Here is a 72,089-nt window from a genome sequence, read left to right as displayed (position 1 = left end):
GAATGAAAACTAACTTAATTCTTTCCAGAATCTCCAACAAAAGAAGAAATCGGAAAGCTTTCAAACAACTTTAATTCTATACAGTCGGCTCCCTTTTCAGTTTCATATTCCCAATTTTCCTAAAAATTTCATAAACATGATTAAGGATTTAATTTAAAAGAATAACAGAATGTAAGGTGGAAGAAAATTTACTGAAATCAGTGTCAAATTCGGGCTTCCGACCTGAAAGAGTGCGTTTTCAGTCTCCCTCTATGGTTCCCTAATTTTTGGCCTCGCACGAATCTTTGAACGAATCTGGAACGTCGCGTCGTGGTCTGCCTCACGTGGATCAGGTCCACCCAACATGCACTTTGCTTTTTTTCTTCATCAACGTTCGCCACGCGCCCAGCATTACGCACCGCACGCCGCGCGCTGTGTCCCCGGCACTGTGCACCATGCGATGCACGCCGCACGCTCGATTCTGCACCCCACACGCAACTCTTCTCTTCTGGTCGTGCATGTCGCGCTCTCGGCACTGTGCATTGCGTGCACTCTTTTTTTTGGGTCACACGTGTCGTATGCCATGCTTCATTCCTCCTCATCCTTCTTCTTTTTTTCTTCTTCTTCTTCTTTGGTGGCAACGCGCGCTGCACTTAGTTCCTATTTTCTGGCCACGTGCGTCGTGCGCCATGCTTCTTTCTTTCTCATTATTCTCCTCATTTTTTTTTTCTTCTCCACCACTGTCTCCCTTTTTGCTAGGGCTTTTTTTTATCTTTATTTATTTATATTTTTTTTCCTGGCCTAGACCTGGGCTTCCTCCTCTCCCTTGGGCTATTACACAAGATTTGATACTACTTGTTGTAAAATCGATCCTTAAATTATGTACAATCACAAACAAAGCAAAAACATGAAAAAGATATGAGGAAAAGTTGATTATATTATGTACCAAATTTGTATATTATAACTAACTTATATATATCAAGTAACTAAAATGTAAGAATTAAATAGGAATAAAAAATTTTCGAAGCAAACATAATCTTATTGAAAGTAATTTCAAGGTTAAGAGTATTGTAAGCATAATTTGGTGAAAGTTTTTACTTTAAAGTTATAGTGAAGACTTTGTTCAAAAAGTGAATATAGTTAGGTGTATGTTCATTCTCAGTGAATTATTTTACAATTTGTAAATTATGCCCTTTTCTTTTGCAACCTAAGGTTTTAGACTTACTGAACGCTAAGAAATTTCTTAAATGTTTTAAATTAATATATCATTTTAGTGCCAACATCTTTTAAAGTAGTTCGATTGGTGTATGAGTAAGTTCAAAGAGGGTGGAATCTCTAGTAGACCTTCTTAAATGCAAGGTATCAAAGCTACCATTTATTTATTTGAGCTTTCATCAAGGAGCTACCCCTATATCTTTTGTTGTATTTTGGATAAAATATTAATTGTGTAAAATCCATGAATCCAATCTCAAAAAACTTTAGTCATGCTATAGGTAATAAATAAAATCAAACAACACAAGAACACAAGTTTTAACGTAAAAATTTGTCTAATGTAAAGGAAAAAAACTACTAGTTAAACTTTGAATCAAATTTACTATCAAGAAATTAATGTTTACGAACAACCAAGTTAATGACAAAATTGGATTCTATAATGAAGCCATACTTAAATTATCTTTCTAGCCAACACTTGTATAGAATCTTTTTGTTTGTAGATTAATACGAGAGAAATAATTATTCAAATAATCTTGAATAATAAATTTTCGCTAATTCTTAACAATACTCAACGATCTAATGAAAGAATAAAATAATCTAGAATAAAAATAATTCAGCATTTATTCTTTGATCCTCACGCACCCAAGAGAAATCTTCTTTTTTCCTTTTTTTTTTCAAATACCGCAACCCTCTTCTTATTTTTTCTTGTTCTGTGTTTTTTGGTTATATATCTCATCAACTCAAACATCTTTTTTTATAACTTTTTCCTTTTTCTATTAATTTTGGTATTTCTAATATAATCCAAACACACACACCAAATTTCCCAAAAAAAAGAAAACACATGTATATAGCTATATAAATTTCATTTTTGGTGTAATATTGCTTGGAACTAATTTTAGTTTTCTCCTCCAATCCATGGGAAGTATGTTTACTTTTTATCAATCACTTACAACTTAGTCCTACCTCCTTAGCACAGAATTGGTGCTTGTCTCGAGTCACCATATCTATTAACATGCTGACTAAATTTTAATCAATGTGAATCTTTTTTAATGAATTCATTTCTTCCTACATGGCACTCATTCACTAACCTTTTTCCTTATAAGTTTGAACTTCTTGGAAACTTTTCTTGCTATCCGTCTTTGACAAGAGTGACATACTCAAAGTTAGGATTAATAGATGATACTAGCTTCCTCGAAGATCTTATAACCCGAGGTCTTGCAGCCTGGTTGGAGGAGGTTACTCCCCACTAACACTATTTTCATTTGCGTATTCTATATCACCTATTACTTGCTCAATTTTAATAACATGTTCTTCACTCAACTCTTCAACTATGACATGTTCAATTAATGTTGAAGAATAAATTTTAACGTTGGTGTTTGTCTTTTGAGTTATCTCTAATTTAAATAGGGTTTTGTACTTTTAAAATACTATATCTCTATATCTAATAATATTTTTTTTACTGGATCATATAACATGTACCCAAAATTTACATCTCCATAACAAGAAAAAACATGGAGTAGCTTTGTCATCAAGCTTCTGTATCTGTTCCTTAAGTACATGCACGAAGACTTTACAACCAGACAACTACAAATGAGAGTATGAGACTCTTTTCCCTGTCCAAACTTTCTCAGGGATATCATAATCCAAAGGAGCTGTGGAGATCGATTCAATAGGTAATATACAGTAATTAGAGCCTCAACCCATAATGGTTTAAGTATGTTGGCCATCTTGAGCATACATAAGACCTTTTCAATGATGGTTTGATTCCTTCTCTTAGTTATACCGTTATATTGTGAGGTATCAAGAATTGTCTTCTCGTGCTTGAAACTAATCTTTTAACAATAGGCTTAAAACTTCTAAAAGTATTTACTTCCATTATCACTACAAATACACTTCAAAAGAACATATTTCTCTCTTTCTACCATGACATAAAACATTTTGAAGTACTCTAGAACCTAAATTTTTGCTTTAAAACACACATACACACATATATGCACATTTTTTATAAAATATCATCAATAAAGTCACAAAAAATCTATTATCGCATATACTTTTAGTTTAAATGGGGATCATATACATCATAACAAAATAAATCAAGCACATTATCTTTTCTTTTAAATGTATTACTAAAAAAATGTTGTTGTTTTTTTGGTAAACAAATATCGAAAGAGTTTAGAGCAATACATTTGATAAATAAAATGAAGGATCTCTTTGCCAAGATCTGCAATATTTTATCACCAATATAAGCCAATCTTTTATGTTAGGTGTGAAGAGAGTATCATCTTTAACATTGTTTGATTCACCATCAAATAGCCTTATTTAAGTTTTCATCAGCCAGTTATAAGTCGTACCTCTAACCACTACCATAGAATTCTTAGTCAACTTATATTTTTAATGACTAATAACATTATGGTAACCATCCAAATCTAGTGAATGAGTTGATAATAAAATAATGTATAGACCTTGTATATGTCATACATCTTTCAATGTTAATGTGAACCTCAAATCAGTCTGTACATGAGCCATACAATTGTCTGCCTTATCTATATGATTGTTATTGCTCATCTTCAATCTACTAATTTTTTATTTTTGAGTAATAATTAGGAAAAATATCACTCAAAATAATGACCAGTGTAATTAAAAGTCATTCACTCTAAATGCTATGAGAATAACATAAACTAGAATAAGAAAGAGAAGGGCCTAAGGTGTAAAAGATCATAACATGAGTTATTCAATATATTTACATAAGTTTTTCATAACACAAGTCAGACTATGAAAATAGGTTCTTGATTGGGACAAGGATTCTTTTTAAAGCATTGATGTAGCTTATCAATTTGGTCTCCTTGCATAAATAAAATTTGGATAAGATTATGTACAAAATTAATCCTTTTGGTGTTTTCTTGGTCAAATCTTGCACGAATTTTGTTGGCATTCGGGTTGCTTGCTTAAGAATATGTAAGATATTTCATGTAGTTTAAAAGTCTTCAAACCTCATAAACTAAAAGAAAAAAATTATTTGACATGAAATTAAGGGTGTGATTTATGTTTAGGATCACCTTAACCATTATATAGTTAAGCAAAATGTCCCAATTTGTGCCCATTCAACAATTAGGGGATGGAGGATGTGGATCACTTTTCCTTTATGAATGGTATTGACTATTTAGTCTAGATGTCTTTTTTAGTGGAAAATTAGGAAGTTTTCCTTAAACCTTTATATGTTTTCCTTATAGGGTTAAAACTCCTTTCAACTAGCTTGTTTCTTAAATAGTTAATTTACCTTTCTTTTCTATGTGATTGTTTAACCATTGTGACTCGAGAAATAAGACTATCAATTCCCTAAAAAATTCTATAAATGAATGTATTAACCTCATTAAGATATAATTTTCTAATTGATGGTTAAATAAATTCTCATTTTTTTTTTGGTATTTCTTTAAATAATCTATATTTTTCTCTCTTAATATAGCTCTACATGCTTCATCTAGAGTGATTATACCTATTATGGACAAATTTGAGTGAGAAGCTCCATCATTTGGACGACGAAAATTTAACGTTGATGGTTCAACTAGTGAGAAGTGCAACCTAGTAGAAATTAGTGAATTCTCATAAAAAATATGAGAAAATAATATGCATTTTTCCCTTATAAGTCTTATAATTGCATAGTATAATAAAGCATGATTAGTTGTTAAGTAGGTATTGTAGTTTATTAGTTAGGCTTGACTTTCTTATTAATAACTTGATCATAAAAAGTGACTTCATGGTGGCCTTCATTTGGATAAAATCCATAAAATCTCTTAATGGAAAGCTAGACTATTTGAAATTTCTATATATTAACAAGAAAAAAATACAATTATAAATACAATGGAGAAAGTAGGTAAAGGAAATGAGAATTGATAGATTGGCTTGACTGTAAGCTTTCTTCTCATGTGCCTTCAGCCTCCCTTTAATGATAAACAATATGGATTATTTCTATTAGTAGGAAATGAATTCTTGTATTTGTTATGATGTCATTATAAGTGTACATGATTAGATTGTTTTTCTTGACATTGTTTTGTAGTATGTTTATTTTATACGGATATAACATAAATTTAGTAGAGATTATTCTGTATTTCTTAGTGTTTGTCTTTTAAGCCGACATAATAGAGACTTTTCTATTCTTAAGAAAATGTATCTTTTAGTTTCTTGCCTTTCTTATTGTCATTTTCTCCTGTTCAAGAATTATCAAGTTGGGATAGAGTTATTTTGTCACTATTAACTCACTTAAAGGTTCCTTGACTAGCTTGGTTTGATTACACAAGTTTTTCTTCCTTTAAAAAGTTGGTTCCAGGCCACTCCTTGTAAGGATTTTATTCTTGGGTGTATCTCATTCATTATTGTCATATGTTGGGTCTTCTTGATTACTTTCTAAAGCTAGAGTCCTATGTTTCATTCATTATTGTCATATACTGGCTTTCATGTTAATTTATTTCTTAAGAGTGTTTTACTTTGAGATGTGTTGATTGAGAATTGTTATTCTGTAACTTTTGATTTATTCGTATGTTATATCGTCAATCTCACAATCAATATCAACGCACATTTACTCATTATCAACATAATTGTTCAGACATCAAGCTTTCTCCTCTACTTGAAAGTTATAAGTTTAAATAACAATGAGAATATAGAGCTTATTATTTTTTATATATATTATAGACTAGCAATCACCACGACCCATGTTGTTTAATTCAGTGAGTGTAGAGTTTTGCTCATTATTATACTAGTAGACATATAATGATCAAGTTGAGTTTTATCTTAGTAAACTATTACAATTTTTGTCAAAAAAATATTATATGACAGTTAAATTCTACTACTTAAGATAGTCATAACAAGTAAATATCCAATCAGTTCTTTCATTTGTCATTTAAAAAGTACATTTTTTTACTTTATTTTAAAAAAAGTCAAGGTGAAAGCAATAAGTAAGTTAATAAATTTGTTATATAACATTTATATTGATAATATAAAATGTGATTTCATGCATTAATTAAATACTTTATGAAATTAATGTGTAGTTGTAGATTAAATAAAAAATTATATAAAAACAAGAACAACTATTACAGAATTTAAATAATACTTTAACTTTTTTCCTAATTTTTTCCTCACAATTTTAATTAACTTTGAATTTAATATTTGCTTTAATTTTTTTTTTATATATTTTTATCAAATATAAATGTTAACTTTTAATTCTTAATTAATCTATTGTAACACTGAAAAATATTTAAAAAATTTTTTTACTGTATTTATCATTTTTTTTTCAGATAAAAAAAATAAATTAAAAATTCCGAATAAATAGAAATCTCATAATCTATCTTTAGACTATGTTTGGAAAAGAATTTATTTTTTAAAGAAATTTATTTATTAACACTTACTTTAAATAGAAAACAATGAAGATTTTCTTTAAAATAATAAAAAAAAAAAAAAGTGTTTAAATATATAATTACATATAAAATTTTATATATTATTATTATTATTTTGTTGTTCTAATAACATTCACACAATCTCTTAGTTGAAGTAAGAGTAGATTTGTGAATAAATTCTATAGTATTTACAGATATATTCTGAAAGTAATTTTAATAAATTTAAAGATAAATATATTCTTGAATTAATAACTAAATATAGCATACAACTAGTTCACCAAGGTGAGTTGGATACGTCCTTCCTTCTCTAACAAGGGTGAATGTTCAAACTTTACATGTCCCTTAGGGTCATAGCATACTTTGTTTATGTAATTATTTTTTCATTTCAAAGTGGTCGAAATTTGAAAGATGCTTATATATATATATATATATCTATCTATCTATCTTGATTCCAATGGATTAATTGGAAAAAGAGGCAACGATCTAAAGAAAGATATTGGTGACTTAGACCTTGTTTGGGAAAGGTTTGCTTGTACTTGAAAAAGGGCTTATGTTAGATTCATAATGACCATGATTAGCATGTATAATATTAATTATTCAGTGGGTGGCACACTTGAATTAACCAAAAGCTGATATGATTAGAATTGTTAATGGCCCATTTTCTTTAATTAATTCATTTATTCCAATATTATGTGATTAAATTAGTTCCTAACCAATGGTTCAATTCAATTTTTTCATGAATAGTTTTAATGGGATTAATGCTTCCTCCTCATCCTGCAAACTAATCTTACAGTCACTCAACAAAGACACAAATAATTAGAGGCACTAATTGGATACTTAAGGTGGAGAATTACTTTAAATATTGTTATAACATAAACAACTAATTTTACTTGTTTCATATTAGTTTAAATTTTTAAAAGAATATTTTTAATCAGTTATTTAATATAATATTATATTTGAATTATAAATTCTCTCGTTTAAAAATTAATTTAGCATAAAATTTAGTAAATTTATGCATTATTTACGTTTTTAACCTAATGAATGTATGCATGAAAAAACATGTTATAATATAAATAATTAATTGAATTATTTTCTATAATCGTTTCAATCAATTATTTAATACCTATTTATATATATACGGATATAAATATAATTAATTAATTTTTATCAAGCTATTGAAAAGTTAATATTATATCTAGGGATAGTTTTTGAACTAGAGTTGAGCAACAAGTTAAAATAAGAAAATAATTACTGATAGAATTTATAGTACAAAAAGATGGACATGTCGGTTAATTAAGCTACATGTAGATTAAAAACAGTGTTCGTTCGTGTAAATGTTAGATAAATATACATATATATATATATATGAAAATTTGCAATACTTATATCTTTGTGTTTAGATTTTTATATTCGGCTTAGTTATGTATATCCATAATATATACACCTTTATCTTTGCGAGAGTTATTATCATCTTTGGTATATTTTAAATTCTTTAATAGGAAAATTTTGAAAGTTGACAATTAAATTTTCCTTATTCAAAGTAAACATACTATTAACTTGAATTACAAAAATTTTGGTTTATTTAGCTATATGTATATATTAAGAATAATATATTAATTAAACATTTAACTTTAAAAATTAAACAAATGTACCTTTATATTTATGTTAAAAAAATTATTTTTAATTGAATGGTCAGTAATAATTTCTCTATAAGAAAGAAATTTTGGGATTCAAATCAAATTTTGCATGATTATAAATACTTTTATTTTTTTAAAAAAAATATATTTTTTAATTTATGTGTATGTAATTGAGTAATGAATAAAATATATATTTTTATTTATACATATATAATCAACTTTATGCATGAGGTAATACATTCATATCCCTCATCTTTACTAATATTATATATTTTTCTCCATGGTTTAGTCAAAAGCAGACATAATTCTGCTTAGCATTTCTCTAATTGTATTTAATTTTATAATGGCCACTTTCTTTTTCCTCTGGTGGAGTGGACTCACCAAACCCTAAAAGATGGCAACTATTACCCTATCTGCACATACCCATATTTTTCAAAGAATAATTCTATTAACTTGATTATAATCTATGTTTAATTTAATTAAGACCTTAATTATGTAGTAAAGGTTTTTGAGTGGTTGTGGATATTGTGCTTACACCACTTAAATAAGTGATGAAATTGACAAGCAAATGTTAATCCAAGCCTTTACCTCTTTTTTTTTTTTTTAAACTTGGGAAATATTTAAGCACTTATACTTAATTAATTAATTACTGAAGGTATTAAGTATTATGAAGCAGATTAATCAGGAGAACATTTAAATTTATACTTTGTGATTTTGTGATGGTGACTCAACTATTCTCATCCAATGAATCATGTGTTTCTTATTATTATTATTGTTATTATTTTTCCATCATCCTGTAAAGTCAAGTTAAATATAACGACCAAATCAATCTCTTTTTTTGACCGAGTTACACGTAAATCCGAGTCCATTTTATGTATGTATATGTATATGTATATCTATGTGTGTGTCTCCATCATATATAATTATCAGATTCTATTGATTAGATACCCTGCACATAAATTACGAAACAAAATCAAGAACTGTATAGTATAAATTTAGACAGATAAACAAGAAATAATCAGTCTGATAAATAATTGAAGAATATATTCATGTAGCCAGGAGCGATCATTGAGAATGAAAGTAATTCAAAAGAATAGAATATATATGTGTGTGTAGCATGAAATACGCAGTATGAGGTTGCTTGTGCTTGAAACTAGAACAATGTTAATACAGGTATGGCTATTGATTATGAAAGGCGCATTTTTTGGGATTCTCTTTTCTTTTTTTACTACTATCAGCCAAACGCGGTTCTAATTACAGTTGCAGTTAATTGTCGGCTACGTAAGTAGCTTACTTATACGCTTCTATGAATTCTCAGTTCATGTGTTACATGTGCAAAATACAATCAAATCGCTAGTATCATAATTTACATGAGGATTAATAATGTTTTTCTTGTGTTTTTAGTTTTCTTGAGTTGACAAATCTTTGTGAAATTAAATTTAATCATTAAAAAAACACCTTCACAATTTGGAACGATATAGACTTTAATTTCATACCAAGTTATGTAATACTTAGTATTATTGTCTATCATTATAATACAATTTATACGTTCTTCCAATTAAATTATGTAACGGCCCGTATACTAGAAATGAAATAAATTATAAATTAAATGCGGAAATAAAATAAATAGTTAGGGTTTACACTGCTTACACAATAATTCATATTACCCAATAGAGATACGGAAATGACCATTTTAAATAAAATAACGAAAATTAAAGAAATAAATGAAAAATAAACAACTAACAATCCTACTCGCAACCCTCTTGTGGATCGGACTCTGGATTTTGGTGCTCTTGATCTGAAATGGTTAATGAAAGAGTGAACTACACTAACCTAGTAAGAATATTACGTTACTCACCGACACAGAAATGAATGTTGGTAAAAATTATGAAAACAACTAACAGAGCTCTTAATTTAAGTAAATTCGTTTATCATAAATAAAATCATTTACCGCATACTTACCGTGACGAGATTTACAAAACCAACCCATATATTCAATAACATGAACAATATAATAATCTCATATGCAATCAGTCGGCAATAACAATTTTTTCTTTTATCAGCCTACTAGTATCTATGGGGTTCATAAGGATGTCCCCACTACGCATGAACCCTTTTTTTTCTAACATTTTCAATTACGAGCTGTTCTCATACCTCATCCCGTATGAGCGCTAAAATACCATCCTTCAATACTCCGTCCAGCATGAGGGTGAAACGGGTCGTCCCCATACCCCGTTTAGTATGAGCGTCAAAATATTAATCCTTGACACCTCGTCTGATATGAGGCAACATTCATAGTAAGGTTTCCTATGTACCCAATCCATCCATCATCTCCCAGTAAGCTTCGGTTTTTTGTGAATTTTTGGCCCACCGAGGGCCTTAGGGTTATTTTATTGCAGGGACCGATGCAAGTGTGGCCGAATTCGGCCGAAAACGGCCAACCCGAGGCGAATCGCCGCCGCTGCCGTCGTCGGAGCACGGCGAAGCCGCCGTGCCGGAATTGCAATATTGGCCGAAAGGGGCTCTGGGTCTAATTGGGGATTTTTTTTTTTTTGGGACATGTGCAGGTACCAGTAGTGCGTTTCAGTTCCCCGGAAAAAATTCAGGGAAAATTAGGGACAGCCTGTAGGCGCACTGTAGAGCCGTATTCAGACCCCGAAACAAGTAAGGACCCCTCACCCTATTTCCTATCACGGTATTAAAGTTCAATAAATGATAAAACGATATTTCATGAATCAATAGATGTGTGAAATTGTTTAAGGTCGTTAATGGAGCCCGAGTCTGGTGTGTTTGTCGGTCAGCTGTTGTTTGGCTTATTTTACAGTTTTAAATGCAGTATGAGGTCTGATGTTTTCATTTCATAGTTTCGTGTGCATATATCACTGTTTTATTGATTATGGGTTAAATGACTGAGAACCCGATATTGTGTGTTGTCTTGTTTGGCATGAATTACTGGTTTGCTTGTTTGTGTGTGATTTAATGATGCTGACTGAGGAAAAAGGGAATATAAGGTTATGTAAATTGATAATTGTATAATGTGGTCAGTCTGACTAGATATCCTGGGAGACGGTGGACGGATCGGGTCCGTAGGGAACCCTATCGGAATTGTGGTCTCTCATACCGGACAGGGTATGGAGACCTTATGTGTTTTGGCGCCCATACCGGACGGGGTATGGGGACAGCCCATTTCACCCTCATACCGGACGGGGTATTGAGGTTTATGGTTTTGGCGCCCATACCGGACGGGGTATGGGGACGACCCTGGAATCTGATTACAAATGTTAAGGGTTCACGGGTAGCGGGACCCCTATAGATCCCCATGGATACTAGTAGGTTGGTAAATGAGGAAAATATGTTGTGTAATGATTGAAATGTAAATGCGTGGTAAGTATTATGTTATACAGTTCATATGATTTCATGATGATGATAATGTTATTGCTTTCGTATGTTGTTTTATGAACTTCACCGAGGTAAGTGGACAGTAAAGGATTTTATTATTGATATAAGAATTTGTTGTAAATTATGCTCCATTGGTCTTTTGTGTTTTCTATCCACCTTTATCTCCGTGGCAGTGAGATAGCGTGATGTCTTTACTGGGCTGGTGTAGCTCATTCCTTATTTAACCATTTCAGATCAGGAAGGCATTGTAGTCCGTTCCGCAGGAAGACGGCGAAGGGGACGCCTAAAAACTCCGTAGTTATATTTATAGTTTTTATTTTCGAGTTTATCTTTTAGTTAGTTTGTTCTTTTATACTTTGAGCACGTTTTTGGTTTTAGTGTAAGGGATGTTAATCAAAATTTTTATTACGCTTCCGCATTTGACATTTTTCATACACATATTTCATTTCAAAACTCCGGGGTCGTTACACTGACAGCTAGGGTTAGAGTTTGGTGTGAAGAGGGTTATTTATATCTGTCTCTTTTTAATCTGGTCGTCCATCACATTTGATATGGACTATCCGATTATGTTTAAATAAGAAGTGGATATGTACCATTCATCGCTATTTGATCTAGAACGTCCGATCGAGTTTTAAAGGGGGAATGGATCTGGACCATCCGTGCGCGCGGGAACAAATCTGGACTGTCAAATTGCGAGTACGTGGATCGCCAGCGTGGCCTACCACATGGCACCGCGTCAGCGTGTCTTACCACGCGGCATGCTCCGGTTCATCGAAACTGCTGACTGGGCGTCTTACGTGGCACAATTTTTTAAAATTACGTTTTGACTATCGGTTTTCGATTTTTCTTTAAAAAACACTCCCATAATTTAAAATTTTAATCTTTTTTCTCAAAATTATTTTCAATTTTATTCTTCACATATTTTTCTTCATTTTTACATTAAATAATAAATTAAAAAAATTATATTTATACATTAATTTTAACATAATTAAAATTAATTAAGGATGTTACAAATTAAGTGTAAATTTATAAATAAAACTTATATTATTTGTGAATTTGTTCGAAATGTGATGTAAGGTAATAGATTCCTTTTTTGTTTCAAAGTGTATTTATGAAATTATTGTAATACATGAATAATAAAATTAAAACTATTACTTATGATACAAGGGAACACATTCTTAAATTTATCCAAACACTTACTAGTTATATTTTGAAGTGAATAGTTGGTATTTTTAGTTCTTTTTATGAAGATATAAATTCTCAATAATTTCTTATATTAAATAATACGTCTTTTAAAATAAGAAATGATTGATTGCAATGCGACCTAAATAACCCATTTTGTACTTTAATTGAATCCCCTCTCACATTGTGTATATATATATATATATATATATATATTAAGAAATTCAAATCATTAAGGATCAAAATGGAATTTCCTACCCACCAAGCTACTACCATATCAGATTTCAACTTGAAAAGACTCCATGATGTCTCCAATGGGCTGCTACTTAATAGTAATTTTTTAATAGACATAGGATAAAACTTATAATTTTGTCTCCTAATTAAAACTCCACTGAGATTAAATACGTTTGACTACAAGTTCTATTTTCCTTATTAATTTTTGTTAACTGTGTAATAGAGTGATTTTTAAATAAAAAGTTATAATAATTATATAATTAAGGAGCAGCAGAACGGATCGTATTTTGAATTTCACGTAACATTCAACTAATACATAAACCAATCAAAAAATGTTAATAAATTTAGTATGTTGCACCAAATTTAACAGGTAATAACAAGGAATTACTAATCAATTTATAAACAAGTAAATACACAGGCATATATCTTAGAGATAAATACGAGCTAAAAATAGATTTGCTCCATCCTACATCTAGTCAAAAGTTGATCAGACACATTCCACTAATCACATGGCAGCCGTCCAATCGGTAAAAGAAATGAACATCAAGAGCTGAAAAAGCACAAAAAAACTACTCCATTACCCAAACAGAACAATGGCAGATTGTTACTCCATTATCCCAAATAGAACGATGGCAGCCGTCCAATCCATAGTTAAGGAAGTGTTGGGTGGATTACCTAATCACATGGCGAGCACGATCTACAAGTCCCAAAACAAGCTATCACTTCAAATAAAGGAATTCTCACAAAGAGTTGAAGTGACTAGCTAGTTTTCTTTGGGCGATTAAACACTTCTAAAAGCCTGGCCTGGCTAAAATGAAGTTTTCTTCACAGTTAGCTACACAAGAATAAAAGCAAACAAACCAATCTATACACGTATCATGTTTGTTAAGGTATAAGGGCAAAAAGAAAACAAAAGTTACTAGACGACAACACTCTTTTCCATCATAATCTCATTGAACGAAAACCAAATCCACTAAGATGGATTTGAACAGACAAGCACAGGATTAAGCACTGCTGCTTTTTGAGCAGGAGATTTCAAGTTAATAATAGTTCATAAGAAATGACCGCCTGGAGACATGATATGAGATATCTACAGACACAGTTAACTTGAACCTAACCGATGTACAATAAACTGATACAAATGGGAACTAATGCCACGTATTGGCACATTCAAGTGGGAAAAAATCTATGGTGGCTGCAGGGTAAGGACAACTGTGGGGACTACTATACCTAATTGGAGGTGGATTACAGGTAGGTTCTGAATTTCCTTCTGGAATCTTCTCTTTTATTAAAGTAACTAATATGTGTGCATATGCATTCTAACCACAGGATGTGCGGCCAAGAGCTCGCTTCTGCTAGAAAAACAAATCATTAAAACACACAAAATTCTTTCCAAGCTCGAAGAACCCTTCTGATAAAATGTTGACCCTCTAACTTTTTTCTTGCATCTCTTTAAACACAGCAACAACGCCTACTCTCACATTTGATTGGCAATACTACTCTAGAACACTTGCAAAAATTTTGCTCTCCACATTTTATAGGATCTACAGTTTTACAAGATATATATTTGAGTAGCTAGCATGGCTACTAACAAAGCACTGATGCTGAAGAGTGTCAAGACAGGATCTAGGAATAAATCACAGAAAAAAATCTTAAACCTTAATGCCTTTAACTGACAAGAAGATAATCATATGATTTTTGAATTTTTACATGCTTGCATCAGTAGTATCAATTAAGTCCTATTTATTCCTTATTAAATTATTTAAAGATTTCCTACATGTAAAATCAAATCACAACTTTCTTGCTTCCATCAGTCCAACTCCTAATCTCTAATTTAGATGAATTTCTAACTCCTAAGTTCAAACATGTACATTTATGATTTAATTCTAAATAATAAGAATATAGTAATAATTAAGTGAAGAAACTCGGGAGTTCCTAAATCATAGTGGTAAAAGTTATAATTTCTGCACAAACTACCACATGGAAGGAGAGAATTTCTTTTTTTTTTTTTTTTTTTTTTTTTTTTTTTTAATGCTATATATAAAGAGAGGATAACCATACATAGAGAAAGTCAAGAAGAATACGCAAGCAGTCTGAGGATGATGCCTGTTAGAAGAAAAAGAACATTTTCTAGTCTTAGAGATTACAGTATTCCCGGAGTCTTCTTTTATATAGATGATATCCTATGGAGTTAGATTCTATTCTTAGTTTTCTTTTTCTTATTCTTAGGTATCTCTATGCGCATCATGTGTTATTCCCTGGAGATAATAATAATAACAATATTTCAAAATATTCTTTCAGCTAATGCCAAAGGATAATATGATTACCAAAATGAGAAAATAGTCACGATCCATTAATAACACTATCACAACAAGAAAATGGCCACAATCCATTAATAAATAAAATAATAAAATGATTACCAAACAACAAAATGGTCTAATTGGCTCCATGTGGATAACAATTATGAAAACAAAACTATTTTTGGTGTAAGTGACTTGATGATCTTCATATCAATCTCTTTTGAAAACGTATGTGATACAAGAAAAGAAATCGCAACATCAATGGAGCAACCAAAACACTTAAAATATCAAAATAGTATAATGCTATCTTAACTCACTCAGGAGAATTGACAAGTTTCTAACAGTGGCAAAGGCATAATCAAGCTGTAGTGGATTATTTCTATTCACAAGATAACAAAACAAAAAGCATATTTCCTGATGCAACAAACTTAAGTTACTTCAGTCAACAATCAACGGTCCCAGCAGAAGTATTTAGTTTTGATGCTCCAATGAATTAGAACCCTCAGAGTACGATACCTTTTAACTGATATTACCAGTGTAATACCTTGATCCCCTGCTGCAAGATAATAACTGAACATAACAGTAAAGAAAATCTTCAAAGATGGAACAATTATGAATTGTATGAGCTCAAAGCCCTTATAATCATAAAATCAGATCTGTAACTTGCAAATAACTTTTCTCAAACAAACTGAAGATAACTTAAGCTCACACGATAAGCTATTATATGATTATGCAACAATCACCTTGTTTTCGTTGGGTCATGCTTGGGGTTCTATACTTGAAAGCAATTTGTTTGACTTCAGATGCTTAAATATCTGTTGAAGGTTGCCTTAAATGTGTATCACCTCATATTTCGTGAACCGTTTCTAAACTTTTTATGTTGCATAATTTGAAACACTTGTCATTTCTTAGAAATCAGGATTTCTAAAATTTTTGGAAGGTTATGAAAGCTAGATGTTTACATGTTCCCAATTTATCATATGATCAGTTCAACTACATCTTTAATTTCGTATGTCTAAAAGAAAAAATCCATAAAGATTCAGAAATTGTATACTGATATGTCCTTTATCCCCCATGTTGCTTGGACTCCAATGCAGGTATCTGATATGGATATGAATCTAAAATGTGTGACCCTAATAGTTTCTGTAATCACAGATATGAAACTTAATCTTATAGAGTCCACAAATTGCATACGGATACTTGGATTTGTTTGATATGAAAAATAATAGAAATTAACATAACCTTTAGGAAGCTATAACAATACACATGCATAACAAAATACAGCTTGTAATACAAAAATGTAGCAGACCAATATTTGTATTGAATGAAAAAATATGGACTAATTAGTCATATATATTAAGTGTTTAGTATACAAAGATGTTCAAGATTTAGATATTGATGAAATTCTTTGTTTCTTTTGAAATAAAAATAGTATGTTATGATTCATTCACATGCACCAAGAAAGTGCAAAACCACATCTATAAAGATATTTACATAACAGTCGAAATGTTTATAAGGTTCCCAAAATCCTCAAACAAATAGAAAGGATTAGCTATAATAAAAAAACATGAGGCCTGGTACTATCTATCATTTAATCTATCAAAATATCTTTTATTATGGCTCTTCCACGCCCTCAAAAACTATCTCTGTTTCTCTCTTTTTCCAACCCAAAAAGTAGCAAGGAAAATGAAACTAACATATTTCTTCACTCCACTAATGCCCTTCTCCGCCCAAATTTCTTTCCTCACTGAACCAAGCCTTTACCCAATTGACACTCAAGAGTTCACAAGCAAGGGTCGACAAGATATACACAAAAGACCACCACAGAAGGATATGAGTACATGATACGCCTCCCTTTTGCATAAGAAACACTCATTTACCAAAATTCTGCCCCTCCTAATTAGCTCGTCAAGAGTTAGAATACATCCTCTAAGAGCCTCTCTAGCAAAAAAAGTAACTCGAAGTGGAGCATTAACCTTCCAGATTTGCCGAAAGGGAAAGTTGGCACTCGTGGTTTCTCTTTTAGTTCGATAAATGTAGAAAGATTTAACCGAAAAAGTCTCTAGAATTGAGCCTCCAAACTGGTTAATCTCTACTTCAATTGACTCTAACTCTAGCAATGGTTAAGAGAAGAGCCTCATATTCTCTAACTTCTTAGTTATGGAAATTTCCCATAATCTCCATATTCCACTCTCCTTACCCTCCACCATTGTCATTGTAAGACTCGTGAATTAAGATACTATTGTACTGATACTATAGATTGGGGGCGGGGGGGAACTGTTCTCAAGGTGTCCCACCCTCCAACTAGGCATCAAGCCATAAGCTAATCCTATCCTTAGTGTCAACCCTCCAGCTAATATAATCCTGAAAGTTACTCATGTTCATGCATATTTTTTTTCACATCCCCTTTTTATGGTCTAGATGAGAGCCTAGTACACCACCCTCCACTAGAGATTAACCATTTTCATTCATAAACCTCCAAAGTCATTTCCTTTGAAAAACCGTATTAATCTCCACCAAAGATCTTAGACCTAGACCACCTTGATGCATAGGTTTTTTAAACTCATCCCACGCTACAAGATGATACTCTTTTTGTCCTCCATGTCTCCCCATAGAAATCTACGTTCAACTTTTTTCAGTCTCTTGACCACACCAGTGTGGAAATCAATAGGGACATATAATAAATGAGGGATGTTGGCCACCATGCTCTTAATAAGTATGAGTCTTACCTCTTTAGATAAAATATCTTTCTTCCATCTGACTAATCTTTTCTCAAACCTTACCATCACAGAGTCCCAAGTTGCCATACATTTATATTTAGCTCCTAATAGAAGCCCCAGATATTTGATCGGTAGTTCTACACTCCTATACCCCAAAATCTTAGCCAACCTAATAGCATCCATCCCATCACCCAATCTCACTAATCCAGACTAGGCTAGGTTAATGTTGAAGTTAGAAACCGCCTGAAAAACTCGGAAAAATGCATTTGAAGTTAAGCAGGACCCTCTCATCCTATTCACAAAATAGCAAAATATTATCAACAAAGAATAAACGAGTTACCCCTCTGTATGCTCACCAAACCCCACGTTTGATCTCTTAAGCATTTTAGATTTTCTAGTCCTTAACAGTATTTTATTGAGAGCTTTCATAACAACAATAAAAAATAAAGGGACAAGGGATCACCTTCCCTAAGGCTCTAGAAACTCTAAAGAACGATGATAGACCATCATTAACCATAACCGCAAAACAAGTCGTACAGATGCATGAATTGATCCATTTGTGTCATTTGTTCCCAAGACCCAAAACATATAATTAAGAAAGTTGTAATTCACATGATCCTAGGCTTTTTTTATATAAAACTTGCACAGGACACCCTCTATATTCTTGTGAAGTAGTTCATCCACAATCTCATTAGAAAAAAAGAGCCAAGTCTAGAATCCTTCTGTCCTCAATAAAAGCATGCTAATACTCACCCGCCACTCTCCCCATCACCTTAGTCATTATCCTTGCCAACACTTTTGCAATGAGCTTGTACACACTCCCCACTAAACTTGATAGGTCCTAAACCTTTTATGTTTGTCGTTCCCACAACCTAACAAATAAGAACCAAGAAAATAAAGTTGAAACATTTAATAAAGGACCCAGACTCATGAAACTCATCAAAAAGCCCAATAATGTCGTCTTTGATCACATGCCAAAACGTTTGAAGAAAACTCATGTTAAAACCATCAGATCCAAGAACTTTATCTTATTTGTATTGCATGAGACCCTCTAAATCTCCTCCTCAATGAACTTTCTCTCAAGTAATTCAGGGCTCTGATCATCCAATGATGCAAAATCTAGGAAATCCAACTAAAGTCTCTAACTGAAATCCTCATAGTATGACTTGCTAAAGAAATCTTTAACCTCTTCCATCAACTGCTCAAACCCTTCTTCAAACGACCATCAACATCTAACTCCTCCACATAATTATTCTCTTGTGGTGATTTGCCATATAATGAAAGAATTTTGTGTTTCTATTCTCCTCTTTTATTTGTATTTATGTATTTCTCAACTTACAATTTAAGAGCCTTCATTCTTTTCCTCCTATGACAATATATCATAACCTCTAGTTTTATCAAGTGTCCAATGTGTACACACAGACCCCATACATAGCCTAACCAATTAGGTGTTGTCTTCAAAATGGGTATGGTACTAAAATTTAAGGAGTCTGAACAATATAGCTTGGCACTAAAATTAAAGTCTGTTAGCTTATCCCTCGATCTGGTTGTAGGACTTAAAAGCAGAAAAATCAAAACTCTTATCCTTTTCTGACATATTCTGCTAAAAAAAGTGAGGGTTCATTAAAAGAGAACCAACGAACCCTTTGAGTAAGAAACAACTTAAAAACCTTCTGAAACTATTCCTGGATTATTCTTTTATTTCTTCCAAAACTGAGTATAACTATACACACTCTAGGACAAGTAAGAACATACAACTCCACCTAAAGGGCAGATAACTTCCCATAACTGAAGTAACCACCTCCAACATAAGAGGAAAACAAAACTGCTGCAGATAAAGGTAAATAAACAAAACGTAAACTGTTAACACACAGCAGACTATCAAATCATTCTATGTGTGAATATTCAAATGAAAATACTCATCTACTTTTAACACATGCCTTCAGCTCAGCTTACTTTCAGGTTCTAACTTTTAACTTTGTAATTATCAAATATATATATTCTCTGCCATAGGCTACACGGAAAACAGAGAATCAAAAAGGATAAAGGCTGTGATTGTAATTCATTTCTCAAGGAGGTCATAGTGAATACAGAAGGTGCAAGCTTTAGTGTCAAGCAGCAAGAAAAAAGCAGAAGTTATCTACAGCTCATAATGATGCCCAAGGAGTAGATGAAATAAGATGAAAAAGCAAGTCAAATTGGATTCCAAATGTGCTCTTACTCTTCAACATCAAAGTTGCTTGTTAGTTGTCTTCTGCTCTGTTCTCTTTCCAAAATCTATCTGAAAAATCTTCCTTAAATCGTTACAAAATGGAAAGAAAAAGTGTGTACATTTCCACATTAGAGTTTGCAGCATGTATATGTGCTCAATGTTCAACTATTGTAAATACCACGAAAAGGACCGCGTTTTTATAAGATTAACCGTGCAATTTTTCACACGATACTTTGGCGTCACACCCACTTGAAAAACACTGTGAAGAAAGGAAAGGCATACTCTTGAACCAACTTCCTCCATTTGACAGTAATTGCATTAACCGCAGTTGAGTGCAATTCTTCCCTTCTTCCTGCTCCATATGTGAACAAAAAGAATTGGAGGCAAATGGAATGTAAGCAAGGCAGAGAGTGTGCAAGCAAAAGTGTGGGTAAGTGAACAAAGCAAGACAAGAGAGGGAGAAGGTAGTAAAAAGATAGCTGCAAGTGGAGAGAACATACAAAGTGGGGGAAAGTGCTAATGTGTAGCACGAAGAAAAAAATGAGCTAGACTAACAGTGAGAACAAAGGAATGAGAGACTGAGCATGGGAATGGACCTTTGACTATCTTCCTTGTAAGTTCAGCACCAAGGGAGTGTCATCCATATAAAGAAGATTTACATTTCAATGAGCATATCAACAATCGCTCCAAAATCTTCTAAGCTATATATTTTATGACCCAAAATAAAAGAGCCGAAATAATGAAACCATTTATCCTTTGGATTGTAAAAGATTCTTTCCTCTTGTTAAAAGCTCTGCTATTGCGTTCTTTCCAAATGACCCAAAAAATGTTCAAGAGAATTAGACGAGTAGCTTTGTTATTGCCAGTGGGCCCTCTCCAAGCAATTAATTCATTAATGACGCAGCCCACCATCACTCAAATTATACTCATGAGGCTGTAAAGAAGCGACCAAAGATTGTAAGAAAAGGGGCACTAGAGCAGTAGGTTGTTACAGGATTCAGCAGTGTGTTTGCAAAGAAAACATCTGTTCACCGTAGTTTTTCCTCTTTTCATAAAATTGTCAATCATCAAGATGCGCTCTTTGGACGCTTTCCAAGCAAAAGACAAAACCCTTGGAGGGGCAGGGGTCTTCCATATGATTTTATGTGGAAAGGAGACATTCCCAACAGCCCTGCTTCTATTCAGATTTCTGTATATGGAGCTGATCGAGAAGCAGTTGTCTTTCCTCAAGGACCAACACAGCCAGTCCATTTTATTACTGATCTGAACCGTGCTCATCAGATGAAGTAGATTTACATATTCCATAACCTCCCAGTCATTTAAATTCCTGCCAACAGACACAGTGCAAACCTTGTAATCAGAGAATGTTGGAAGCTTCCTTCACTAGTATATGCTTGTCCCTTGCAATGGCAAAAATTTTGGGAAATCTGGACATGAGATTTACTTCCCCACACCAGATATTCTGCCAGAATCTGATTTTATTGCCATTCCCAGACTTCCCATCTGGTGCCTTCAAGCACTTTATTATAGATAGCCATGATACCTCTCCAGAGACTTAAGCCATGGGATCTGTTGGCTAATGTGAGATTGTGCATATAGTCTTTTCTCATCCATTTAATGTCAATAATTTTCTTTCAAAGGCTGTTATCTTCATTTAAATACTTCCAGATCCATTTGTCATGGAGAGCTTTATTCATAGCAGCGAGAGATCTTAGTCCCAGCCCGTCCAATCTGATAGGATCCTTTACCTCCTCTCAATTGACAAGATGATACATTTTTTTCCCATCTAAATCTCCCCAAAGGAACCTATTTTGTATAGATTCGAGTTGTTTAGCAACAAATACAGGTATTGTAAAGATCGACATATAGTAGATGGGGAGGTTTGAAAGTGTGTTTTTGATGAGTGTTAGTCTGCCCCCCTTAGAAAGAAACCGTCTCTTCCAGCTATCCAGTCTTCTATCAAACATGTTAACCACAAGATTCCAATTATTTCTGTCTTTGAACTTAACACCGACTGGGAAGCCGAGGTATTTGATTGGAAATTGCTTTTCAACACAACCCAGGACACCTTTGCCAAGTGTTTCCCATTGCTACCCGTCTCAATACCCACAAGTTCAGATTTACAAAGGTTAATTTTGAGGCCGGAGACACCTTGAAAGTAAAAGAGAATACATCTCAGGTTAAGTAACATCCCATGATTAGGTTTACAGAATATTGATGAATCATCCGCAAAGAAAATGTGAGTTATTTCAACCTTTTCACCATTGTTTTTTAATGCAGTCCCCTCCAACAGTTTCAAGTCCCTAGACCATCTTTTGATTCTAACCATCTTTTGGGTCATTTGGAAAGAGAGAAATACTAGAGCCTTTGAAGGCAAAACCCTGAACTTGTATAAATTAAGAGATAGATACTTTTATTATTTTGAAACTAGTTTGTTGAGCCATGATATTATTAGTGATGAGCATTTTGGGAATGTCATTGACTCTCTAACCACAATGTAAAGTTACACATGGGTTGTACCCCTTTTGGTACCATGTTAATATATACCCTACACTTTTTATTTAAAAACAAAAACAGTTTTAAGTCCCTAACCTTTAGAAGAAGCTTGTTAAAGGCTTCTATCACAACAATAAATAGTAAGGGTGAGAGTGAATCTGTAACAGGATGAGAATTGAATAATATCTTGATAATTTATTTTGAATAATTATACACATATACATACAGGTAGAAAGAGATAAATGATAGAGCTAACTAATGATAGATACAAATTTAAATAATTTTAAAAGAGGTAACCATATCCTCTTATCTCTCTTATCTCTCTACAGAATCACCCTACCTCAGTCCTCTAGAAGTTTGGGAAAAATAAGATGGGCCACCATTGATCATTGCCGTAAAGCTAGCTGTGGTGATGTAGGATTTGATTCATTTTCTCCATTTTGCCACAAAGCTATGCTTATATAGCAAATAATCCACAAAATTCTAGCAAACATGATCGAATGCTTTTTCCATGTTTAATTTGCAAAGGATCCCAAGTCTTTTGTTGTGAACCATCTCATCAACATCCCCATTGGCAATCATAAAAGCATCAGAAATCTGTCTACTGGCAACAAAAGCATGTTGACTCCCATCAATGATCAAATGAAGGACTCTAGAGAGTCCATTGGCGAGAGCCTTTGCTATAACTTTGTATAAGCTGCTAATAAGGCTGACTGGCCTTAAATCACCAATACATTTTGCCCCCTCCTTCTTGGGAACAAGGACAATGAAAGTGGCATTCAAGTATTTGACAAAGGATCCCGATCTATGGAAATCAGTGAACATTTCAATGACATCATCCTTGATAAGGAGCCAAAAATTCTGCAGAAACTTGAGGTTGAAACTGTTGGGACCTGGAGCCTTATCGACATCGTAGCTTCGAAGCCCGTCCAAAATTTCCTCTTCAAAGAAAGGGGCTTCCAGTTGGTTGCGTTCCAAGTTATCTAATCTCTCAAATGAGAGATTATCCAGCTTTAGCCTTTGAAGGAATTCCTCCTTATAGAGATTCTGATAAAAGGCTTTTGCTCCTTCTCTCATAGCCTCATTACTCGAGATGAGATTCCCCTCAATACTCATCTCCTCAACGTGATTAATTCCTCTTCTGTGGTTGGCAAGGCAGTGGGAGCATTTTGTGTTCTTGTCCCCCTCTTGGAGCCACTTCTCTCTAGATTTTTCCTTCCATATGGAGTCTATTTGTCAATTTAGTTCTCATGTTGTTCTGTTTAGTTCTTTCCTCCAGAGATAGATCCGACATGTCCTCTAGAGAGTCAAGATTAGTGAGTTCTCCCATAATATCATTAGTGTACCCCTCCTCCTAGCCGACATCCTTAGTTCAGGTTTTAATTTCATATTTGAGCTTTTTGAATTTGAATGCAATTTTGTAGCTAGCAGCACCCTCAGCAGTGGTATTATTTCACACACTATGCATAAACTCCCTGAAGCTATCAACCTTTAACCACTTATTGTCAAACCAAAAGGGGATAAGCCCCCATTTGATATCATCTGATGTAAGAAAAATTGGAAAATGGTTAGAGATTGATCTAGAGAGTATCTTTTGGATTAAGCTTGGACAGTGGAGAAGGAAATCAGGAGCCACCAGAAATCAATTAATCCTAGAAAAGGAAAGAGAGTCTCTTTTTATTGCTCCAGGTCCACAAGCCCCTATTGAGTGGCAAATCTACCAGGTTGAGGAACTCAATATTTTCACTGAATTCATTAGCACAAGAGGCAGAGAACTGATCTCTCAATCTCTCATTGTGTCGTAGAGTCATGTTGAAGTCGCCCCCAACCACATTCGTACTCCCCCATCTACTTTGACAACCGGATAGTTCATTCCACAACGAAGAACACTCTTTGACATTCCATCTACAATAAACACCTGAGAAGAACCAGACACCATTATTCCTTTTGTTAGCGAATAGGAGGATACCCTCAGCGGTCCCCTTGGCCGAAAGCAACTGCCACCCCACATCATCAATTGGCCATGGGCTTTTAATGAATAAGTCATCCATTCCCTCAATCTTGGCTTCCTGAAAGCATACAATTATCGGTTTCCATATGTTAAGGCAACCCTTGATGACATTTCTCTTCTTTGAGTCATTTAAACTTCGGACATTCCATGAGAGGAGGCCATCAATCATCGAGGTAAAGTTAATTCTCCCCTCGACTTCGAGCCCTTCTTGTTTCTGCCTTCATAATTGATAGATGATTGTAGCCTCTTGAGCGCCCTTATCCTTCTTATGCTCTGCTTCTTTCAGTGTTTTCCCGGACACTCATCTTTCTTTCTTTTTTCCCACATCTTTTTTTTCAAGTTTAGCAAACAGGAGCATGGATTGATGTTCAAAACTGTCAGAGGAGACTCCCAAAGACTTGTTGACATGCCAAATATTTCTTAAAACCCAGGTGGAATACATCTGTTCTTCACAGACTATGTCTATGTGTGATGAATCAGGACAATAAGTCAAAGAGCCTCCAAGGATGATTTCGCTATACTCCGCCTCAGACACCGTCTTAATTTCAAGGTCACAAATGGACAATTGGAGGAAAAGACATACCTGCAAAAGACGAACACTTATCCCTCTCAGATCTATCAATCCTTGCAAGTGGCATCAGCTCAACATCTTCTCTTTCAAGAACCTCTACAATCGCCACAGAACCACCCGGGCTCTACGCGATGCATGTGTCGCCAGACACTTCAACTCATGAAGCTTCCTCTGTACTCATTGAGGCTCCTTTCTCGACAGAAGACATGTTTTAAAGAATTTTTCTTGGGCCGCTAGAACCATTTAACTCGCAAGCTTTTTTCTTCTCGGTTTCTTTGCTTGGCCCACCCAATTCAGCCCTTCTCGGGCTTTTTTTCTTCATGGCCTCCTTGTTTGTCCCAATATGCTCAACCAATTTTCCTTTTTCTTCTCTCTTGTACCTAGGCTTTCCCAATGGATCGAGATTCGTTGTTGGGTCCATGGAGGAGGCAGGCCCAATATTTCTTGTCCCTTCATTGTGTCTATCTGGGTTATCCTCGTTATGCGTCTTCCATGTCAAAGTTGGGTTAGGAAGCGCCTACCCTACTCGATAACAGGCGCCGCATCTACCTGTAATACCTCAGCAAAAGTTTTTCCTCCATCTAGTATCACCACCAACTTAAAGCCCTATTTGCAATGGGGACAGCAGAGTACCGTAGGAATGGGAGGAATAAATACAGAGTTTGAGCATCTCGCCATAATAGGATTTGGCAAAATGCTTATTTTTTCTAGGTGGACTAGCAGAATTTCTGTGAACTCATAAATAGATTTCATCATTCTCCACCAACCGCCAGCCTCGATGCCTTCGGGTATGAAGATTCTTTTGTACGCCTTGCTTTTTTGCTTGGAGAAAACTAAGAACCATCCACGTTTGTTCCAGCACAGGGCTATCCAGAGTGTATGCTTTTGACCCTTCTCGTTGTTTCCCCAAGTAACACCTCCCTTGTACCAATAAAAGTCACTAAGTGCATCAACAAGCTAGCTAACGTCTTCCTTGTCCAGAGTGATCAAAACTCTAGACCCCTTTCCATTTTTGCAAATGCGTAGGCCGTCGAGGTCTTTCCCATAGTAAGCGACATCGAAGGACTTCCTATCAATGAGGATAAGCTTTTTTGTCTAGCCCAACAACATCAGTAAAATCGGCAATAAACAAATTTTTATTATATTTTTGTGTATATCATTTGTTGTGTATAGATGAACATTTATACACACACAGAGAAGAGGGAATGCTTTGATCGAGGAGAGAAAATAAACCCTAACAAAATACTCAACAACCCAAAAACAAAAAATAAAAAAAAAATTCTAAAACCTACTTTTACAGTTGTCCTCAACAGATGGCATCTTTCAATTTCCATTGTCCACTTATCTTGAATCCCACCGTGTTCTTCATCTCGCCCTTTATTTTCTGCTTTCGATCTCGACCGTTCATTTGCTTCAAACCCTAGTAGGAAACTTTTCAATCTTTTACAGTTTTCTTGGTGCGGCCGGCCAAGATCCTTTCAGCAAGTGGCCTCTCAAGTTGTCTAGAAGAGACACCTTACCTTAATGTGGCCTTTTTCAGATTCACACTAATTTGAACAGAGAGAGAAGAGAAGAGAGGGAGAGAGAAAAGAGAGATTTTTTAGTGGTGCCAAAGTAATGATTGTGAGAGATCTATCTACAGCTTCTTGTATTTTACGGTTACTAGAATATAGGGGTATTCACATCAATGTAAGTAACAAAGATCGTGGAAGTTAGCATACACAACCAGATGGAGACAATTGTTGCCAAGAATAGAAAGTCACACCTGCTGCCACCATTAACCACCAACTTAGTTGTTTCCCATACTATTTAACGGAAAATGGCACAAAGTTGAGATTCCAATCTTTGATGGGGATATTGATTTCATGAATAACAATTTAAGATATAAAAAACCTTGTAGAGCAAAAATCTAAATCAAGCTTTTGAAGACAAAAGACCTAAGGAATGAAAGATAAGAAGACGTCATCTCTACCCAAAGAAAGGGGGGCTACCACAGTTAGATTGTCAAAAGCTCTTATAACTAGACAACCATAGTTAGATTGTCAAAAGCTCTTAAGACTAGACACAAACTGGCAAGAAGGCTTTAATTGTGGGGTAAACTAAAGAGTGTTCATGCATCAGAGTTGATAACCAATTGACTTGTATATTAAGGCGAATATTTCCACCTAACAGATGAATGAAGAAGTGCTACAAAGGTTGAATCGATCATCAGAAGAAGAATTAGGCCAAAAATTAAAATACATTCTGGAAAAATAAAACTTCCATCGAAGAGAAGCAAATGAAATGATTTCATAAAAATTCTCATATCTTGTAGAATCGAAAATGAACTTCTTATTCTATATATGTCAGATCATGAATTAGTAACTACATCCAATCTCTAAAAAAATCACAATTGTTTCGAACTTTCTATTTTTGAAATGAAATATTTACGGAATCTCTATGAATAAGATCAAACCTTATTCTACTATTAATAAATCTAATCATAAGAAAATTAACAGAAAAATTTACAGAATTTTTGAATGTTTCTGCATTTACCTACCAGTACCTATTTTGAAGTACATTAGGGTTCGTTAAGATTGAAGCTCATGATCTCTTAACTAAGTACTCAACACTTTTAATAATTTCCTTTCATACTTTAGTAGATTAAAAATAGTGGTTTCTACAACTAAAAACAGGGGTTTATACAACAGAAATTAAAGAACAGTTTCTGTTCTTGGCACAAAACTGTCCCTAGAAACTACAAAAGACAGTCCACAGAAACCTTTTTTTTTTTGGAGATAAGACAGTCTACATAAACTGCCACTCTGCTTATGAATAACTGCTACAACTGCCTAATCTTATCTTCCTAGACTTGGTAACCTTTAACAGCTAGTTGATAGAATTTATTCCCACACATACTGCCATATACAAACATTCCATACACACATATAAAAGCACTAAAATACCTAATACTAGAAATAATTAATTCTGAATTATTATTGTTATTGTTATCACCATCATCATTATTATTTTGGTGCTAAGGATCCCTAACGTCACTCCCTCACTCCAAATGACCCTTGTCCTCTAGCACTAGTGCTGGATAATGCAATACTGCTTATCATGGAAATCACCATCAATTTTAAATTAAATCATCTTGAGCCATTTCGTCCAAATTGGCAAGGGGGCTGATAATTCCAACCAAAACAATTTTTTACATGATGGCCCAGTTTGAACTTTTTATTGCAATTGAAATAAAGCCCTTCTATGCGGCGAGTTTGATATGTGAGAATCAATTAACCACCAAATTATGGGGCAAACAAGGGTATTAGAAGAGAGTTGGTTCCCCAGTGAATTTGGACAAATGTCGTTCCTAACAGTGTACGAGACTCACGGCTGTGATTAAGTCACATGGATTCTGCAGCTCAACCTCCAAAACAATATATTCCTTCAATCCACCTATGCAAAATTTCCACTTCCTATTCTGACGAGACAGTACTGGTCTATGCAATGAAAAGTTCAAACTGACGCTGATATTCTACCAAGTGCTATGCTGCCATAACTTACTGACTTTCCCAAATTTGTTACTCAGGAAAGGTGGTCCCAAACGTGATTGAAAGAAATATTTAAAATTTCCCAATTCAATCCTGGCTAGTCTCTTTCTAATTTCAAAAACCATAATTGGACTTCACCTTCCAAATGAAAGGAAGCCAGGGAGACTTTTTCCTCCTCTGCAGTCATTTGATGGCCAAAAAAATGTCAACAGCCACTGATGCAAGAAAGGGGATCCAAAGACCATCAGAATGTGGAAAATGTAATCTAGTGTACGTTGGAATTAAACGAGCAGCCCTGTCAGCCACATGATTATTGCCACAGTGGTGTGTTAGGATCCGTAGATCCCAATGGGTCCCCACAAAGAACCCAAAGTATTATGATGGAGCATGACCGGGTCAACAACATGTGCACCACAGAACCGGCCTCACTTATCCACCTACAATGGAAGAACCGGTCCACTCCACAGCAGCAACTCCCCACAACGTCACTTCCAACTGAAGAACCGCTTCACTCCACAGCAGCAGCTCCCCACAACGGAAGTGACCACGATCCTTATCCTTTTATTTTTCATGTAATAAATGTAGGACTTTATCATTATCATGTAATCGCTTGTTGGCTATTTAAAGTCTGCAATTTTAGATAGAATGCAAGTAAAAATTTCAACTTAGATTCTGATTTTTTTCCCACCTTAAGCAGAAAGTATTTTCCTGTTTTTCTTCAAGCTTTGATTGGGACCAAACATTGGTATCAGAGCCAGATTACTATGTCCACCAACAAAGAACAATTGAGAATTTGGAGGCTGGCCTCGGAGGAGTGCAAGATAATTTAAGCCAAATAGAAATCAGAATGGTCGACCGATTTCGGGCGCTTGAAGAATCCATCCAACGGCTCACCAACTCCATCGCATCTGGCTGAGAGGGCTCTAGTAGCTACCACCCCCTTCGTCCCAACCCGCCTATCACCAACCACAACGTAAATCCACCACTCGAAGAGAACAGCCGCAACCCGTTTTATTCCAAACTCGCCAAGCTAGAGTTCCAGGTCTTCGCCGGGGGTGACCCGACTGAATGGTTGTGCTGGGTCGGCCAATTCTTCTCCTATCAAGGCACCACCGAGCAGCACAAAGTGTCTCTGGCAACCTACCACCTGGAATGAGAGGCCAATCAGTGGTGGCAATGGCTGAACCGAAATTACAGAGAAGAGGGAAAAGAACTTGCCTGGACTGGGTTTGAAGAGGAGCTGTGGATGCGGTTCGGATCGACCGAGTTTGAAGACTTTGATGAGGCTCTAGTCCACATCCGCCAGATCGGCCCACTCCGTGATTATTAGAGAGAATTCGAAAAATTGGGCAACAGAGTCCATGGGTGGCCTTAACGAGCCCTAGTTGGAGCCTTCATTGGTGGGCTCAAGCCCGAGATAGCGAATGAGATTCGGATGTTCAAGCCCAGGACACTTAGAGACGCCATGGGTCTGGCCCGAATGCAGGAAGAACAGGTGGATCGACAAAATTGACTGACCTGACCCGGGAGAGCCCAACCCGCCCAGCACCTGTCATCCTTACCCGATACTCTTCCGCGAACCCTAGCCGCCACGCCCGCAGCGTCCAAGAGGCTCACCTAGGAAGAAATGCATCGACGGAGATCTCAAGGGTTGTGCTTCAACTGCGACGAGCGCTTCACGGCTGACCACCATTGTCGGAAACCGCAACTCCTGCTACTTGAAGGACGTGGCAAAGAAAACGAAGAAACAGATGGTCCCGAGCTCGAAATCTCCTTGCACGCCCTCATGGGCTGGATACTGGCTCGCACCATGCGAGTTATCACCACCACCAGACATCAGGAAGTAGTCACTCTCATCGACAACGGCTCCACGCACAATTTCATTTGTGAAAAGGTAGCAAGCCGATTACAGCTTCCGGTCGCTCCAACAGCCCCGTTTTCAGTGAAGGTGGCCAACAGCAGCACCTTGAAGTGCCAAGGACAGTTTGACAATGTCCCCCTGTAAATCCAAGGTACCTCATTTTCACTCACACTCTTTTCTTTACCACTGACAAGGTTGGATGTTGTTTTGGGTGTCCAGTGGTTAGAAAACCTCGGCACCGTGACCTGCGATTGGAAGAGGCTCACTATGGCATTCCAATGGAACCATCAGAAGCAGCTTCTGCGAGGTCTGGATGCCCCTCCTATTCAAGCCGCCTCGTTGGAAGAGATCAGCAAGAAAGCCAGTGGACGACCTTCTCTGTATGCAGTCTCTCCATCGACACAGCCGATTCTGCCAATGCCAAGCCAAAATTACGAAAGTCGTTGATTGAGTTTTAGGGTCTTTTTTAGGAGCTCGATCGACTTCCCCCAGCTAGAGAAGTCTCACACTACATCAACCTCAAGGAAGGAAGTGAACCAGTCAATGTTCGGTCGTATCGGTACGCGTATTTCCAAAAGGTCGAAATCGAAAAGCAAGTAGACGGAATGATTACTTTCGGACTCATCCGACCCAGCACTAGTCCATTTTCATCCCCGGTTTTGTTAGTAAAAAAGAAAGATGGCACTTGGAGGTTCTACACCGACTACCGGGCACTCAACGTAGTCACCATCAAGGACTGTTTCCCTATTCCAATGGTCAATGATATGTTAAATGAGCTATATGGTGTCACTCACTTCACCAAACTGAATCTAACATTCAGATATCAACAGATCAGAGTCCACCTGAAAGATGTCCACAAAACAGCGTTCCGAACTCACAATGACCACTACGAGTATTTGGTAATGCCCTTCGGATTCTGCAATGCCCCCTCTACTTTTCAAGCTATTATGAATGTCATAATTCGGTCATACTTATGCAAATTTGTGTTAATATTTTTTGATGATATTCTAGCATACAACCCTAAGCGGCAATCTCATCTAGTGCATATACGACAGGTGTTTGAGGGTTTAAGACAGAACAGGCTCTTTGTCAAGCTTAAGAAATGTGTTTGGCCAGCAAGAATTAGAATAACTGGGTCACATCATTACATCGAATGGAGTACAAGTCGATCAGAATAAGATTCAGGTAATGTTAGACTGGCCAAACCCTGCCACTATCACAAAACTCTGCGGATTTTTAGGACTAACCAGCTACTACAGAAAATTTTTAAAAGACATAACAGGTTCTTTGTCAAGCTCAAGAAATGCGTGTCTGGCCAGCAAGAATTAGAATATCTAGGTCACATCATTACACCGAATGGGATACAAGTCGATCAAAGTAAGATTCAGGTAATGTTAGACTGGTCAAACCCAGCCACTGTCACAGAACTCCGCGAATTTTTAGGGCTAACCAGTTACTACAGAAAATTTGTAAAAGATTATGGGCTCATTGTCAGACCATTGACACAACTCCTCAAAAAGGGGCAGTTTGAATGGAACGGCAAAGCAGAGAAAGCCTCTAAAAGCTTGAAGTAGGCCATGACCTCCACCCTCACACTGACTCTACCTAACTTTAGTGAGTCATTCACCATTGAGACTAATGCCTCAGGAGTAGGGATAGGAGTTGTCCTCAGTCAACAAGGGAAACCCATAGCTTACTTAAGCAGAGCTTTGAGAGTCGCTAAGCACTCTTGGTCCACTTCTGTCAGGGAAATGTTGGTCGTTGTCATTGCAGTACAGACTTGGAGACCATATCTGATGGGTAGAAAAAAATTTATTCAAACAGACCAGCGCAGTCTCAAATATCTACTCAAACAGCAGATCACCACTCCAGAACAACAGAAATGAGTATCCAAACTATCTGGGTACGATTATGAGATCACGTATAAATTAGGCAAAGAAAATGCAGTCGCAGATGCCCTCTCCAGAAACGTTACATGGTCGTCCCTAGATGCCCTATTCATCCATCAGAATCAGATTTGGGATGACATCACGAAAGAAACAGAAACACACCCCTATATGCAAAAGCTCAGTAAACTGGTAGAAGAGCAAAAGAGTGGGCCTTATACCGCAAGAGATGGATTGATTTATTATAAGCATGGGTTAGTCCTACCCCCTCGGTCTCATCTGATATCACAACTTCTACAGGCTTACCATGATTCACCCTTAGGGGGACATTTCAGAGTCCTTCACACCAAAAAAAGATTGACACAGCAATTTCATTAGCCATCTATAAAAAAGGTAGTTCAATAATATGTATCTGCTTGTGAAATCTGTCAAAGAGTTAAGATAGAGACACTCGTACCTGCAGGTCTCCTCCAACCCTTACCCATTCCATGCCAAGTGTGGGAAGACATCGCGATGGATTTTATAGAGGGCTTACCTCCCTCCAGTGGCAAGAGCACCATTCTGGTAGTAGTCGACCGCCTCAGTAAGTCTGCACACTTCCGGGCACTAGCTCACCCCTACACAGCTAGAACGGTGGCTGAGAAATTTGTAGAGGGAATAGTTAAGCTACATAGGATGTCCTGCACTATAGTTAGTGACCGAGACCCGATATTCGTCAGTCACTTCTGGAAGAAATTCTTCAAAATGTCAGACACAGAACTAAAAATGAGTTCAGCTTACCACCCCCAGTCGGATGGTCAATCAAAGATAGTCAACTGATGTCCGAGCAGTACCTGAGATGTTTAGGTCACCAACGACATACTAAATAGAGCTCCCTACTTCCATGGACAGAATTCTGATACAATACTACTTCTCACGCAGCCATCAAAATGACTCCCTTTCAAGCTCTTTACAGGCAGCCTCCCCCTGCCATACCAAACTATCATTCAGGGATGACTCCGGTCAATGAAGTAGATCAACAGTTAATAGGGCGAAATAAAGTACTGCAACAACTGAAAACCAATCTCCATGTTGCCCAGAATAGCATGCAACATTACGTCAACACCAAGAGACGCCACTTGGAATTCCAGGAGGAAGACTGGGTTTTTCTCAAGTTACAACCCTACCGTCAACAAACTGTCTTCCGCAAGGCCCTTCAGAAATTGGCTTATCGGTACTATGGACCTTACCAAGTTAAGCGGCGCATTGGTCCAGTCACCTATAAACTCAAATTACCAGCCGAGGCTCGAATCCACCCGATTTTCCATGTGTCCTTACTCAAAAGGCAAGTAGGCAAATCAATTTTCACCACCAAGGATCTCCCCACTACTACCGATGAAGGTACTATCTTACTCCACCCACATCAAATCCTGGACACATGTTGGCTGAAGAAAGGCGGTAAATTCGAAGAACAAAGATTGGTCCACTGGAAAAATTTCCCCACCGAAGATGCCACATGGGAAAACACGGCCGACATCATCACCCAATTTCCGGACCTTGAGGACAAGATCACTCAAAAAGGAGGGAGTGATGTTAGGATCCGTAGATCTCAACAGGTCCCCACAAAGAACCCAAAGTATCATGATGGAGCATGACCGAGTCAACATGTGCACCAAAACCGGCCTCACTTATCCACCTACAACAGAAGAACCGCTCCACTCCACAACAGCAGCTCCCCACAACAGAAGTGACCATGATCCTTATCCGTTTATTTTTCATGCAGTAAATGTAGGACTTTCTCATTATCATGTAATCGCTTGTTGGCTATTTAAAACCTGCAATTTTAGATGGAATGCAAATAAAAATTTCAACTCAGATTCTAGTTTCTTTCTCACCTTAAGCAGAAAGTATTTTCCTGTTTTTCTTCAAGCTTTGATTGGGACCGAACATGGTGTGGGTGCCCAGGCTGTACACTGCCTTCTCCTTTTTCCGCCAGATCTGTTCAGCCAACAGAAAGTTCCTTAAGCTGTCCATTCAATATCTCAAATTTGAAAAGATCCTGTTCATGATCTTCTTGATGTCTCTTCAATAAAGAGTCAGAGATTGCAAATTGTACATAACTTCTAGCCCCATAACCAAATTTTTATGGTTCCTATTAATAGATCTAATTGTGCGAAGATTAACATAAAAATCTGCAGAAATTTTGAGTGTTTTTATGTTTTCCTACCTTTACTTATTATGAAGTAGATTATGGCCCGTTAAAAAATAACTCTACGATATCTTGAGTAAGTACTTAATACTTTTAATAATTTCCTTCCATACTTTCCATAGATTAAAAATATGGGTTCATACAACAGAAACTAAGGAACAGTTTCTGTCCCTAAAAACTGCTAAAAAACAGCCTACAGAAGCTGCTAGACTGCCTATGAATAACTGCTACAACTGCCCAGTCTTATCTTCCTAGACTTGGTCAGCTTTAACAACTACTTGACAGAACTGATTTCGAAACATATTGTCCGTATACAAACATATAAAAAACCCATTCACATATAAAAAAAAAACATACACATATAAAAACACTGAAATACCTAAAGCTAGAAATAATTAATTCTGTATTATTATGATTATAATTATTATTATCATTATTTTTTGGTGCTTAGGATCCTTAACAGGGAGGTAACCTTCATTATCATGTTAATTGTTTTAATCATTTGTATGTCAATTTTTAACAGTAAAGAAAATTTGAAAGCTACATCGCAACTATTATTCACTTTTTCACTCTTAAATCTTCCAGTCAACCAGCTCAAATTACTTTGATTGCAAAAATTACACCAAGAGTTAATGAAAATAGGATAAAATGTATGGAGGTTAGCATTAAATGAGAAGTCCTTGATAAGAGGCAGCCTATGTGGAAATTTTCTGCAAGAGACTGATGTAATGTGGATTGAAACTTTTGTGAAGAGGAAGATCCTTCAGAGTAACTAGAAGAGCAGGGACAGAATGTGCTGCTCTTAGAGAAGGTCTTCAAAGTAACAAGAAGAGTAGGTTAATGGAAGGGAGAAAAGAGACTATGACAAGAATGACTTGGTGAGTTTTGTTTGGAATGGTGATATTCAACTGTTTTGACCATAGCTCAACCCATCAGATCTTGGTGTAACAAAATGATTTTGTTTATCCTATGTTTTTAAGTTTAACAGATAAACTAAAAGTAGGCATTTTTAAAGTAAAATAGGATAAGTGAAGTAGACATTGAATTCTTACTCTTGACAAGCTGATTAGGAGGGGGAAAATATTGGTAAATAGATATTTTTTATGTAAAAAGGAGGTGGAGTCGTGTAATCACATCCTTCTATAGTGGTTGTAGGTGTATGAATTGTAGACCTTGACTTATGAGTTACTGAGCATCAGTTGGGTAATGGCTGGTTCGGTGAGAAAAGAGATTTGGGTGCAGAAGGATATTATCGAAGGTCAGAAATATGTTAGTCTCATTCCTTTTTTTATATTTTGGGTAGTGTGGAAAGAGAAAAACTGGAGAGTTTTTGAGGGAGTAGAAGATGATTTTGATAAGACTAGAGATAAATGGTTATAGACCCTGAGTTTTTTATTTATGGATCATCCTTTTATTCTATGGAAGATTTTGGAAATTTTATTAATATTTTGATTGGCATGTACTTCGTTTGATTATTGGGGGACAGGATCTGTTTTATACGTTTGTATCTCTGTTTCCTTGAATTCTAAGGAAACAAGATCTCGAGTCTAGTGGACAAATTGTGATCGTATGATCAGAGCGTGATTAATGATAGAGGCGGTTCTGAACCATTGATCCTGGAAATGATCGTTCCCAGTTGGGTTTGGGGAAAGAGAGAATCGTGAACTCAAGGAAACTCTCCTCTCTCTCTCTCCCAATTTTTTCTTCTTTCTCTCTCTACAAATATCTTTTTCTCTCTCTCTTAAAATATCATCTTCTTTCTCTAATTTTCTTTTCTTCCCCTACTATTTCTTTATTTCCAAACTTTTCCCCCCATAATCTTAACTTTTTCAAAATTACCCCACAACCATTTTAAATTTAACATTTTTCCTACATTCTGGTTTTGGAGAAGTACATGTCAAAGCTGGGTCTTAACATCCTCTTTCCCCATACAACTACAAGTACCACAATGGCAAATGGATAAGCAAGGCAAAGCGTCCGAAAGCATAGGGTGTGCAAAGTGAGCAAAAGCAAGAGAGGGCAGCTAGAAAGGCATGCAAGAGGTGTGGTGCAAGTAAGGATAAGGTGCAAAGAGGAGAAAAATGCTAGTGAGAAGCACCTAAGAAAAAAAAAGAGCAGAAAGCAATAGTATTGAAAAAGAGGGAATGCAAGAATCTTTTTTTTTTTTTTGAGAAAAATTGCAAGATTATAGGAGCAAGGCTTTCAGTGTCTATCTGGTAGTCTAGGCTTGGAGACATGATTTATAGGATCCGAGAATGATCATAAAATAGTTGTACTCATTTTGTCACTATGCTCTATGCTTATTGGATATAGTAATACTCTTATGGTGTCAATTAGAGACTGCAAAGAAACATTAGAGAATACCTTTAATTTTATTCCCTAATTCCCTAACATATGTTTTAATATATAAGTTGATTCACATCTTCTAACCAAAATAAAGATTACCCGCATGCATTATAGAGTATATGATTTTCAGTCTATCCCACTCTGAAGCATTTATGGGGATCAACAGAGCTAAGCCACATAATGTAAGGTACCTTGCTCTTAGTGAGAACCAAATAAGATAGGAAAACACATACTACGTACAAATGAAACGGGGTAAAGAGAATATGAATTTCAGGAATGCTAACTTTACTTATCATTGTCTACTCAGTAAAGGATACATACAAATGTACAATTTGGAAGAGTAATGGCATGGAATATCTAACGAGCCCATCAGCAAACATCTCTACCAACTGAAAGAATTTCAGATGAAGAACATTACTTAATTAGAACTCCTTCTCTTTCACCAATTTCCTAGCATTGGCTGCTACATGTCCATTTGATTCTTGCTACATCGATTCCCCAACATTCAAAGGATTGATCTTCTTAACTGCCAAAACTATAAGTTTAATTTCGCTGCAAATTTAGTCTTCTTAACTGCCAAAACTATTAGTTCCATCTCGCTGCAAATTTAGTCTTCTTAACTGCCATAACTATAAGTTCCATCTCGCTGCCAATTTAAGTCATAAACTTCAGATTCTGAACTCTTAGATTTCTCCTCACCTTTATTGTTTCCACTAAACCTACTGTCACCATTAGTATCCATCAAACGACCATCCCCTCTTTGTTTCCGATCAAAACCAACTTGCCTTAAGTCCGCTCTAAGTCTGTTCCTCTTCCTCCTCAATCTCCCACCACATCTCCCTCCAGTTCGCATAACTCCCCCGGTCATTTCCACAGACTTTTTATTCTCATCAGCACGTGGGACCATTTTTTCACCACCCAGTTCATCAACAGACTCGGCAATCTTTCCATAGGGCTTCAAGCTGTGGACAACCCCTCTAGGGAAGAACCTGGCGGAGGGCAAGCCGTCCACAGTCTGGAATAGCTGCGGCCCGTCCTTCTCGGTCCATAAGTCAAACCCCCCAGGGCGCTGGAAACGGTCGGCCAAGACCTTGACCTGCTCATCAGCGCTGACAGAGAACAGATTGGGTGCCCTCTCGACGACTTCCCATGGTCTCTCGAGCTCCGCAACGGCGGCCTTGAGCTCAGCCCTTTTGCGCATCTCGTAGATTTGGCGCTCGCGGCAGAGACGGGCCTTGAGAAGCTGCTTTGCTTTCTTAGCTTGCATCCGCTTCCACTGCCACTTGGATACCCCTCCCGGATAAGTTCTTGGGCCACCCCCCATGCGGATTATGATTGGTTTATTGACGGGCGGCGCATGAATGGAAAGACCAGAGAGCTTCGTGGAGAGGAAGAGAGAACTTGTTGCGAATGAAGATGAGAGTGTTTTTGAGAATGAGAGCTGCATTTGCAGAATCGAAGACATTAGCCACAAAGATGCGACTCTTTCCGGGCGGAGTTTGGCCAGAAACTGTAGATTCACTAGATTACAACTGTGCAGCGCCAAGGACGAATTATATGGTTTAGTGGCTTTGATACAGGCGATTAAATAAATATATAATTCATTTTGACAATATGCAACCAAGCACCAGTGGTCTAGTGGTAGAATAGTACCCTGCCACGGTACAGACCCGGGTTCGATTCCCGGCTGGTGCATTTCTTTTTCTTCGCTTTAAAAACTTTTGTCATTAATATTTCATAATCGAATAGAAAGAAACATTACCAAAAAAGATTAACTATTTAATCTAATCAACACACTACGTCCTGTTTCCCAGGCGTTCAGTTCCTAAACATATTATTTTACTGTTCTTAATTTTGCTTGATTAGTGATTTAAGTTAAAAATTATCTATTTTAACTTTTTTAAGTGTTTGTTTGAATGTAGTTTTTTTTATTTATTTATTTTTAAAACACTTTGCAATTAAACGATAAAATTAAAAACATTTTTGTCTAAAGTCAAAGTTAAAATTTTCTTTTTGTTTAGATTTAAACACAAAAGTTAAAAGAATATTAACTTTTAAAAAATTACTTTTGTTTTCAATATTTTATGTTCAGTACTATCCTTAGTTAATTTACAAATTATATAATTTCGTTTATTTCACTTCGTTCAATTATCTTCCACTGTCATTGTCAATTGCCCATTATCACTCCAAGCCTGACCTCTACCCACTGTATGCTACTCTCTATTAGCCATCATACACTACCCTTCAACTGGTCGGTTCTTGAAAATTTAAATATTATTAAAACTAAAATATTAGTTAATTAATTTTTATTCTCAATATTATTATACTTGTAGTAATTCAAATTAAATTTCTCTTTTTTAATTAATTTTTTATTAAATACATATGTTAAATATATTGTTATATTTACAAATTTATGTTAATATTAATATTAATATTAATATGAAGTAATTTTGCACTTGTATATGTTATTTTATAAATAACTATTGTAATTAATTTTTTTGATATATCTTACATTATCTCAATATCTACAACTATTTTATCAAACACACAATTCTGATTTGATTTATTTTTTTCTTATACTCTTTCGGGTAATTTCAACACTAACTATTATTATAAAACAATAATCAGTCTCTACTTTTTAATGTGATTGTATTTTTTTAAAATTATTTTTATCAAACATTTAATAACTTGTGTGTAAAAATAATTTTACTCAATAATTATTTTAATATCTTTAAATTCATAAAAGAAAGTTATAAGTATTATCGAGCACATCGTAAATAATCTATAGCAAATGTAGATACATTTATTTAAAAATAACATTTAATTTATAAAATATGCTTAAAGGTTAATACGTCCCTTATGTCCTTTTCAAAATCATCTACAAATATGAACATACTCCAAACTCATAAGATTCCAACACCATATCATTATATTTTTTTTTCAAAAGATCATATACCCAAATATACTTAACGTCATAATCTTTAGTGTTTAAACAAATTATTTGTATTATTTCTTTAAATGTCTTAGTTATACACACATTGAGGTGTATTTTCTGATGAAGTTTATATGTCTAATGAGTTACGTATTCTATTTAAAAATAGTCGTAAATTATTTGATAAAAGTTCAAAAGTATGACTAGGTATTATTTTCTTGACAAATTTTATAACACCTAGTGGTTAGAAGTCATTTTCTTAAAAATTTTACTACAATTTATGGCTATGTGTCATTTTGTGGAGTGTTCGAGAGTTGGTTACCATTTTAACTCTAGAAGAAACATAAATAACCAAAATACGCTTTTAGAAGGGGTTGGTGAGAGAATTTGAGATTTTGAATAACTTATCTATGATTTCATTGTTTTGATATTGATTTAATTTCCTCAATTTAAAGTAAGTGACTTATTATAGCATGATTTGTATTAGTTTTTGTTGGTATTCCTCCTACTTAATTTTTTATTTGGATTATTCATTTTAAATAATATAACCTCATACTTTGCTCAAATTGATGTTTGAACTTTTAAGAAATTAGATGATATATAATTTTGATTTGCTTTCATCATTATTACGGTGGAAATTTATTTATGTCCGTCTATATAGAAAACATATATCCTATATATATATATATGATTTATATTAATAATTGTTGATTTTTTACTGTTATGTCATAATTATTTATTTACTAAGATGTGTATCTCATTATTTTAATAATTATTTCAGATAAATAAGTTTATAACACAAAAACAAATCTTAGAGATAAAATTTTGAAGAGTTGATAGAGTTAGCTAATCCAATAAAACTCTATGATCTTTTTTAAGTTCGTCAACTATATTTTTTTCTTTTATAAATTCTTATAAGGGGTTAAATGTTAGGAACATATGAGAAGAAGAAAATTTTCTGATAGTTTCATATATTGGGCAACACATACTTTATACAGCTTGTACAATAGCATGAGAAAAAAGACAAAAACAGTTATAATTAATAAACTAATTAAACAGCTTAATATCAACTAATCAATGATTAATCTTAATACTCCCCTCAATATGGAGAATACAAATTTATTGTACCCATCTAGTTCAGCAAATTGTCGAACTACGTAGGATGAAGTGTTTTTGTCATTAAATCCACAAGTTGATTGCGAGTGGATATCTGCATTGTCTTCAAGGTACCATCTTGAATTTTTTCTCGGACAAAATGACAGTCAAGTTCAATATGTTTTGTTCTCTCATGATACACTGGATTTGAAGTAATGTGTAGAGTTGTCTGATTATCACAATAAAGCAATGCAGGATCTTGATGTTGCACCTTTAAATCTCGTAACAAATTCAGAATCCACACAATTTCACATGTAGTATTGGCTATGGAACGATACTCTGCTTCTGCAGATGACCGAGACACAACTTACTGTTTCTTTGATTTCCATGAGACTAATGAAGATCCAAGAAAAACACAATAACCAGTCAGAGATCTTATAGTATCAAGACATGTGCCCCAATCAGCATCAGAAAAAGCCTTAATTTGGATGGTAGATGATGAAGGAAGGAAGAGACCCTGTTCAGGTATTCTCTTGATGTACTGAAGAATCCACAAAGCAGCCTGAAGATGACTGGTCCTGGGAGCAGTTAAGAACTGACTCAGTTTATTGACAGAATAACATATATCAGGACGAGCGATGGTCAAGTACAACAATTTTTCAATCAGTCGCCGATAACTAGTGATATCACGCAGAGGTTCTCCATCGTCTTTAGATATCCTTTGATTTGGTTCCATATGAGTAGATGAGGGCTTACAATCAAGGTACCCAGTTTCAGTTAACATATCCAAAGCATATTTTCTCTGACATAAAGTGATTCCTGTGTCATTTCTTGTAATTTCAAGTTCAAGAAAGTATCGGAGAGTTCCCAAATCTTTCATCTTAAATTTCTGTTTTAGTGCAACTTTGAGTTCATTGATGGCACGATTATCATTGCAAGCAATGACAATATCATCAACATATACCAACAATACTAGAAAAATATTACCCTTATGCTTGACAAATAATGAGTGGTCACATTGTGATTGATGGAAACCTTCTTGAAGTAATACTTGTGAGAACTTGTGAAACCACTATCGTAAAGCTTGTCTCAACCCATAGATTGACTTGTGTAGCCGGCAAACAGGTTGATGTGAAAAAATCTCCCCCTCTCGAGGAGAATATCCTGGAGGAATATTCATAAAAACTTTTTTCTTGAAGGAAAGCATTGGTGACGTCTAATTGAGTCAGACTCCAACCATGAATAACAGCAAGTGAAAGCAAACTTTTTACAGGAACTAATTTTGCAACTGGAGAGAAAATGTCAATGAAATTAATACCAAATTGTTGTGTGTAGCCCTTAGCAACCGGACATGATTTGTATCACTCTATGGTCCCATCAGCTTGATATTTAACTTTATAAACCCACTTACAATTAACAGATTTCTTCCTAGTGGAAGAGATGCAACAGACCAAGTATTATTATTTTCCAAGGCACGTAGCTCCATATTCATAGCGGTCCTCCAAACGTCAGACTGGACAATTTCAGAGAAGGTGGTAGGCTTAGTGTGGGAGGAAAGAGCAAAAATAAAGTTGTGATATTGAGAGGTAAGCTTTGTATAAGTAAGGAAGGAGGAAATGGGGCAAAGTGCATGTGTATCTGTGTGGTAGCAGTGATAGTCAGACAAATAAGAAGGTGGTCGTGTGAGATGCAGAGGTCGAGGTAGTGGGATTTGGGTAGTGTCATGCGGTGGGTAGGAAGGTGAATCAGAAGAAACTGGTGAGTGTGTAAGTGTGTGGAGAGGAAGAGGTAAGACACGGTCATGAAAAAAATCATTGTAAATGGGACTAGGTGAGTGAGATGAAAGAAATGGAAAAATATGTTCATGAAAAATGACGTTTCGAGAGATGATGATTTGATTACTCTCGATGTTGAGAAGTTTATATCCTTTGTAATCCGAGGGGTAACCGAGGAAGACACAAGCTCTAGAACGAGGTGAAAATTTATGGCGATGACTATCGAAAGTGAAGCAATAGCATAGACAACCAAAAATATGCAAATGATCATAAGATGGTTTTTTATTAGTTAATAGTTCAAAAGGGGTTTTGTTAAATAACAAAGGGGAAGGTGTACGATTTATCAGGTAAATAGCGGTCAATACGCAATCGCCCCAATAGACAATAGGGATATGAGACTGAAATAGTAAGGCACGTGCCACATTTAAAATGTGTTGATGTTTACGCTCGACAACTGAATTTTGTTGAAGAGTCTCAACACAGGAATGATAAGAAATAATGCATTTGGACTTGAAAAATGCATGAAAACTCAATTCATGCGCATTGTCAGATCTCACAGATTTAATTGGAATTTGATATTGGGTAAGGATGAGAGTATAAAAGTCAGGAAAAATGGTAAGAACATCCAACTTTTGACGAAGAAGATACACCCAGGTAGTGCGAGTGCAATCATCAACAATGGTAAGAAAGTAGTTGTATCCCTCAATAGTAGATATAGAAAAAGGGCCCCAAATATCAATGTGGATTAAATCAAACGGACGAGCAGATAATTTATTGTGAGAAACAAAAGACAATTTACATTGTTTAGCCAAATGACAAATTTTGCAATGAGAAATATTCGAAATCTATAAACCTTTATTAATGTACTGAAGTTTACATAGGAATGATGACCCATTCTAAAGTGCTATAGACTACTTTTAGAATTAGTGGAAATAGCGTTAACAGTGGAAAAATGAAAATGCCTAGTAATTAAGTAGTAGAGGTTGCCAATGCATCTACCCTTCCCAATCAACAAGTCCCGAGTGTGGTCCTGGATGACACAAGAGTGAAGAAAAAAATTAACCGTACAGTTGTGGGCGATGATCAACATGTTGACACTGACAAGATTAAAAGAAAAGTGAGGGACAAATAAGACATCATGTAGGGTTAGGGTGTCAATGAGGAATACATTTCCAAGTTGAGTGACTAGCACTGAACTACCATTTGGTAAAGTAAGTGGAATAGGTTCAACATGCTTAAGGGTGGTGAAGAGGGTGGGTGTGCAACATATGTGATGTGTGGCTCCAAAGTCAATAATCCAGCATTTAGAGGTAAGTGTGTCTGTGAAATTGGAAAGGCAGAAGAGGATTGGTGATATACCTGCCGCGTGAAGGTTAGAAGTAGTGTTGTTGGTGGGAGGAGAGAAAATGTCTGGCGAGGTGGCGAAATTTGGTTGGTGGAGCTGTGCGCTTAGGTGGGCAATAATCTCCTGAATTTACAACGTGCTCAGAGAATTGACCAAGGCAGCGGAATCAAGCGCCAACAAGTAGGCAATGGCGAAGGCGAAGTTTTGCGCCTGTCGCATAGGAGGGTGCGTGCCCGAGGAAGAAGGAGAAGAGATGTGTCCTGGAGGATCCGGTTCGTGGGCTGAGACCCGGTTGGCAGAAGAGAGAGCGGACTTGGACTCAGACCTAAATGAATTAAATGATTTAGTGCCAGGAGTGGGCCTAGATTGAGTTGAAATATTGCGGGCTTGAACTTGGGCTTGGGCTTGTCCTTCATTAAAAATAGCCTGGTTGGAATCAGGGTAACCAGACGAGTGCAACTTGGGCTTGGGCTTGAAACTGGGTGGATATCCATGTAACCGGTAGCACCTGTCCATAGTGTAGCCCATTAGCCCACAGTGTGAACAGGTGGGTCGTCTTCGACCTTGAGTTAAGGCAACAGAAGAAGCAGACCCCGCAGCGAAGCCAATCGCACGGTGCCGTTCTTCTTGCACCACGAACGAGAAAACCTTCAAAATGGATGGTGAAGATTCCATCATCAAGATTTGAGCCTTAACAGCCGCGTAGGAAGGATTCAAACCCATCAAAAATATCATCACAAACTCCTACTCTTGATAATCATTCCAAGCCTTCATGTTTCCACAATGGCAGGTTGGAGCTGGTTGGTAAGTTTTGAGCTCGTCCCAAATAGTTTTCATCCGCGTATAATAGGCGTTGATGCTGAGTGATCCTTGAATGACACTGTTCATACTCTGCTTCAGCTGGTAGATGCGCGGAGCATTGCTTTGTTGATAACAGAGCCTCAAATCTGTCCAGATGGATTGTGCATTCTCATGGTATAATAAACTATCAGCTATTTCTTTTGTTACAGCATTCAATAACTAAGAAGTCACCATGCTATTACATCGTGACCAAGCTCTAGCAGTGGAATCGGTACTGTTCGGTTGGTCGTAAGTTCCATCTATGAAGCCCAATTTGTTTTTGACATTCAATGCTATTCTGATCGATCTCTCCCATGTGTTATAGTTGTTGCCATTGAGAATGTTGGATACCAAGACCAATCCAGGGTGGTCAGCACTGTGAAGGAAGAAGAGGTTTTATGAATCATCTGATGGCTCCCTAGCCATTGAGGATTAAAATTTGAAGCTCAATCACTGAGCTAAAAATTGTTTGGTTAAAAGAACAAGCTCTGGTACTATGTTAGGAATAGAGGAGAAGAAGAAAATTTTCTGATAATTTCATATATTGGGCAACACTTACTTTATACAGCTTGTACAATAGCATGAGGAAAAAGACAAAAACAGTTATGATTAATAAACTAATTAAGCAGCTTAATATCAACTAATCAAATATTAATCTTAATATTAAATCTCTGATATAAATATACAATATTTGTGATGCTTAGGCCCCAGCTTCTGGCTCTCTTGATCAGGTCCTCGTATTTTAGGGAGGCGACTCCCGAAGCAGAGAGCCACTCCTATACCAGTAGAATTAGATGAATGCGCTAAAAGTACTATTCCCTTTATGACCTAAAACAAGCCCTACCAAACTCTTTCAAAAAATGAAAGCTGCTTGCCCGAATGATAGCTGCTCCACCACTACTTACTCTGTTTTCCTTAGCACCAATCTTCTCTCTTGGGGCACAAAGAAAGGAGCGACTGTGTCCAGGTCTAGCGTTGAGGCCGAAGATAAAGGCTATTTTCCGCATCTGAACTCCTATGACTTTCCTACGTGCTTTGCGATCTGGGTCTTCCTTTCTCTCTCCCTTCACTTCAACATTTATAAAATGTTTGTGATATAGTTCACAAACATTTAATAAATGTTGTTTCTTTGTATATACAGACGTTGCAGAATATAGACTTTTGGTGTGATGCTTGAAACTTGAAGGATGTACTGTTTACATCATAAACTCTAGGTGCTTGCAAGCACGAAATACAGACTTCTGGCATATTTGCTACCTGGGTTTTCAAAATTTTTTAATTCAAAGAAAATATGGATGTTGTCTGGGAAGCATTTTAGCTTGAAATAATTACAAAAACTATATTAAATTAAATTTCAAAATTGTTTTCCTTAAACATATATAGTCATTTTAAATTGATTTTTTTTTAAATATAAATTTCAAAATTTTGACAAAAAATAACATGGGTTTATTTTTGTCTTTTAATTTTTAATTTTTTTTTTATAGAATTTGAAAATTATAACATCTATATATTAAACTTAATAGTCTCAACAAACTGAACAGACTCCACGGATCGGGTTGAGCCGAACTGCTTCCAAGCAAGTCCAAGCACCGAAGGCCCGGCCGGAGCAGTAATGGGTCAGGCATGCTCGGCAGCCCGGCCCGCTCCCCGTATATAAAATTCGAACTTGACTTGTGACACAAAAACTATTTATACACACGCCTACATATAAGCCGAGACAACAGTGACGATTTCATTCTCTCTGGAAAACGCTTGAAGGCAAAATTAGCGACAACTATCACTGAAGACATGGCGAGCGAGCACTCGGTGATGGCGGTGATTAGAGCAGCGAGGCCAAATTTTCGGAACAGCCAAGACAAAGTTGCCTTCGCCGTCAACGCCACTTTCCTTGTCTCCGGATACGTCCTCAACGCCACTGGCCCTCCTGCTTTTGCCGATGATTCACTATCTTCTTCCTCTACTGGTATTTTCTTTCTCTACGTTTTCTTTTGTTTTAAAATTTGTTCTTCAAAATTTATGGACCTCTTTGGTGGCTGTTGTATAGAGGAGGTAGGGATTGATCGCTGGAACGAATTGGACGGTGAATACGCGTTTCTCTATGTAATCCCTGGAAAGACTTCCGAGAAGACATTGGTTAAGTGTTTGGCTATGAACGATAAATTGCTTGTTGCTGTTTTGGCTACTGGTACCAAGGAGCCGCTCCATCTCGAAATCGAGTAGGTTACTTTTTCTAAGGAAAAGTATTTTTGAAAATTTTCCCTTTATCAGAAATTCGAAATTTCTTTTTCTTTTTACGGTTATTGACTTGCTGAATTGTCCAAATCCTGTTGATGTATATGAGCGGTTTTTTTAATTGTGTATTCTTTGTGGTAGTATTGGGGAATATGTTTCTGATAGTGGAGGCGCCAATTATTCTGATCAGTTCAAAAACCTGGACAAACTGGTGAAGAGTCTGCAAAATCAGATTTTGTCTAAGTTGGATAATGGTTCAAATTCTTCATCAACTACTGCTACTAGGTAATTAATCTATATATTGAAGATTAAATAGTGATATAGTTAGTTTTGTCAATTGGTTTGTGGACTGGGTCATCTTTGATGGTATATGGTTCCCCGTTCTCCTCCAAGCCCAAGTAAAAGAATTATGCATAATTTGAGGTTTTCAATCGTGAGGTGCCTGCTAATCCCTAATGATTCTACAATTTAAATCAAGTTCAAAATCATATATACATGTCGTATTTCTGGTGTTAGTTTCTCGATATAGGATTATTTATTCAGTTTCTTGCCAAATTAGGGTGGAGTTAGCGATGTGAAACCAATAATTTACTGGAAATGTTTCCTTGCTTTGTTTGAGCTGGTTAATTACTAGACCAACATAGAGTACTGTGAAATAATGAGATAGTTTTAAGAAAAACTGTTGTAGTATGTATGCATTATGTATTTGTTTAGTGCATATATATATACTCTTATCATTATGTGCATATGTTTGTCTACGCGAATTGATATGGTATGGTTTTAAGTTAATATTAGAAATGCATACTTTAATATATGCATGTTCTCTGAGTGCAATCAAGAACGGATAAAATGTTAATGTTGTTATAAAATGGTGCTTATTTAGTCACATAGCTGGGAAACTATTTGACTTGAATATTTTTCAAGTTCCTTCATCCTTGCATTAGATTGTAACATCTGTGCTAGAGCTTTAGTATTTAATACATCCATTTTTATGGAATGATTTATTGAGCTAGTGGTTGATGTAGAGTTGTTTTGTGAATTCATTAGATTGTTAAGTGTTTTTCAAATCTTTTTGGACCCAAAAGAAGATGTTGACAAGGATAGTTATCCTAAGTTGCTTTTTTATAAATTGCTTCCTGAGCTATTTGCAGTATAGAAGTAAGTTCAGTATCCAGGCGTAATAGATCGGATGCTGATGATCGTGATGTTGGAGTTTCTGGGCATGCAAACCCTCAAATTCATCCCTCAGGGTATTTATCTTTTTCTTTTCTTTGGTAGGATATATATTGTATGCTTAACGTGTGATCTATATATAGTAGGCATCATTTATTTACTTTCAATATATATATATATATAGTAGCCGTCGTTTATACATGACCTTAGTGTTCTTTAAATTGTTATATCATCATTTTTTTTAAGTTCAAAGAAACTTTGAAATGGTAATGTTCTCTAACTCTCCAACTGTCTACTAAGTAAACCATGTAAAGTTTAAAGTGTTCTTTTCTTTAGCCTTGCCTATTATCTGGTTGCTTTTCATTTTATGAAATTGAACTATATGTGCTGTTTATGACCAAACAAATTATATAATTCGCTGTTTATTTCTGACTTAATTGTAGAATCGTAGTTCCTCCTATTTATCCAGTTGGAGGTGGTGATCTATTTCCTGGTCCTGGTGCTGGATTTTACCCTTATAGGTACTTATCCAAATGACTGCTTTGTTTACCACTAAAGATTACTTAGTTAGTGCAGTTCCCAGTTTGATTTTTTTAAAAAAAAATTTAACTTTCCTTCCAGGGGTGGGTTTGGTGATGGAAGCATGCTACTAGGTTGGTAATGACATTTGGGCTCTAATTGTTCCTAAGTAAGTATATAATAATTTGGAAGTTTCTGATTTATTATCTGAAAGCAGGACCTAATGATCCCCGTTGGGGTGGAGTTGGTAGACAACCTCGTTTCCCTGAACCTCCACCGTAAGTGCTCTATCTCACCCTATTACTTCGTTTTCCTCTCACATTTGCATCAACGATGGATCTTATTTTGTGTTTTCCTTCTTAAACAGGGGTGTTGTTCCAGGCGCTCGATTTGATCCTTTTGGGCCACCTGACGTACCGGGTTTTGAGCCTCGTCGGTTTGTCAGGTATTCTGAAATTATAAATTATAGTTAAGGGTATGAAATAAGCAAACTAACTACTAAGCATATTCATTATGCTGTAATCAAGTTTCCTCTCTGTTATTATCAGCTACTTCTTCAGCCTTGTACATTTGATTAATTAATTTGTTTTGCTCCTTGGTAGAAATAGGCAAAGAGACTGACCCAGCGTGATAGACCTGACCTAACTGACATAGAAGCTGATCAGAATCAACCTGAATTGGTTAAATAAAGTTAACAACTTGGAAAGCAAATAACCAAAGCTCGAAATAAAATTGATATTCAAACAACCTCAAGTTTTTAGACAAATCAAAACTTGAATAACTTGATACCCATATGAATTGCATGAAAACATGAAATAAAACTGCAACTAAATTCCAAGCCTAAAATTTGAAACTCAGCTATAAGCAAAACATATTTGACCAAATAAGATGAAACAATCTGAATTTTAGGAACAAAAAAACCCTGAGAACTTAAGTAATCAATGATCGGATAATATAATATTCATGAAAATCTTTACACCTAAGTAAATTGAAACCTCATTGACCCAAAATCTGAATGACCTAAGATTTTGGTGACAAAATAAACCCAGTTATGTGAAACCTAAAACAACTTGACCCCTGTACTCATCCGATTGACGTCTCAGTCCTCGCCAGCCTCAGCCTTGAGTTTAAAAGTGTTATTTTTATAGCATATTTGGTTTTACCAGCATCAGATTGCTGCATGCTTTAAATTGACAGGATGTGAAAGTGGTCGGTCCCTTAATAAGATTTTTCATGCAGTTATATTCTTGTAGCACGTTTCATACAGATAGATGTCTTGGGTTACGGAGTAAAAATGTTGCAGTTTGGTACAGTTTCCTGAGAATTTGAATTCTTTCTTTCTTAACCTTGCAGGAATCCTCCTAGGCCTGGTGGAGGAACTCATCCGGATCTGGAGCATTTCGGAGGTGGTTCAGATTTTATATAGGTGCATTAGCATTCAGTTGAATCTTAACATCCGAACTCTCCTTAGTCTCTATCAAATTAAAATATTTGAGACCAAAGCGCACTAAAAAGTATGTTGATGTTGTTTGGTCTTGTTTAAATTAAAAGAGTATCTTGTTTTATCCAGGTTTTTAATTTTTTATTTGGAATGAAGAGTATGTAAATCATGTATGTTAATGATGATTAGTGCTGTTGGTTAGTTATATCATCATAATGTTATATAATGCTTTGGTTTTTCATCAGTTCTATGACTTTTGCGCCTCACGGACTTTGAAACAGAATTATCTACTGGTTTATGATTTTGCTTCTGCGCTAGAAGCACAAGTGAGGCTTTGTTTGGAATTCCACCTTTTAACTCATTTGGTGCCTTGATGAATGCACCATAACGTTAGTACCATATTTCGGTGGATTTAAACATTTTGAATGTTATATAATGTAATTATTCACTGCGGTATGATGTTTGGTTATGTGAATATAAATAATCACTTTAAATACAAGAAGTCAAGTGGAGAGAAAAAAAAAAAAAAGTATTCATGTTTATGAACTTGGGATCACACTTTTGAAAGGATGGAGTGAATGGAGACATGCTCTCTAGACAACTTTAAGCGTTATAAAACATAGAAGGGTGGAAAGCTTTATGAGCCAAAATAACACTATCGTTTGTGCTGTGCGTAGGAATAAAACTAGTCTAACAAGGACAAATCATATTAGATAGGAGAAAGATAATTCTATTTTTTTTTTAAATGTAATTAAAAAATAAGATTTTGAAAATTAATTAAAAATAATAAACTATGAATAAATGTAAGCGAATTTTTTCTAAATTCAAATATCAAATTAATTATAAACACATAATTTTTTTCTTAATCAAAATTATGTGTGGTTGCCACATTGGCGATTTCTTAAATAAGTTGTTCGTGTGTAATTTTATAACAGAAGATTAATTTGGTTTAAATTTAAATATAAAAAAGGTATAAAACCCAATGTAAACTTTTTTAAAACAATACATGGACTTTCTAGGGATATATGAAATTTCCTTTTTATCTTCTGCATACAGAATCTTCCATTTCGTTTCTCTCTCTTAACGTTGTAAGACATTGGTAAATGTATTTATATTTATAGGAACGAAAAATTCGGTAAACAATGTGGGCGTGCCGGAGTGGTTATCGGGCATGACTAGAAATCATGTGGGCTCTGCCCGCGCAGGTTCGAATCCTGCCGCTCACGTTTTATATTTGATATTTTTTGGTCGGGTGTTTATTCTTTGAGAATCACACATTTTCCCTTTCTTCTACACGTTTCCTCAGCATTCAGTAATTCCGCCTACTTACAGAAACTACTCGTTAGTTTTCATCTACATTCTATACTTCTTGAAAATTAAAGTTTATAAATTCACCATCACAGAACTTTGTAGTGATACATGAACCATAAATTAAATTAAAACTTAATCAAGAGATTACAACATCCATAATTGAAGAATATTTAAGCATGCCTGCGCTTTTCTTCTCCCGCGAGACAAGTCGAGATGATGTTGGCCCACGGAAGTTTCCTCCCGGCTTCTCCCCAATAAAGAAACGTAATTTGTTGGAAAACGTGTTGTGAAGAAGACTTCAAGGAAACAATTAACAATAACAAAAACTAAAGTCTCCGGATTCCTTCTAGAAAAAAAATATATATAATTTATATGTATAGATGAGAGTTGAAATCCCCATTTTGCCTGCCTTGTCCATTCAAACAAAACGACACCCACCCTTCCAAATCCGACAATTCACTCCTAATTTACTATTAAATTTTATCTTGATCACAACCCATCGCTGTTGCTTCTCAATTATTATATGAATGTGTTTTGTGTGTCTTGTGCTAGTCGCCTCTGTTAGGAATGGAATCTGTATAACCATAACCTTCAACCCTTCTTCAACACTGAACCCAAATGGGCATTGTCTCAAAACCCTCCCTGTTTCTGCTTCTCATCGCAGTTTTGATGACTTCTTCAAGCTCCACTGTTGCAGAAGCACGGCCAGTTTTCCTCATGCCTAAACAAGGTAAGAATTAACCAAGCTGATCTCTCCATGAATTTTCCATCTGAATCTTGAATGGTTTTCTCATATATGTGTCTGATTCTGTAGGTGGTGGGTCAGGGATTGCCACCATGCTCGGAGTTATTTGCAAGTGTTGTGATGGTGTTGGAGGAGAGTGTTCCGGCACCTGGGCTGGATCATGCTCTAATCTACAATGTCAACCATGGAAAAATACAGTAGTTTAATTAGAATGCTATGTATTATACGTTATTACTGGTATAAATATACATATATATATATATGTGCTTTCTTTTTCCCATGTAAAGATGCGTTTGTACTAAAGATCATATGCTTCTATCAATTGGGTATGCGCTCAATTTTGAATATATCGGAGTAAAGCCCATCATCATACTTAGCTGATAAGATTGTTGTGGGGAGATAAATCTGAACTTACTTTTGGAAAGAACTGGAGAACAGTTTCTAGGGAAATCCGTTTGGACTTTTTCTGGGCAGATGTGAATTGAATAGTGAATTAGTTAGTTGACTGAAAATTGGAGATGGTGATTTTTGAGGCTGAGACTGAGAGCTTGTAGTAGCGATTGACCGGAGCCTGATAAAAACCACTTGTTTAAAACTTTAACGTCTCTCACTTATTGAATTCATCAGCTTTCTAGAATTAAATAGATCCTTCTTAATTAACAACCTTTGAATTTTTTTAAATAAATAATTTAGGTGTATTAATAATAACATTAAATACAAATCGACCTAAAAATCTAGACTCTCATTCAAAAAAAAAGGTACATATTTATCTAATTAAAAAATAATTAGTCTACTTTTCTAGAATTAAGTGGTGGAAAAAGAGATAAGATTAGGTACCGATCACTGTCAAATAAACCTTTTTTTAAAAAATATATATATATATTTGGTATTGTAAAATATTTTTCCAACATGTTTATTAATAAAAAAAAGATATTGATGCCGAAATTGAGATCAATAATATAATCTAAAATTCACACAATTTCAATTAATACAAAAAGTTTAATCTTTAAATAAATCATCTCTATTTAATTCATAGTTAATCTGTGATTAAAATTGAAGTAATAAAAATAAATTAATTAATTAAAACGTCACAAGAAAAACTTTGATAAGTTAAAAATTAATTCAAGAGACAAATTGATGAAAATGTTACAAGGAAAACTTTAATAAGTTAAAAATTGATTCAAGAAAAAAAAAATTAATGAGAACACCGCAAATTATCTTGATAAATAAACACTAATTTCATACTCAGTAAGAAGGTCGAATAAAATTTCATTAGTTGAAAAATTATAAAGCTTTGTATTTTATTAACTTCAAATTAGATTACTTAAATTTAATTCTTGAGGTCTATTTATAGTTGAATGTAAAGTAAAATACAAGAAAAGAAAATCTCATAATTAATTACAATTATTTTTTTAAAAAATAATAAATTATAAAATTAAGAAAATAATACTAACAAATATCGATATGGTTGTCTATCTTGAATTAAAGAATATTCTTTTTCATTGTTGTTGAGATATTGTCGTTTATGAAAAGATTATTAAATTTAATATAATATTCACTTACAATATGAGAAAATCTCTTGAGAATCTCTTAATTTAAAGAAAATATATTGAAAATCTCTTCATTTAAAGAATATCTCTTGAAGATATCTTAATTTTAAAAAAAATATCTTGAAAATCTCTTAATTTAAAAAAAAAAATCTTTTAAAAATATTTTAATTTAAAGAAAATCTCTTAAAACTTTCTTGATTCATCTAGAAAGTGAATTGGTACATGATCTTATGGATACATCCATGATCTTATATATTTAATATACATCTTTTAAAAAGATATGATTGGATCCTGTTATATTATAAGACATTTTACTTGCTTATTTGCGGTGAAAACAAGGAAGGAAATATTTCTTAATGAGGGAAAAAAATTCCTCACAATTTTGAAAATTGTTCACATGCTTGTTTTGGCTACTTCCTTCATTTGGGATGAGGATGCATGGATACCTTTGCCCTTGGCCGAATGAGTTTATTCTTCTTTCCTTGTAGGCTTCCATACTTGGTTTAAGCCTTTCTTCCTCACTTATCCATCATTGGAAAAAAAAAAAAAAAAGGGAGATTTGTTTGCATATCTTGGCCCTCACTCTTATAAAACGCCCACTATACATCATGATGCTCCTTCCAAGTGGTATAAGGCCATCATTTATGATGTTCATGACTTGTTTCACTTTATTCCCTTCACATGGCCTTTGTTATGGGCGAATCCACTTTGTTCTTAGTTTGGACACCCTTTGCCGCACAGATCTTCCTTTTGACCACTTGTAACTTTTCTTGGACGAGCTTGGTGTCTTAAAACTTCTTTTGGATAATCCAACCGATGGCCTCTAAGGCTTGAATGGTTGCTTGAATAGTTTAAACCATTTATACTCACATTACATAGTTTTATAAGCTCTTGTAATAATATTTTTATCAAATTATCGGACTCTCAACTTTTATTCTAAAGAATACGTTAATTTTTTTTAAATAATTATTGTCGGCAAAAAAAGAATCGGAATTTTCATAAACAAACTAAGAGAATCTCACTCTTAAATCTCCTACAAATTATGATGCCTTACTCTTTTCTTTTCGTTCTTATTTTGAAATAGAAAAAAGTTATATCAGATTTTTATCCCGTTATAAATATTTTAATTAAGAAAATTCAATCGTTACAAAATGAATATACCTCCTCTTTCGTTTCTTTTGATCTTTTATAGACCAAGTTACTAATTATTTAATTAGTGATTGATACTTTATAATTTTATCTTGTCTAATAAGTACATTCGAAGTTTTTTAACTCTATATATTTCATTAGGTACTTAAATCTGCATGTGATAATTGATGGGTGATCTTTTAAATGTTAGTCCATTATCTATAACAAGGCCCAACTCGATCACCGTCATATCCTCTCATTCGTCCATTTTTATTTTATTTACGTACACACACTCACTCTCATTAGTAATTTTATTTCTAACTTTTATCTTGTAATTTAAGATTTTAATTTAATTTGTATTCATTAGACTTAATATGCATAATTAAAATCCATTTTTATATTTTTGAGTTCATACTTACAACCTCAACTTGAATTCTTTAATATCAAAATAAAATTTCTACATTTTATTTTAAAGTGGTTCCTCAATATAAAAAATTATGTTCTGATTAAGACTAATAAACATAAAATTTGTAACCAAAATAAACTGAAACTTAAGTAGAATATAATTAATTTAATTTAAAATTTTAATTCCATCAAATGATATTTTCTTTAATTAAGTTGCAAAAAAAAAAAAAATCGTGCGAATTACCCGTTTCACCCTTAAGAAAATTCCTTTTTACTAATGTATTATAATTAGTGAAGTCACTAGTGGACAAAAAAAAAAAAGACCGAAAGTATACACCCCAAACTTGAATGAAATAAAAACTAAGTACATGAAGTAATATAAAACATGTGGGCTGTCTGCTATTATTGATATGTATATAACGCTCGTGTTGACGGTTTAAAAGTGTGTGTATATATATATGTATGTATATATATATAATGTTATGTGTATATATAACTGACATTTTTTAGTTACTTTGCGTTACGGGTTGGAATATAAATAAAAGGGTAACTCTTGTCTATTATAGCCAATATGTAAGAGACCAAAGGGTAAGTAATGTCAAACTTGTTTTCTGGACTATACATAATATATATGTATGTATGTATGTATGTATGTGTGTATGTTATATGCATCATCGATTTTTATTCGCATTTAGCCGAAAACAAAAAACAGAATATGTATATGAGTACATACATATATATATATATATATATGTATGTACTCTCTTCCATTAGCGGGAATGCCGTTTCATGCTCCTCCTCCTCCTTTTCTCTCTCTCTCTCTCTCTCTCTCTATATATATATATGTGTGTGTGTATATATCTATAATTTCTTTTACCCAGGAAATTTCTATTTCTATATATATATATATATATAGGACATCATCTCTTTTACCCAAAAGAAATTAAGAAATTAAGATATATATATATATAATCAGTTCCTTCAAACAAAAGAATAATATATAGTGATAATAGAAACTTTTACTTGTTTAGAAACTAATATTAAGAAAGTTCAACCAAATGAGCATTGCAGAATTAACCATGGTTTAAATTGATTAATTAAGAAGACACATATAGGTATAGTTGTTGGTTCATATATTATATGGGCCTTGTTTATATTGCAAAGGCTAATGATATATATATATAACTTGTATATATATATATATATAAATATACCCAAAAAAAATAGAGTTGATGGTGCGCCAACCATGTGATGATGTGGAGTAAAATGTTCCAAAACTTGAAACGTATAACGTATAGTTTACATCTCTTTCTCTTTTTGGCCTTTTCAACTTTATCACGCAATTTTCATTTCCCTTCAACAAGTTTAAATTACAATCAATGATGAAATATATAATTTATGTTATAACACTTACTTTATGTTTGGAACAAATTAAGAAATAATTTAGAATTTATTAATAAATATGTATTTAGTTTAATTAAAAAAATATGTAGAACTTAATGTAGAATTTAGAGCTTATTGTTTTAATGCCACATGAAATTCTACATGAACTCGATTTTTATCAATATATGACTCTCATAATCCGTAATTAAAATAAGTCTTATAAAGTGATTTAAAAATAGAGATAATGTAAGGAACGAACTCTGCACTGAATAATTTCAGCCCAATCATGCAAATCAATCACAACATCAATTATCAAAGTGGGGGAGCACTTCTAAAAATTTATACGCAATTCTAAGATGACTTTAAAGCGCCTAAGAACACATTTTAATATTTTGATCTCTATAAGACTCGAACTATAGAACATCAAAGTCATTGGTAAATTATAAGAGGTTCACCATAAGGACCCCATGATTCACTTGAAGACCATCCAGAACCCTCTCAGTAATGGCCTTCCCAAACATAACAACAAGACCTTTGATACATACATTAAATATAAGAAAAGATAGAGGGTTGCCTTATCTAAAACCTCTCTTCATAGGAAAATGCATGGTAGCTGGCTTGTTAACCGTAACAAATAAATATACAGTATAAATATAATATTTAATCCAAACCCTCATTTTGACATCAAACCCCATATTCAGAAATACTCTATTTAGGAAATTCCAAGTCATAAAGTCAAAATCTTTCTTATTATCAACTTTAAACACAACACCAACACTGCTTTTTTTTATACAATTAATCATCTCACCCTGTAATAAAAGCAAGTCAAGTGTAAGAGATATTACCATGCATGATCCTGTAAAGCCGTTTGACAAGAGTTTTGATAATAATCTTGTACATGTAACCAACAAGAAATAAGTTTAAAATTTACTATCAAAAGTGATTTAAAGAAATCGTATTAATAATTTAACTCATATTAAACGATTGATTTGAGTATACTTTAATTATAAAAAATATTCAGTATCTAACTATAAATTTTTTTTCTATTATCTTCAGGTATATTTTTAAAAAATTAATAAATTTTTGTCTAGTTAAAATATGGTTAAATGAATTATATCCAAGTATATGTTGAGGAGAACTTGCAATGTAAAATACATATATATGCATTTCTTTTACCTTTTAAGTACGATTTTTTAGGGAGATTATATTAATACGAGAACTACCAGAGAGTTGATATATATATATATATATATATATATGTAATAAAAAGGAAAAAAAAAAAAAAGTGTGTGCGGATTGAGTTGATATGTGTAGATGGGAGATTCGGAATTTCTGGGACGGTGACTGGACACGTGGCTACCAGCTGGACACACACTCACCATGCGGCGACCCTCAGTGGCTATCAAACATTTCTCATCTCCCCACTGTTTTCAACCGTGGACCCCACTCCAATATTATTTAATTTAATAAAATGATTAATTAAATAATTGAATTTGGTTGATCTTACCACACACAATGCCCTCAACTGCAAAACTGCCTTATCCAATGTATCTCTCCTCTCTGGGCCCAATCCAACGAAAATTCCAGATATTTTAAATTTACCACCTTTTTTAATTAGTTTAATTAAATTTAAAAATTAAGAAAATTATATAATATTTTTCGTTTCATATGCTATGTAAGTAGTGTGACAGAAAGCGAGAACATGATTAACCGATCCTTGGTCCGACAAGATAAAAAGATAAGCTCATATTGTCTCTTTTCCTGTATATATATATATATATTTCAATTATTTATATTCACCCTCTCTCTCTCACACACACACACGCACATTTTGTTAATTACAAGTATTTTTAGGTGGAAATATATATATATATATATTAGTTAGAGTAAATTTTGTTTTGATGGGGGTGGAGCAGTAAAAAAAAAGAGAGAAATTTAGAAAAAGGGTTGGGAGAGAAGTGAAACAAAACATTGGTTCAACGAACTGAGGGTAGGGTAGGGTAGGTTTGTTATTATCCACTAGGGCAGTAAAAGGATAGGACTTAGAGGGTGGGTCCCACAACCGAGCCTACGAGGTGTACGTGGCACAAATCTGTTAATCAAATTTTGAAATTTCTTATTCAATTAACTTCCCCTTTTTTTTTTTTTTTTTAAAGTTACAGATGCAGTGAATCTCGGGTATATTGAGATTTTTTTTACCATTCCTGCCCCTGATTTCCTTCTATTTTTTTTTAAAAAAAATAAAATAAAATTTTCACTTTCTGTAAATAAACAAAAAATAATGGGGACGTTTTTGTAAATAAACATTTTTAAAGGGTGTTTTATACAAAACAGGGGAAGAAGTGACGGTTTCATTTCATTCCTGTCAAACAAGAACGCGATCCTCACGTGTCTCTCCCTTTCGTTAAAAAATAATAATAATAATAAAAACTGTTGTGTTCACATTTCCGTTTGTTTATATTATTTTATTTCTTTCTCTCTCCTGTTTGTTTCTCTCCATCCCCTCTGACGGTGGCTCTTTCAATTTGTGGGTATATATATTATACAAACGCTGTCTCTGGGTTTTGCTTGCTTATAGACTGGTTCTAGAGGTTTTACAGAGGTAGAGAAATGGAGAGAAAGAAGCAACTAGGTTCTTCATCTTCCTCTTCCTCTTCCTCTTCTTATTCTTCTTCCTCTTCCTTCGCGTCTGAGCTGTTTGGCTCCAAGGACTCTCTTTCGCCATCGGCTGGGATTTTCGGTTCTATCTTTGCGCCCTCCGCTAAGGTATATCCGTGTTTAATCGCGTCTCCGTTAATGGCTGAAATCTATTGTAGATAGACAAAATTGAGTGTCGATTCTTTACAATCTGATCTTACTGTTGTTTCTTTTCGTCTGTTCATGTTAATCGGGTTTTTGCATTCTAATGCGAATCAATTTTGTTTCATTTCTTCGTAACCTCTGTGTAACTGTCGATGAAGTCGTCAACATGTTTGAATTCAGTTTTGTTTGTTTCTTCTCTTTTTTTAATTTGAGTTTTAAAGCATTGTTGTTTCCAAGTTTTTTATTTTAATTGAGAAACTGTACATGGATTGCTTTGTCAAGGTTTTGCTTGACTGATTGAGTACGGAGGTTCATTCCCCCCCCTTACTTTTCTGCAATCGTGACATGTATCCAGTTAAGGGATTATAAAGATGAATGCGAAGCTGACAATGGGAGCTAACATGAGTTTGATTTGGTACTTTGAATGGATATAATTGACCTCTTTGTTTTTCATTAGGATTTTTTTCTCCTTCGTTTTAATTTTTTGGTCCTTTTTCTTTTCGTGTTCTCTCTGTGGCAGTGTTTCGAATGATCTTGTTTCTTGCATCAACGTTTGCATGGTTAATGGTGGTTTCTTCAACATAAATGGGCTGTTGTTGTCTTTTTATTAATTCTATAGGTTTTAATAAAATCATTTTCAGAGATAAGCTGATTTTCCTTTTGTTGTCGATTTTTTAGGTTTTTGGTAGGGAGTCGTTGCGCTCTGAAGTGGTTGGTAAGAAGCTGGATTCTGCAAATGAGCCCTACAACACCAAAACTGGAGTTTCTGGTTTGTATTAACTCCTCTTGCTTTCAGGAAAACTTAAGAGTCTAATTTAATAGAGAACAAAAACTTAAGTGCATAATTTATTAAATTTAGCAGTTAAGGCATGTTTCTCAGTTATATATCTCGCAGTTTCCTCTTAAATATTCTTTTTTCTTTGTAGGTGATACCTCTAAGACCGGTGGAAGTGAAATTCAAAGCGCTCAGAACAGTGATGCGAGTGCCTACTATCAGGAGCAGAGAGTATTGCAACCATGTCATCTCAGTTCGTCCATCTACTATGGTGGCCCAGACATTTGTGCTAACCCAGAAAGTACTCAAGGCTCTACCGTAAGTGCACTCGTCGTGGAATAATGAGATCTGTACAATATTATAAGATTGTTCTGGAAGATCATGAAGTAGTAGGGTTTCCCTTATCCTAAAGTAATATATTCTCTATATGGAATGTCTTTTATTGTTTTACTAATTAGAAAATAGGTAATCTTGCAATTCGTCATCTTCCAGGACCCAAAGAGACTACTATGTATTGGTTGACATTATCTTCTTGTTTATGAATATGCTAAGTTGTTTTTTTTTTTTTTTCTAATTTATTTCTTAGTACAAGAAAGATGGGGGAGAAGATGATTCAGGGAGTGCTTCAAGAGGAAATTGGTGGAAAGGTATTAAATTTTAAATACTTTAAATAGATTATATTTTAGTAGTTTCTGATTCGTTGGCCAACTTTGTCTGCAGGATCTCTCTATTATTAAGAGTTCAGTTGCTGAGGCAGTGAGGTTATAGTTATCAAGGTATTTCGTTTCTGATTCCACATGGAATAACAGATAGATCTTATTATTTCTTAAAATCAAAAGTTCACTTTGGCTTCATTCATGTTATAAGTATTGCATGTTTGCCAAAAATAAATGCTGATGATCTTCTATTTTTAGTTACATTCAATGAGTTGTCTTCTTGAACTCTCTGGATATGCTAAATTTGTGAACGTAAGTCGTTATACTGACGTCATTTGCCATTTATCGTGGATATCTAATCCTGCCCTTTTATTTTTGTATGAAGTCTCTTTGTTCGCAGCTGGCGTTACATGTTGTTTACGTGTCCTGCATGCTAACTGTAAAACGTTGTCCTTTTGTTTACGTAATTCAGGATCTTAAAAATCTGTTTCTCCGGGTTCCATAACAAGCATGTGCACATGCACACACGTACATACATAAATTTTATCAGAACAGGGCAAATAAATTGATCTTACAGCAACCTCGATTTGAAATAATTTCTCATTGAGGTTCCTTGTGTTTGTACAGAATTTAACAACTGAATTGACCTGCTCTTCTTAATTCTTACCTTTGCTCTATTTTTCTATGATATGTTGGACCTTCCCCCCCTGTCTCTAAATTTCTTATTTGCTGATTACATTGTATATTAATTTTGGATTTTGACTTGAATTAATGTGCCTCACTTATTTTATTCAATTTGCAGGTACATAAGAAGATAGGGTAGTATGTTAATCCGTCTTCTGCTATATGGAACATAAGTTACAGTAGTAGGATCATAGTAAACAGCAGCTGGTTCTTGTTGCTTCATCCAGCCAAATAGGAAAATATTTATATAAACTGGTAGTTATATATGCGCCTTTTTCGGCGGTTTTACTGTAAAGGATGATGAATTTGGGTATTTTTAATGTAAATGATGCTTTCTCTAGTGATTGCATTTACTACCAATGATTGCTCTTTCTTCTTCTCATTGCATTTGAAGTCACTTTTCCCCTCCTTTTATGACTCTTATGATAGAAACTTCATCATGGTTTCTTGTACTGCATTTTGCATTTTGGCGGCGGATTGGACCATGTTGTGGAGCTGTAATGTTTTCTAATATGATTGGATTTCAGTGTCCAGTTGCTGTGCATATATGATTGATTTGTAAGTACATATTTTGTGAGTATTGTTCAAGTTAATGTGCAGGATACGGGGATGTTTTTTGTAGTGGTTAGTGATGAACCAAGGAAGAGCTTGATGTGTCAGTTCAGGGGGAGAGCAAAGTTTTAGCAAAAAATAAAGGAAGATACTGAGTGATTCCTGAAAGCTTTTGCAAATAGGTGCTTATCAAATCAGACAAAGTAGTCGGTTATCGGAGTGACTCCTGAAAGCTTTATTGATTGTGAGATGATGAATCTCATAACTCGGTTTTCTCCTAGAGATGCCACATAAGTCTACACGGTAGAAAAGAACAAGAGAGCCTTCAATTCTTGAAAGAGGGTGTGGCCCAGCAACCTGAATTATGTTGGAAGTCTAATTCTTTTGTCTAGAAACTGACTGTCCCATTCTTATTTCTTGTTATCTGAGACGTCTCTCTAGTCAAGTCTATATTCCCTATCCAGAGAGTGGCCCCGCCTTTCTGAACTAGTCTTTATCCATGAATGGGTGGGACACTTGACTTGATGTGAGGACAAATATTCTGCAACCACATTTAGTGAAAGCAGATTCTGGGTTACTTGCAACTTATTGGGGCTTCAAAGAGTCGTGTACTGCTTTCAACTTTGTGAAGTTCTCTCTTCATTTTAGTAACTTGTCCTGTAGGCCTATTAACTTAGTAGCGCATTAAAAATAGAAGATAATAAATTTAAACCAATACAAATATTATTTATTCAAGATAATTATATAAATACATACAAGTAAACTTGGTGCATTCGACCTCCTCAACTCCCCTTAAGCCAGAAATATGCAATTACGCCACTGCCACTAGATTAGTATTTGGTACCATGCCAATATATTATATGTTTACTTGGCTTCTTCCAAACCAAGATGCTCAGCTTTAAGATTAAATTACTATTACGGATATTGTGGAACCTAAGATGATTTCAAGGACACTTGTTTATGCCCATTAGTTGGAGCAAGCTACCTCCCTAAATTTTGGAATTTCAAATATGAAAAGAACATAGGTAAATACTTTTTATTAAAAAAAAATAATAATAATTTTTGATTTATATAGATCTAAAAACCTATTTTGGTAGTTAGTGTATGAATCTCACTAAATTGACAGACAAAATTTCCATTAACATAGCTCCCAGGGAACTATACCAATAGACTACAAATTTTATTATGTTTCTGTCTTATTTTTTATTTTTTAATAAATTTATATTTAATTTATAATTATTTAAAAATTAAAAAAAAAGAAAGGAATATGACTGCTATGCGAGACAATCGTATTAACAATATTTTTAAAATTCAATATCGTGCAAACATATTGTATACCATATATACATTTTTCTAATGGTATTAGGCATATGATTATCATTAGTAATAAAAATAATTTTTTGAATATTATATGTTATTTTTGTTTTTAAAAAATGGATTTTTCCTTTTTATTTTTCTAAACCATATGGGCCCCTAATCATATGATTATCACTTAAAAATGAGAAAAAAGGTCCCATCTTTAATTTTCGGATCGGTCTAATTTTTCTTTTAAGCAATAATTATTGCAAATTCAGTCAACCTCTGTGGTTATTGTATTGTGATGTTCCGGATGAGCAAGTCCTTCAACTCATTTATAATCAATCAGACATCCTTATGACAGAAACAACATGAAGCTTTCTCCAACTCTTGAACATCTCTCTATTTTTACAGATAAAACATACACTAGGGACTCAATTCCTTCTCACACAGATTAATATTTAACTTCATTCCTTCTCAACCGAGTCTTGTTCCGGAAAGTTCACCGCTTCTTTCACACAGTGCTCACAAGATAGTATTCGGGTTGGGACTGCAGATTCCTCCTGCGTTTTGTTTGAAATGAAATCTCTTTCCTCTTTTGAACTGCTGTACTCCTTTTCTCTGGGTCCTAAGCTAAGATAATCTGTCAAAACCTTCTTTATTCCCACATTACCTTGTGGAATTTTGCCGCTGCTGATGAAAGGGGATCGTTCACCCTTGGCAGGTGAAAAGCTCGGTGTGGCAACAGCTGATTTGTATGGAGTGCTTGGGACAGGCACTGAGTATGGAATGGAAACACTTTTGTGACCAATGACGCCAACGTTAGAGAATTGGTCAGAATGCTTGGTCAAGTCATCCACATAAAGTAGATCATCAACACGTGCAATAATGTTAAATGCCAGGCTCTCCAAAACTCTAGAGTAACTTTCTAAGATGGACTTCCCAACATCCTGTACAGTATTAGATAACCACTTTTGGTATATGCTCTCTTGGAATTAAAAAGACAATTTAAGAGCAGATTTTCAAAGTAGATTAAGAATTACACAAACCTTGTTATACTGGATTTTGCTCATGTCTAAGGCTGTCTGTGGGAGACCAGGGAATCGCTGTTTCAAGCAAAGCAAGAGGCTTTCTGCTCGGTCTGCTAGCAACTCCCTTTTCTCTGCATCAACCATCAATTCCTTAACTAAATCCCACGATGACTTTGAATTGGACCGAGCTGTACTATTGGCTGGTTTGGAGTTGGTTCTTTTGTGCCATACGTAGATTGAGGCCTCTACCCGATTGGCAATCTCTATAGCTTGATGCTCAGAAGATAAATCAAGGCAATCAAGCAGACAATCAGGAGAAAACTGATCTGAAGAAATATATCTATAGATAAAATCTCCGAGACTTGCTCTTCCATTCTGGAAACAGTCAGAACAGCATTTTGATAATAAGGTTTTTGAAGATCATATAACACAAAATATGTTCTACTCATTTAGTACCTTTGGAAGAGAGTCCAAGTATGACTCGGGCACTTCCATATCTGCTAGAGTAATGCTATTGATAGCCATGACAGCCTTCAATATTTGGTTCGTGCAATCACGTTTATGCTGCAGCTGCTTTCTTGAATTTTCATGGAGGCCACATGGAGGGACACGTGGCACAGGCAACCACCATTTTTCCTCTTGGCGCTGAACGACTCTTTGGAAAGAGGACGACCCATCTCCTTCTGAGGCTAAAATTCCTTGGTCAACATACCAGAACTCAGTGTCTTCAAAACTATCCAATATGTCCTGGAAAAAAAAAAGATAAGATTCAGAGTGACACAACAATAGGAGGGAATTTTACAAACCAATAGAGGTCGGAAGATCTTACCAGAAGCATGTTATCTAATTTTCGAAGAGCTGGGAGATTAACATAAAGATCTGATCTAGGTCTGCAAGTCATGACCTGAATTACAACAGAAAATAAGCCAATGAAAACTTTTGCAAGAATTTGTTCATTTTTTAAACCCAGAACTGAAAAAATTTTCCTTTTCCACGACTTGGCCCTTGATATCATTTTCGTCACATTGAATGAATTATATTTTTTGATGAAAACCTTCATATATTTAATATGCTTGACATGATTAAACACTGAAATTCAAATTTCAAAAACTTGGTATTATTTTCCTCGCATTAATCAAATAATATTACTAACTTATCAACCTTTTTCCTTCCATAGTTTCAGTTTCCCTATCATCCTTGTGAAAATTAAAGATAAAACTTTGCATTTCAGCAATTGTTCGGAAGAAAACAGCATGTCCACTAATGAGAAGCTCATATATATGGCTGACTAATATTTGAAGTTGAACCCAAAAGCCTAATCCATTAACCAAATCTAGTAATTAAGACCAGTTTCAATATTACCTAAATTTAAAGCAGATTAACAGTATCACAAATAAAGACATTGAAGGGTCTGGTTAGCATCTACCTCAAGCTTGGTTCCATCTGGAAAAGTCTGCCAAGAGGGCATCAACTCAACGATATGATCACTAACACAAAGAAACCACCCCATCTCTCTTCGCCACATAGCTTTCTTCTCAGGAGGTACAGGTTGTAACCTCCATAGTTGCCCAAACAATGTCGCTATAAAATTCAATCAGAAAGAAGCAAGAATTCACCATCAACAATGGAGACCATACTCCCAAATGCCCATAAAAACACAAAGGAAAGGTCAAGACAGTAACTTGAAAAGTAATAGATTAACATACCGCAGAGATTAGTAATGGCATTTGAAATTGCCAATGCCGTGCAGACCCCGTTACCACAACCTGACATATCTTCTCCAAGCAGCAATTTTGAAAACCTTTCTTTCATCAATTCAATCTCTGTAAACCCACGAAACACACAATTCATCAAACCCATTATCACAAAATTCAATCATGCAATTGAGGGAGAAGAAGTACCTGAAATTGTTGATCTTTGTTGCTCTAGTTTCCTATTCTCCGGAAGAGGTTTCTGTCCATTTCCACTAGTAGTATGAGGACTAATGCAATTTGTTGACTCAATTTTCTCTGTAGGCCAACCTAAAGAAGGAGTCGAAGATGACTCCTCCTCCGAGCTACTATGACTATGTTCTTCATGCCCAGTTGTCTCAGACGTCAAAAAATCAGAGCTTGAACTACTTTCTCGACCTGCCTCTTCAATCAAATCAGAAAATACCTCTATTTTATCTCCACTTCCACTAATCCCCTCTTTCTTCTCCTCAATGCCATTGTTAGTATCGATAAAACCCTCCATTACTCCAGTCCCTTCTTCGATGAACTCAGGTGAAGCATCGAAAACGGCGTTGTTAACTACCATTGAAGGACAATCGATCTTTTTCAAGCCAAACCCATTTGAGAATCGAGTTCTGTCGTATAATTTTCGCAGAGGTTCCGGGACCCAGAAAGCCAATGACGAGGAGAAAAGGTTGAGGTCTCCGGAGCTTCTTCGATGGTTTAATGGCAACCAAATCTTAAGCTGACACTGATTCTGCTGAAGTTGGTAGTGTTGGGTATTATTATCTCTTTCTTCTTGGTGAGTGAAAGCTCTATCCATAACTTTGCCACCATTCTGGTCCTGTTTGGTAGAAGAGAAAATTAAAAAACAAAAAGAAAAAGGAAAATATGAGGAAGTGGGTGTGTTTGTTGTAGTTGTAGAGTAGGCTTTTTAGTTCTTATAAATGTGGAGTGAGGCTGGTGATGATTACTGAAGCTTGCTGCAACACATGAACGAAGACAGAAGCGGAGGAGCCTTCAACATTTAAGATATTTTTCCCGTCTGTACATATATATAATCAACTCCATATTTTTTTTTTTTTCCTGATAAAAAACCAGGGATTCTCTTTTTTCTTTATCTCTGTGCGTTTGTTTAAACAAGTTTTTTCCCAAACGATTAGGGAATTAATAAAAGAAAGGTTTTGTTTGATAAAGTAAGTTGATGGGGAATCGTGTAAGCGACGGATCTGTCCATTCTATCGTTCATCATGCTTTCATCTTCCTTCCTAAGATACGCTAGGTTTAACTGCTAAATTACCACATTACCCTCACCCTTAATTAATTTCATAATTTTAACCTTGATTAATTATTACTCTAATATCATAAATTATGACTAATCAAATCATCAAGATTTCCATAAAACATTAAACAAAATTAAAAAGTTGAACCTTTTTTTCTGAAACAAAATTATTATATTCGGAGCTTGAGGTGAATGTTTTCTGGCACGTAGAGAAAAATGAAATAATTGCTAAATTTTGTTCATAACTTTTTTAGATTTATAATTATTTTACACGGGGTAAATATTTTTAAAGAAAAGCTTGTTTGTAAAAATCAGTGCTTACAATTGAAGCTTGAAGTAGACAATTTAATTAGTGTATTTATTTACTTCTTATAACAGTGTAAAAATACTACAAAAATTAGTATTCAAAATCATTTAAAAAATAAAAAAATATATATTTATTTATCTCTCCATTGAATTTAATTTTGAAAAATACAATCTGATATAGGGTAGAAAAATGATAGGGCATTTTTCAAGTTACCCTCATGAAAGATACGTTTTGTTTTTATTTTCTTTTTGTTTTTTTGTTTTTTTGGGGAAAGAAATGAAAATTTGTATCATCTATATGAAAAGTTATTATTTTTTCGAATTCAATTTTAAAGGAGAAATAAAACCAAGAAAGTTTCTTGAAAACCTTCCAAAATTTCTTCATGGGTCATCATTTAATGGATAAAATTATATATATATATATGTATGTGTGTGTGTGTGTTTTGAAAGGACAAACATACCCTCGTGAAACCTCAATGAAGCTTTTCAAGGGCATCTTATATATATATATATATATATAGTACAGCAAACAAAGAATTGAGGTCCCAATTTGTGTCTCTAATAATTACAGTCTCGTTTGACCCAACCATATACTTTCTAAATGTAAACGTTATATTTTTTATAATTATTTTTATGTTGTTCAAATAATATAGAGAAAGAACATTTGCTATTTCTGTATGTAGTTTTAGTAAAAATCAAGTTTTGAAAATAATTTTATAAACTACAGATTATATAGATTATGTAATATATTTCATAATTTAGAGACTTAATTTTTAAACAAAACATTAATTATTAATCAAATTTGATTGGAAAAATAAATGAATCCGACCATCTTTAAACATTTTTTTTTTGAATAAAATAAAAACAAACTCATAATTTTAGGGAACAAACAGAGGAGAAGTAAATGATACAATATGTAAATGCCATAAACGTGATCTATTTTATAAGAAAATGGACCAGATCCATTAAATATTTTTTTCATGTCCAAATGTCAATTAATGGTTCAAGTTTAAATTTGAATATTTCAAAAATAACAATTACATGAGCTTCCTTCTCTCTCCATGATGATGGTCCCAAGGTTATATATACATATATACATATATATACACACACACACACACACCACAATTGCCATTAACTAGAGAATTTTTGCCCATAAGTTTAAATTTTATTATTCACATTTACTTTGCAGTAATTTTTTTCATATTTACCATCGACCCTTTATCTGTCTCACCATCTCCATCTTCTCAAATTTACATATTTCTTTCATTGAAGTTAATAGTTTACATTGTGCTAATATAACACGTTAAGTTTTGTAATTTATAAACAGTACAAGGGCGGTTGAAAAGAAGTATACAGTGAATGAAGATATATATATATATATATATATGTATATATGTCTTCATTAATAAGTAAAAGGCAATGAAAGTTGGTCTTGGAGTTAGAATTAAGATGTGATGATAATAAGAACAAGATGAAGATGTTTAATTATGTTAACCTTTACTCCCAAGGCAACATGTTTTTATTTATTTATTTATGAAACAAAACAAAACAAAACAAAACATAGATTCTGTTGTTGGAACATCCAAACTGATCCAAAAGACAGGCTTCCCTCAACGGCTACTCGTTACCTTTTAATTTTGAATACCCATTAGAGGGAAACCAATTGTCTTGCTTCAATTACAAGCTCTTTCTTTTTCTTTTTTTTTTTTTTTTTTTTCCTTTCTTTACCTTTTAGTTACTATTTTACATATATATATATATATATATTTATTGATTCCTCACTTGTATTTGCCATCACAAGAACATACCCTATTAAATGTGTTCGTGAAACAAATGAATGAGAATTTTTAAAATCAATTTGGATCCTCCCTCCTCGTAAAACATTAGCCATTATGAAATTCTAAGTAATGTTACTCCAATAAAATATTACCTAAATGTGGATTTAAATCATGCTTTACCGTTACGTATTTACATTATATGAATCACAAGTATCTAAAATAATATATTTTAGATAATTAAGAATTATTCATGCTATCTCATTAAACACTAATGAACTAAATTTTTTGATCCTATTGAATCAAAAATAACGGGTTGATCACTATTACCTCATAATACATCCATAAAATATTGAATTTTATATCTTTGGTGAGATTCAAATTCGTATAATTTGAATAAAGCACATACATTTTAACTATTAGATTATTGTATTGTTACTAACATATATTCGGGTGATTCAAAGAATTAAATATTTTAGCTCATACACGGACTTTTAAATTTTATTTGGAATAAAATTCAAAATTTGTGTATAATTTCATTTGTTTCACGTTTATTTTAACTTAGAGATAACAACAATTTTTCTTAAAGTAATAGAATTGAGCTCATATCAAATTTGATAATATATTTTAAATCCTATTGAAAGCTTGTGGAATTTGGATTATGTTATTTGTAATTTCACATGGAATTCTATGTAATTTCAAATTTGTCATTTCTTTTAATAATATTAACATTTCTTTTAGTTAAAACAAGTGCAAATCTATAAATAATTTTTTTTTTAAAAAAAAAGATTTGGTCCATACGTGACCTTAAAAGAGTACAAATACTTTTAATCTATTTTGAAATCCATAATTAATGTGAACTAAGAAATCTATATTTATTATGACGAAAAGAACTATAAATTTATTCAGAGACTATAAGAATTAAGCTCGTATGAAATCACATTCAAAATCGGATATTGCATTACGAATTTACAAAATTTTATAAAATTTTGATTTTATTCAATCACGAATAAAATTTTGTATGAACTTAAATTTTTTAATATTGGCTAAGATTTTCATCATCTTTTAGGTGCAATAAAAGTGACTTTACAAATAAATTCTACATATATTTTAGATTTATCTAAAAGTAGTCTTAATTTATTTTTTTTTTCGATATTTTTATAGGTTAAATCAGTTGGACAATAAATATAGAGAAAAAAAAAGTGCAAAAATTGTTTGAGAATTTTAGTAAGAAACATTTGTCATAACAAGCGGATTATTCATAAGTGTAGAAAAAAATATTTTCTGCCAAATATGGTAAAAAGAGTATGATATTTATTATAATTTTGTTCCTATATTCTATACCTACCCAAATAAATTATAAAATATTATTTTTAATTGTAAATAAATAATATAAAAATTTATAATTTCATTGCAATATTATTTGATCTTGTTAAATAGTTATTATTGTAAAGGACCTAAACCTAAAATGAAATAAATCATAAATTGAATGCAGAAACGAAATAATAAAGTTATGATTTACATTCCTTACATAATAATTTAGAATACCCAATAAGACTACGAGAATAACCATTCTAAAAGAATAAATGAAAAATCAAAGAAATAAATAAAAAGTAAACAACTAGACATCCTATTCACAACCCCCTTGTGGATCGGGATCTGGATCTTGGTCCTCTTGATCTGAAATAGTTAATGAAATGGTAAGTTACACTAGTCTAATAAGAATATCACACTACTCACCGATACATAAATGAAGGTTGGTAAAAATCATAAAAACAACCAATGGAGCTCTTAAATTAAGTAAACTCATTTATCATAAACAAAATCATTTATTGCATACTTACTGTTGCGATATTTTCAAAATCGACCTATAGAGGTAATAACACAAACAACATCATAATATCATATTCAAGTGATCATGACAACAACTTGTTCTTTTTATTTGCTTACCGGTATCGTTAGGGGTCCATAGGGATGTCCCATTACGCGTGAACCCATATCAAACCTTATCAACTAACCAGCCGTCCCCATACCCCGTCCGGTATGAGCGCTAAAAGTATCATCCCTCAATACCATGTCCGGTATGAGGATGCATCGGGCCGTTCCTATATCCTGTCTGGTATAAGCGTCAAAAGCATCATCTCTCAATACCTCGTCTGGTATGATGGTGAATTGGGCTGTTCTCATATC

The 72,089-nt window shown here is 34.4% G+C and overlaps 5 protein-coding genes and 2 non-coding genes across 8 annotated transcripts; 5 read left to right on the top strand and 2 right to left on the bottom strand.

Annotated features, from left to right (window-relative positions):
* Positions 1–15,023: 15,023 nt before the first annotated feature.
* On the bottom strand, positions 15,024–38,685 carry EMB1513 (copper ion transmembrane transporter). Of its 2 annotated transcripts, XM_088210215.1 has the most exons (3): positions 37,473–38,685; positions 34,492–34,594; positions 15,024–15,900 (listed from the first exon to the last, which is right to left on the bottom strand). In XM_088210215.1, exon 1 carries the CDS (start codon positions 38,614–38,616, stop codon positions 37,768–37,770), a length of 849 nt encoding a protein of 282 aa, XP_088066341.1. In that variant the 5' UTR covers positions 38,617–38,685; the 3' UTR covers positions 15,024–15,900; positions 34,492–34,594; positions 37,473–37,767. The 2 variants fall into 2 exon arrangements, with proteins under 2 accessions (XP_088066341.1, XP_088066342.1); XM_088210216.1 differs by lacking the exon at positions 34,492–34,594.
* LOC148240415 (uncharacterized) lies at positions 33,547–34,251 on the top strand. The gene has a single exon (XM_088210295.1). The coding sequence runs from the start codon at positions 33,547–33,549 to the stop codon at positions 34,249–34,251; it is 705 nt and encodes a 234-aa protein (XP_088066421.1).
* A 90-nt stretch (positions 38,686–38,775) lies between the features above and the next one.
* Positions 38,776–38,846, top strand: TRNAG-GCC (transfer RNA glycine (anticodon GCC)). The gene has a single exon. It is a non-coding gene; the product is annotated as a tRNA-Gly (tRNA).
* Positions 38,847–46,827: 7,981 nt separating this feature from the next.
* Positions 46,828–50,747, top strand: LOC110825081 (proteasome inhibitor-like protein). The gene is made up of 9 exons (XM_088209790.1): positions 46,828–47,101; positions 47,183–47,354; positions 47,512–47,655; positions 48,522–48,620; positions 48,987–49,064; positions 49,165–49,196; positions 49,280–49,340; positions 49,430–49,507; positions 50,416–50,747. Exons 1-9 carry the CDS (start codon positions 46,927–46,929, stop codon positions 50,486–50,488), a joined length of 912 nt encoding a protein of 303 aa, XP_088065916.1. The 5' UTR covers positions 46,828–46,926; the 3' UTR covers positions 50,489–50,747.
* A 900-nt stretch (positions 50,748–51,647) lies between these two features.
* On the top strand, positions 51,648–51,729 carry TRNAS-AGA (transfer RNA serine (anticodon AGA)). The gene has a single exon. It is a non-coding gene; the product is annotated as a tRNA-Ser (tRNA).
* A 7,750-nt stretch (positions 51,730–59,479) lies between these two features.
* Positions 59,480–62,302, top strand: SIS (E3 ubiquitin-protein ligase RLIM-like protein). The gene is made up of 6 exons (XM_088209820.1): positions 59,480–59,791; positions 60,506–60,596; positions 60,754–60,920; positions 61,189–61,249; positions 61,323–61,378; positions 62,061–62,302. Exons 1-5 carry the CDS (start codon positions 59,636–59,638, stop codon positions 61,337–61,339), a joined length of 492 nt encoding a protein of 163 aa, XP_088065946.1. The 5' UTR covers positions 59,480–59,635; the 3' UTR covers positions 61,340–61,378; positions 62,061–62,302.
* A 1,802-nt stretch (positions 62,303–64,104) lies between these two features.
* Positions 64,105–67,501, bottom strand: LOC110814277 (rop guanine nucleotide exchange factor 7-like). The gene is made up of 7 exons (XM_022041691.2): positions 66,723–67,501; positions 66,528–66,644; positions 66,248–66,402; positions 65,651–65,725; positions 65,278–65,568; positions 64,840–65,196; positions 64,105–64,740 (listed from the first exon to the last, which is right to left on the bottom strand). The coding sequence occupies exons 1-7, from the start codon at positions 67,354–67,356 to the stop codon at positions 64,258–64,260; spliced, it is 2,112 nt and encodes a 703-aa protein (XP_021897383.1). The 5' UTR covers positions 67,357–67,501; the 3' UTR covers positions 64,105–64,257.
* Positions 67,502–72,089: the final 4,588 nt, after the last annotated feature.

This window comes from Carica papaya, chromosome 8, assembly GCF_054855325.1.
Source record: "Carica papaya isolate Zhongbai chromosome 8, ASM5485532v1, whole genome shotgun sequence".
Classification (NCBI taxonomy): Eukaryota; Viridiplantae; Streptophyta; class Magnoliopsida; order Brassicales; family Caricaceae; genus Carica; species Carica papaya.
Note: the sequence above shows the minus strand (reverse complement) of the source record. Positions and strands in the feature narration are given on the sequence as shown.

What these genes read in the sequence shown, in the direction of transcription:
- SIS (XM_088209820.1), top strand. Translation starts at nt 59,636, where the DNA reads ATGGAGAGAAAGAAGCAACTAGGTTCTTCATCTTCCTCTTCCTCTTCC. An exon ending in CACCAAAACTGGAGTTTCTG is followed by an intron (nt 60,597 to 60,753) that starts GTTTGTATTAAC and finishes TTTTCTTTGTAG; the next exon opens with GTGATACCTCTAAGACCGGT. An exon ending in AAAGTACTCAAGGCTCTACC is followed by an intron (nt 60,921 to 61,188) that starts GTAAGTGCACTC and finishes TTTATTTCTTAG; the next exon opens with TACAAGAAAGATGGGGGAGA.
- LOC110825081 (XM_088209790.1), top strand. Translation starts at nt 46,927, where the DNA reads ATGGCGAGCGAGCACTCGGTGATGGCGGTGATTAGAGCAGCGAGGCCA. An exon ending in TCATCAACTACTGCTACTAG is followed by an intron (nt 47,656 to 48,521) that starts GTAATTAATCTA and finishes AGCTATTTGCAG; the next exon opens with TATAGAAGTAAGTTCAGTAT. An exon ending in CCTCAAATTCATCCCTCAGG is followed by an intron (nt 48,621 to 48,986) that starts GTATTTATCTTT and finishes ACTTAATTGTAG; the next exon opens with AATCGTAGTTCCTCCTATTT.
- LOC148240415 (XM_088210295.1), top strand. Translation starts at nt 33,547, where the DNA reads ATGACTCCCTTTCAAGCTCTTTACAGGCAGCCTCCCCCTGCCATACCA.
- LOC110814277 (XM_022041691.2), bottom strand. Translation starts at nt 67,356, where the DNA reads ATGGATAGAGCTTTCACTCACCAAGAAGAAAGAGATAATAATACCCAA. An exon ending in CAGATGGAACCAAGCTTGAG is followed by an intron (nt 65,726 to 66,247) that starts GTAGATGCTAAC and finishes GTTGTAATTCAG; the next exon opens with GTCATGACTTGCAGACCTAG. An exon ending in ACTTGGACTCTCTTCCAAAG is followed by an intron (nt 65,197 to 65,277) that starts GTACTAAATGAG and finishes GACTGTTTCCAG; the next exon opens with AATGGAAGAGCAAGTCTCGG.
- EMB1513 (XM_088210215.1), bottom strand. Translation starts at nt 38,616, where the DNA reads ATGTCTTCGATTCTGCAAATGCAGCTCTCATTCTCAAAAACACTCTCA.